At 39.1% G+C, this 72,089-nt stretch overlaps 3 protein-coding genes and 1 non-coding gene across 4 annotated transcripts in view; 1 reads left to right on the top strand and 3 right to left on the bottom strand.

Annotated features, from left to right (window-relative positions):
* Nucleotides 1-907, top strand: part of LOC107825777 (uncharacterized) — a 2,061-nt gene extending 1,154 nt beyond the window's left edge. Inside the window, exon 2 of the transcript XR_012703876.1 lies at nt 297-907. This is a non-coding gene — a transcript (uncharacterized LOC107825777). The remainder of the gene's footprint in view (nt 1-296) is intronic.
* A 10,550-nt stretch (nt 908-11,457) lies between these two features.
* Nucleotides 11,458-14,155, bottom strand: LOC107825778 (uncharacterized). The gene is made up of 2 exons (XM_016652690.2): nt 13,434-14,155; nt 11,458-12,418 (listed from the first exon to the last, which is right to left on the bottom strand). The coding sequence occupies exons 1-2, from the start codon at nt 13,957-13,959 to the stop codon at nt 11,934-11,936; spliced, it is 1,011 nt and encodes a 336-aa protein (XP_016508176.1). The 5' UTR covers nt 13,960-14,155; the 3' UTR covers nt 11,458-11,933.
* A 10,628-nt stretch (nt 14,156-24,783) lies between these two features.
* LOC107825779 (glyoxysomal fatty acid beta-oxidation multifunctional protein MFP-a-like) lies at nt 24,784-32,868 on the bottom strand. The gene is made up of 18 exons (XM_075241083.1): nt 32,580-32,868; nt 30,700-30,771; nt 30,558-30,623; nt 30,426-30,482; nt 30,263-30,330; nt 30,108-30,189; nt 29,006-29,061; nt 28,619-28,921; nt 28,451-28,537; nt 27,659-27,833; nt 27,463-27,584; nt 27,220-27,383; nt 26,886-27,140; nt 26,681-26,802; nt 26,464-26,585; nt 26,200-26,348; nt 25,907-26,045; nt 24,784-25,144 (listed from the first exon to the last, which is right to left on the bottom strand). The coding sequence occupies exons 1-18, from the start codon at nt 32,680-32,682 to the stop codon at nt 25,109-25,111; spliced, it is 2,178 nt and encodes a 725-aa protein (XP_075097184.1). The 5' UTR covers nt 32,683-32,868; the 3' UTR covers nt 24,784-25,108.
* Nucleotides 32,869-36,440: 3,572 nt separating this feature from the next.
* Nucleotides 36,441-39,609, bottom strand: LOC142174643 (uncharacterized). The gene is made up of 5 exons (XM_075240475.1): nt 39,360-39,609; nt 38,345-38,667; nt 38,043-38,287; nt 37,365-37,524; nt 36,441-37,154 (listed from the first exon to the last, which is right to left on the bottom strand). The coding sequence occupies exons 1-5, from the start codon at nt 39,607-39,609 to the stop codon at nt 36,441-36,443; spliced, it is 1,692 nt and encodes a 563-aa protein (XP_075096576.1).
* Nucleotides 39,610-72,089: the final 32,480 nt, after the last annotated feature.

Below are 72,089 nucleotides of genomic sequence, written 5' to 3'. Positions count from 1 at the left end.
CTAAATTAATAATTTATACATATTCATTGGATTTCTCAATACAAATACAGGGTTTGAACAAAATCCACTAGGTTCGGCCGAACCGGCAACTAATACTATGGCTCCGCCCTTGAATGCTACTTTAACAGCCTCTTGCAGAAATGCAGGGTAAGGTTGTGTACGATAGACTCTTGTGGTGCGGCCCTTCTCCGGATCCCACGTATAACGGGAGCTTAGTGTATCGGATTATCCTTATATATCTAATGCTGCTTTGAAATTAGTAAAAATATATTGTTGAGAAATCTTGTTTTTTGTAGGAGAGGGTATGGTGCAGCAGTATCACAAGCAGAAACAGAGTCTACAAAAAGGACTTTAAAGAGTAAAGGAAAACAAGAGGAAGAGAGGGCAACTTCAGAGTCATCATCATGGGTACCAGACCCGGTCACTGGATATTACAAGCCTTCGGGTCAGACTAATGGGCCTTCGGGTCAGATTAGTGGGCCTACAGGCCCAAAACAAGAAGAGTAAACAATGGATGATACAACAATCCAAAAGAAAATTATTGCTTATTAATAATAATGAAAGAAGAAAGTGGTTGGCAATGGCCCTTTTGTCTAATAGTATTGATTATGTGTTTATATCAAATCCAAATATTTATATATATGTTTAGTATGTAAAAGATGGAAGGTGAGCCTTGGAGTAACGGTCAATTTATCTCCGTGTAATCTATAAGTTACGGGTTTGAGCGGTGGAATCAGCCACTGATGCTCGCATTAGGGTAGGCTGCCTACATCACACCCCATTAGGATGTTGCCCTTTTCCGGACCCTGCATGAACGCGAAATGCTTTGTGCACCGAGCTGCTCTCGTTAGTATGTAAAGATTGATAATTGTCACTTAGTCACCTTCAGATGCGTTTGGTTTTGTTATGTTTTGTTTTTGCCATTTTATTTTTAATTGGTGAATCGGATTTGATTTTCAGACAATTGTTTTAAGTTTGTCATTGAGAGAATTTGTCTTGATTATATTCTTTTTGGAAAAAAAAATCATCTGTATTTTCTTTATTTTTTCTTTTTAATTCACTTATGTGATAAATATGTTATAAGTGACTATCTTTTCTATCTGAATTATTAGAAAGCTACTTTTCAGTTTGATGTTAAAAATCTCAAAAATAAATATAAGTAATTAGTAACTTATTAAGACCTTTCAAAAAGTTAATACAAGTTGGCTAACATGAATTACTCAAGTTCATCGTTTACACAACACTGGTATTAACTAATCACAATTACAAATTTTAAAATATCCAGCCACATTCTAGATCATTGGTAACATATAAGGTAATTATGTCATTAATAAGGTAATCACATAAAACATATTTGTATTGGGAAAAAACTGAGTCTGAATATTGAAGATGACGTGTCATGACACGTGGACTGATCAAAAGGTCAAAACGCAATAAATAGCCAAGAGGCACGGGCGACAACAGATAGAGGGAAAAGAAAGCAACATAGGTGTGGACCGTTACTAAAATCGGTACGAGTCTCGTACCTATTCGAGTCGTTTAAAGATCAAAGATCAGAACAAGTTGAAGACACGAATCTGATGACGTAAAAGAGTCTAAATACAACATTAAATATCAAATACGTTAGAGAATCTGAATTAAATAGAAATGATTGTGTAACGCTTCTTTTAAATATCATTTATTGCTCATAATTGCCTCATTAAGATAAAGACATTATATCTTCTCCTAGAATCAACTATAAAAGGGGAAAGACTCAACATCTGTAAGGACACGAAATACTATTGAGATCTTACTGAAATACAAAACTATTTACTGCTTTACCATCATTCTCAAAAATATTTTATTTTCGTCTCCTGATTATCAGTAACCCGAATTTCTTTCTAGCTTTGACCAAAGACTCAGATTTTTGGTTAAACAAATTGGTTCCGTTACCGGGAATCTGATAATCTTTTCTTTTAAGCTACATCTTGTCCATTGTTATCACCATGTCAAACAACAACACCAACAATAACAATGAAAACACTTTGGGAAACCCTGAAAATCAAATCCATCAAAATCAAGGAGATTTACATAACATTGAAGTGGTTCCCTCCCCTCAAAATTCACCACGTCAATCTCGTGAAGGCACTCCTGAATCTCGTGCTGATCAACAAGAACAATCTGAACACTTTGAAGGTGGTACAAATGAAACTTTACAAAAGCTAAGTGATGCACAGGTCGGCAAAGCTCTTCAGGCTCTAGTTAGTCGATTGCCTGCTGCACCACCCACACCAACTCCTAATAATAATACATTGGAGAATCTCCGTTCTGGTCTTGTTAATTCTGGAAATGGAGGAACCACCAGTGAACCACAGGAAGGGGAACCAGGTAATTCAAATAATTACTATTTGCAAAATTTAGTACTAACCTTGCAGAAACAGATTAAGGAACAAAATGAACGTATTGAGCAAATCCCTGGAGTTCCGCCTGTAATAAAAGGAGTTGACATGGACAAATACTCACAACAACCTTGGAAGCCAAGTGCTACTGCCCTTCCAATTCCGAAAAAGTTCAAAATGCCTGACATCCCGAAATATGATGGTACTACAGACCCACGTGACCACGTGACTGCATTTACAACAGGTGTAAAAGGCAACGACTTGACCAAACAAGAAATTGAATCAGTACTGGTCAAGAAATTTGGAGAAACACTCACCAAGGGTGCATTAACCTGGTATTCTCTTTTATCTGAAAATTCTATAAATTCTTTTGCTGAGCTTGCAGATTCTTTTATTAAAGCACATTCGGGAGCACAAAAGGTTGAGAAAAGAATGGAAGATATTTCAAAATCAAACAAGGAGATTCAGAGTTGCTCAAAGACTTTGTTGATAGATTCCAGCGTGAAAGAATGACTCTACCCCGTGTGCCTAACAACTGGGCTGCAATAACTTTTGCAAGTAATTTAAATGATAAAAGTTACGGGTTTGAGCTGTGGAATCAGCCACTGATGCTCGCATCAGGGTAGGCTGCCTACATCACACCCTATTAGGATGTTGCCCTTTCCCGGACCTTGCATGAACGCGAAATGCTTTGTGCACCGGGTTGTCCTCGTTAGTATGTAAAGATTGATGATTGTCACTTAGTCACTTTCAGATGCGTTTGGTTTTGTTATGTTTTGTTTTTGCCATTTTATTTTTAATTGATGAATCGGATTTGATTTTCAGACAATTGTTTTAAGTTTGTCATTTAGAGAATTTGTCTTGATTATATTCTTTTTGGAAAAAAAATTCATCTGTATTTTCTTTATTTTTTCTTTTTAATTCACTTATGTGATAAATATGTTATAAGTGACTATCTTTTCTATCTGAATTATTAGAAAGCTACTTTTTAGTTTGATGTTAAAAATCTCAAAAATAAATATAAGTAATTAGTAACTTATTATTAAGACCTCAAAAAGTTAATACAAGTTGGCTAACATGAATTACTCAAGTTCATCGTTTACACAACATTGGTATTAACTAATCACAATTACAAATATAACTATATAAATTTAAAAATATCCAGCCACATTCTAGATTATTGGTAACATATAAGGTAATTATGTCATTAATAAGGTAATCACATATAACATATTATGGTCATTAGTAACCTGGTAAGCAGTGGCGGATCAAGGATTTTAAAGTCGTGGGTGCTCACTGATAAAAATTCTGAAAAAAGAGGAAAAAATAGTTAAATTATGGGTGCTTACTCAATATTTATAAATATTTTTATAATTACCTATACAAATTTACTAAATTTTGTCAAAGATAATGGGTGCTTGAGCACCCAAAAACAGTATGTAGATCCGCCACTGTTGGTAAGTAAATACATTATTATAGGTTAAGCCAGAGGCAAATTCAAGATTTAAACTTTATGGATTCAACTTTTAAAGTTTTACTATTGAACCCATTATATTTTAAAAGTTATGGATTTATATCTACTATTTTTGTAATTTTAATAAATTTTTACACATAAAATTTTACTTCGCTTCGAAACTTATGGGTTCAGTTGAACCCGTCCCTAACTAACTATACATCCGCCCCGGGTTAAGCTATACCGATATTAAATACACTATTGCTATTGTCAGCTTATATAACTCAAAGTACTTTTTTGAGCAAATCTTTAATCCAAATGGTTGATAACCCTTAATTTTGGAGGTAAATGGTTTTATGGTCAGGGGCGGAGCTATAGGGTCCGAGTGGGTTCGGCCGAACCCAGTAACTTTGGTTCGAATTCTGTATTTGTCTTAAAAAATTTATTAAATATATATAAATTATTAATTTATAGAACCTAATAGCTTAAAACGACTAGAACTCCGAACTCATAAACTTAAAATTCTAGTTTCGTCTATTTTTATGGTATTAATGACTTAGCAAACGGACATAATGATTTTGTTGCTCATTTATGCAGCAAATTTCATGCATGACAATTGACAGTATATGACTCATGCAAGAAAGACAGAAAAATCTGACACAAGAAAATTCAGGACATACACAAATCAAGTAGGGAAAAAAAGGGTAAAAGTTACTCTCATGAATTTCCTTCGCAATAGACAAAATTGTAACAGACATTTGCAGCCTCACGTGAGTTATCGGCAAAATTCGAGGCGGATTCATAATTTAAATTCTATGAGTTCAACTTTTAAGATTTTAAAATTGAATCTATTATATTTTTAAAGTTATGAGTTCATATATACTATTTTTACAATTTTAACCAATTTTTACATATAAAATTTTACTCCTCATCAAAAATTATGAATTTAATTAAACCGGTCAGTATATACTAGGGCAAACGAGGTAAAGTATAAGGTCATGATAAATGGTTGCTTTTAGCTTTTGTCCACTTTAATTAATATATAAGCAAATGATAAATATGAAGTTGACATAACAAGCAGGCAGAAAGTTGGACCTTTACCCCTACCATTTTAGTTTTTTACCCGGTGCTTCCAAAAATCATGTGCACGAAAAAGGTATATATATATATTATAAATATGAAGACCTAAGCTAAAGCTTAAAAGACCGAAATAACCTTATAAAGTTGAATGACTATAATACCCTTTAACATATTATTATTTCAAATATAATTTTGTACTAATATGTAAATATACATAATAAGAAAATTAATTAAAAAATATATTTAATTGAAATAAAGACAAAGTTGGCAACCCTTTGATCTTCATCATTAAAAAGTAACCTCCTATTAAATGTTAAATAATTCTCCACTTACATGAATGTGTACATAATTGGAGGTAAAAGTAATGGATTCAGTTGAACCAACAAGAGCACTCGTACTAGTTGATTTAAATTCCTTAATATCTAACATTAAGGACATATAACAATTCTAATTTTGTCTACATAATTCATCTTATAGTAAGTTCGTTTATGTATGGAGGTTATATATATATATAAAGTAATGGAGTCAGTTGAACCAACATAACTCGTCTTATATTAAGTTCGTTTATGTATGGAGGTTATATATATATAAAATAATGGATTCAGTTGAACCAACAGAACTCGTCTTATATTTAGTTCATTTATGTATGGAGGCTCTGTTAAAGTTTTCAAGGTCATGCGTACGAATTTGAGATTATATCCACTTTTTCGTGTATATTACTACATACTGGTTTGTAGAATTTTTTTGACGGACTTTGATTGACTTGAAATTTCGTAGGTCCATAGAAAATGGCCTAGTGACCAATACTCATTTCTTTGCCACAAATTTAGGGTTCATTTTATGGCGTTCCGGAGTCATACAATACATATTTATGATTATATTAATTTTTTCGTGTGTACATGTAGGAGGCGTAGGATATAACACATAAAAATCTGAAAATTGGGCGAAATTTCAGTTTTATGGTTCTAAAATGCTAAAAAACGAGTAACGGTCATGGCGAGGTTGTGACTATTATTTTTTAGGTCATTTTTTATGGGCTGGCAAAATTATAGACCATCGGTGTCCAAGCACCTGGGCCCATACAGAAGGCATGGGCTATAACACAGGAAAGATTGAGACTTGGACGAAATTCCATTTTCATGACCCTAAAATGCCAAAAAACGAGTAACGATCATGGCGAGGCGGAAATTATTGTTCCTTAGGTCGTTTTTGATTGGCTGGTAAAATATTAGGAGGTTCGCCTCCGGGGTGCCCTGGTCCATACAAGAGGCATGCGCTATAGTATACGAAAATATGGGAATTGGGCGAAATTCCAATTTTATGGCCCTAAAACACCAAAAAACGAGTAACGATCATGGTGAGGCAGTGCTTATTGTTCCTTAGGTTATTTTTGATGGGCCAAAATTTTTTTTGGCGATCCGGGTACGGGCGCCTTGGCCCACGCAGGAGGCCTAGGCTATAACACATGAAAATCTGGGAATGAGACAGAATTCTAATTTTATGGACCTAAAATGCCAAAAAATGAGTAACGGTCATGGTGAGGCGGTGACTATTGTTCCTTAGGTCATTTTTGATGGTCCGAAATTTTTTTAGGTAATCCATCTCGGGCCCATGTAGTAGGCATAGACTATAGCATACGAAAATCTAGGAATAGGGCGACATTCCAGTTTTAAGGCCTAATACGCAAAAAAATGAGTAACAGTCATGGCGAAGCAGTGACTATTGTTCCTTAGGTCATTTTTGAAGGGATGAAATTTTTTTATGAGATCCGGGTCCGGACGCCCGAGCCTATGCAGGAGGCCGTGAGCAGAATTGCTATTTTAAGGCCCTAAAATGCCAAAAAACGAGTGACGGACATGGTGAGGTGGTAACTATTGTTCCTTAGGTCATTTTTTTTATAAAATCTTTTTAGGCGGTCCGGGTCGGGGCACCTGTGCTCATGCAGGAGGCGAGGCTATATCATACGGAAATTTGGGGATCGAGTGACATTCTAGTTTTATGGTCCTAAAATGCCAAAAAATGAGTAATGGTCATGGCGAGGCAGTGACTATTCTTCCTTAGGTAGTTTTTTCTAGAAAATATTTTAGGCGGTCCGAGTCCAGTAACTGTCATGGCGAGGCGGTAACTATTGTTCCTTAGATCATTTTTTCAAGGCTAAAAAATTTGAGGCAATTCGAGTCAGGGCGCCTGAGTTTATGTAGGAGGCAGGGTCTATAACATACAAAAAATTGGGAATCAGACAGAATTATAGTTTTATGGCCCTAAAACGCAAAAACAAATAACTGTGTGACGAGGCAGTGACTATTGTTCCTTAGGCCAATTTTGATGGATCAGAAAAAATTTAGGCGATCTGGGTCCGGGCGCCCGTGCCCATGCATGAGGCATGAACTATAACACACGAAAATTTAGGAATCGAGCGAAATTTTAATTTTATGGCCCTAAAACGCCAAAAACGAGTAACGTCATGGCGAGACAGTGACAATTGCTTTTTTGGTCATTTTTGATGGGTCGAAAAACTTTTAGAAGATCTATGTTCGGGCGCTCGAGCCAATGCAAGAGGTGTATAGTACATGAAAATCTGGGAATTAGGAGGAATTTCAGTTTTAAGCACCTAAAATGCCAAAATATGAGTAACGATCATTGTGAGGCAATGACTATTAATCCTTGGGTCATTTTTGATGGGCTGAAAGTTTTTTAGGTGGTCCAGTTCCGGAAGTCCGGGTCAATGCAGGACGCATGGGCTATAACATACGAAAATCAGTAAATCGGATAGGGTTCCAATTTTATTGCCATAAAATGCCAAAAAATGAGTAACGGGCATGGCGAGACAGTGATAATTGTTTCATAGGTCATTTTTGATGGGTCGGAAAAATTTTAAGCTGTCCAGGTGCAGGCCCCCTGACCCATGCAGGAGGGTGAGCTATAGCAATCAAAAATTTTGGAATCGGACAGAATTATAGTTTTATGCCTCTAAAATGCTAAAAAACGAGTTACGGTCATAGCAAGGCGGTGACTATTGTTCCTTAGGTCATTTTTGTTGGACCGAAAAAAGTTTAGACGATCCGGGTCCTGACGCCCCGGCCCGTATATGAGGCGTGGGCTAAATCACTCAAATATCAGGGAATCGGAAGGAATTCCAGTTTTATGGCCCTAAAATACCAAAAAAATAGTATCATGGCGAGGCGGTGACGAGTAACTGTCATGTCAGCCCATCAAAAACGAACTAAGGACCAATTGTCACTACATCGCCATGACCTCTACTCATTCTTTTGCGTTTTTTGTCAATAAAACTAGAATTTCACCGATTCTTAAATTTTCGTGTGCTATAGCCCACGCCTCCTGCATGGACCCGGACGTCCGATATTGTACTGCCTAAAAATTTTTGGCCCATTAAAAATGACCTAAGGAACAATATTCACCTCCTCGTCATGACCGTTACTCATTTTTTGGCGTTGTAGGGCCATAAAACTAGAATTTCGCCTGATTTCCATATTTTCGTGTGCTAGCCCACGCCTCTAGCATGAGCCCGGGCACCCAAATCGCCTAAAATTTTATTGGCCCATCAAGAATAACCTAAGGAACAATGATCAACGTCTTGCCATGACCATTACTCATTTTTGGTCCTTTTAGGGCCATAAAACTGGAATTCCGCTCGATTTATAGATTTTCATGTGCTATAGCATACGCCTCCTACATGGTCCCTGGCGCCCGGACCCAGACAACTTAAAATTTTGTTGGACCATTAAAAATGACCTATGGAATAATAGTTACCACCTCATCATGACCGTTACTCGTTTTTTGATGTTTTAGGGCCATAAAACTGAAATTACGCCTAATTCCCTGATTTTCGTATGCATAGGCTAGAGCGGCTGGACCCGAAGCACCTAAAATTTTTTTGACCCATAAAAGATGACCTAATTAACTATAATCAGCATCTCGCCTTGAGCGTTACTCATTTTTAAGCGTATTAGGGCCATAAAACTTCAATTACGCCCGATTCTTAGATTTTTGTGTGTTATAGCCCACGCCTCCTGCGTGGGCCCGAACCCGGACCCGGATCGCCCAAAAATATTTTGGCCCATAAAAAACGACCTAAGGAACAATAGTCAATGCATTGCCGTGTTCGTTACTCATTTTTCGACATTTTAGGACTATATAACTGGAATTCCACCCGATTTTTAAATTTTCATGTGCTATAGCCTACGCCTCCTGTATGGCCCCAAGGGGCCGGATCTGAATCGCCTAAAATTTTGTTGTTCCATCAAAAATACCTACGGAACAATAGTCACCATCTCTCCATGACCGTTACTCATTTTTTGGCATTTTATGGCCTTAAAACTGAAATTTTGCCCGTGTACTACAGCCTACGCCATCTGTATGGGCCCAGACAATCGGACGCGGATCGCCTAAAATTTTTACCGGTCCATCAAAACCGACCTAAGGATCAATATTCATCACCTCGCCATGATTGTTCCTCATGTGTTAGTATTTTAGGACCATAAAATTAGATCCCCCTAATACCCACATTTTTGTATGCTATAGTCTATGCCATCTGCATGGGCCCAAGCGGTCTGGCCCTGATTGCCTAAAATTTTGTCGGCCCATAAAAAATAACCTAAAAAACAATAATCATCGCTTCACCATGATCGTTCCTCGTTTTTTGGCATTTTAGGGCCATAAACTTAAATTTCGCCTGATTTCCAGATTTTCGTATACTATAGCCTAAGCTATCTGCATAAGCCCATGCGATCGGACCCAGATCGCCTAATATTTTGTTGGACTATCAAAAACGACATAAGTAACAATCATCTTTGCTTCGCCATGATAGTTCCTCGTTTTTTGGCAGTTTAGGACCATAAAACTTGAATTCTGTCCGATTATCAGATTTTCATGTGTTATAGACCACGCCATCTGCATGGGCCCGGGCGACCTGACCCGGATGGCCTAAATTTTACCGGCCTATCAAAATTACCTAAGGAACAATAGTCATTGATTTACCATAAGTGTTTATTATTTTTTGGCATTTTAGGGCCATAAAATAGGAAGTCAGTACGATTCTCAGATTTTCGTGTGATATAATCCACGCCATCTGCATGAATTCAGATGATCGGCCCCGAATCTCCTTTAATTTTACGGGCCCATAAAAAATAATCTAATGAACAATAGTCATCGCTTCGCCATGACCTTTCCTCATTTTTAGCGTTTTAGGGCCATAAAACAGGAATCTAGGACGATTTTAAATTTTTTCGTGTGCTTATATCCATGCCATCTTCATGAATTTGGGCGATGGGCTCTGAATTCCTAAAATTTTGTGGACCCATCAGAAATGACCTAATGAACAATAGTTATTACTTCCCATAGCCCAACGATTTTTTAGCATTTTAGAGCCATAAAACAAGAATTCATGATGATTTTCAATTTTTCGTGTGCATTAGTCTACGACATCTTCATAAATTTGGGCGACGAGCTCCGAATCGTCTAAAATTTTAGGGAGAATTCAAAAAATAGCCAGATTTACAAGTGGTCATTCAAAAATAACCACAATTTCAAAAGTAATCAAAATTTAGCCACTTTTCATGTAAAGATAAATCTGAACAAAAATACTATTCAAAATCCGAAAATTTTAAGTCATGTAAAGAATATACTGATTTTGTATTATTTTTTAATACGGACTCCGATTGACCTGAATTCTTTTAGGTCCACAGGAAATGACGTGGTGATCAATACTCATCACTTCGTCATGACTTTCAAATTTATTTTTTGGTATTTTAGAATTATACATCACGAATTTGTTATTATATCTACTTTTTCGTATGTATTTGTAAAGCTAGAGTTTTGGAGTCGTATGCCCACTGGATTTAGACCTTTTTGCATGTGTCTCCATCTACCAAACATGTGATAGTATTTTGACTTGGAGCTTGTGACTTGAAAATGATTCTAAATCCCCCTTTTGTTTAACAATGATTAGTTGTCTCCGCCAATCTTTGCACGTGAAATAGCTAGACGATACTCTTAAAAATTATAGAAGATTATGGATTTTATAATTAATAAAGTGAGTGAATATACTAAATTTAAATCTTGAAAGGTACGACAAGACGTTAGATAATTTCTTTTCATTTACCTAATTTTTGGTTAGCAAATTTATAACAAATATCGATAAAATAGTCGTGGTACGAACAAACTAGGTCATCCACTATTATTGTAAAAGATTAGTGGTATTTTTGTAAAAACATGGGCGGACCTATGCCATACAAATAAGGGTCACCGACACCTATAAAGTTCGGCAAAAACTTCATATAAACATGTATGTCTTTAGAAAATAGAGATATATTCGTACTAATGGACACCTATATGCAAAACAGATTTTGATTGAATTTAAAAGTGTATCCACAAGCTTCAAATTTTGGGTCCGCCTCGGTGTACGGACAAGTCCTATAACTACTGCTGAAGCCATGCATAAAGTCAGGGATACTCCATCATTCTCAATCAAAATCCAACAATTTTCTATTGGAAAATACTTACAATTGTTTCAACTCATAATAAGAAGCATAAATAAATAAATAAATAATATTAACTCCTTTTAATTTGGGAATTTCTCCCTACAAAACTACAAAAAACTTGCATCCAACAACAGGAAAAATTCTCCAACCAAAGCAAATCAATTGACAGCAAAATCATCAGGGTTCTGGACAAGAAAAATTCAAATTTATGTAATAGTATCAGTAGTTACTTAGTGAAAATCAATGTTATTCGAACTCTCCAAAAATGTCGCTAGATGCATGTCGGATCCTGCAAAAGTCGTGTATTTCTGGAGGATCCGATACAAGTGCAGCAGCATTTGGAAAATCCATGTAACTCGGACTCTACGAAAATGTTGCTGGATGCGTGTTGAATCCTGCAAAGTAGTGCACTTTTAGTAGATCGGATACGAGGGCGGCAGCATTTTGGAGAGTCCATACAACATAAGTAAAAGTAGTCTCTTGTGAATATTTTGAAGGATCCGACACAAATGCGACAACATTTTAGCCGCTCACAGTCAACAAAGAAGGAATTGCAGCCAAATTAGGAGTAGCATTCTTGTTTGAATCTTCTCTTTTTCCACTTGATGATGTTTTACTAAAAGCTCTCATTGGACTTGCTAATGCCCAACCCCAATTCTTACTTCTTCCATTAGCAATATTATGAGATTTTCCATGCAAATTTTCTTCAGAAGAAACCAAATAAGATAATATTCCTCCACAATTGACTCTTTCTTTATGATTAACAGATGAAAATCTTGGTTTTCCTTCTCTTTGTGACTCAATTCTTCTTAAAGTACAATCTCCAAAACCAGTTGAGATTTTCTCAAATAAATCACCTGAAAAACTTCTGCTTCCACAACCAACAGATCTGGATCTTGCTACTTTTCTGTCAAATGTTGACTCATTAGGACTCTCATTTTCTTCCACTTCTACAATCTCTTCTTTCTTTTTCTCCCTTGATTTTATGGAACCATTCTGAGATGATCCTGTTGAAAAACATAAATAAATAAATAAATAAATAAAAGTGTAAACAATAGACCCTTGTGGTCCAGTCCTTCCCCGCACCCTGTGTAGAGCGGGAGCTTAATGCATCAAGCTGTCCTTTCTTCCTTGTAAGCTTTTAGATGAGATCAGCGCACAATTCGATATGATACCAGAACAGATAAAAGTACTAGGTTAAGTCTCACCGCCACCCTTTATTAAAATATTTCCACATCATTGGCCCATGGTAAAGAAAATCAAACCACGCCTAAGCAGCATGTTGAAGACATAATTAAAGGTATTGCTACGCAAATAGACGTTGGTTTCACTATTTACTTTTCTAGGTAGTAGATATAAATTATATACTGATGTACACATATACACTGTTTATACATGGATTATACATAAATCATATATCCACCGGCTTAGTGGCGGGGGTAGGATTATCGCGAAGAGGGTTTAAAAAAGAAAAAGTTAAAATGGTTGTGGCTAGTGGGAATAGAACCAATGACCTTACAAAAGTTTTGAACCTCCCTAACCACTAAGCTATGCTTTTGGGTCGTGTCAAGGCAATTCAAAACATAATATATACAGGTAAAAAACAAAATTTGCCTTATATATACAGTATAATTTTTCGGCAAAGGAAGTTCGGGTGAACACCCTTCCATCCCCCTAAATCCGCCCTTGCACCAGCTATTTTAAGTTCAAGCGGTTGGGTAGACCGCTATTTAGGTTAATTCTTCAATAAAATGCAAATAATTTCAATATATCCTTGGAGGCATACGACCTTTCAATAAAATGATCATACATATCAATATGGTATCAGAACAAACACTCAGACGAATCGACTGCATTCAAGTCTCACCGCCATACATTTATAAAAAAAGAAATTTTCTCATGCTTGGCCATGAAAAAAGAATAAACTCCAATGTTAAGATATGCTCAAGTAAATAAAAATTTACTGTCTCTAACATTTTTAATAGATAAGGTAGTCTTTAAACTAGGATTAAGTTTCTTTACCTGAAGAATAATGCTTTGAGGAAGAGTAATGAAGAAATGACCAAAACCCTTTTCTATGAATACCATAATCTTCAGCTTCCAAGAAATGCAAATGATTTCTAGGGGTTGTAGTTGACTTACTTCTCTTAAAAACAATACCAGAATCTGAACCAGAACTTGCCATAATATTACTACTATTCTTCTTCTTCTGACTCAACAAAAACTGCATTCTTGATTTCCTCATATTATTCTCATATGGATGATAGTTAGTATTACAATCAGTAGTATTTTTGTTGTTATTTGTGGGGATTTGTAAGGCTGAAGTTGTAGTTGAAGTGACACCAAAATCAGATCTAAAAGAAGGAGTTGAAATAGGAGAAGTAGAAGAAGGGAAAATGGTAGAGGAAAAAGAAGAAGAAACAAGTTTTCCGAGTTTTTCTTGAAGGCAAAAAGCACAGATTCCACCTGGTGAACTGTTTTTATAAGGATGGTTTATACATTGTATATTTCCTTCATCTACATCTTCTTGAATTCCTTCCATTACCATTTTTCACACCAAAAAATGAAGGAAGAAAACACACTTGTTATATGCTTTAATTTTAGATTGTATTTTGTTTGAGGAATGTGATGTTGAGGACAACTACTAGAGCTTAAGTTGAATGGTTTGAAAAAGAAAGATGGAGAGAAAATGGAGAAGCAGTAAGGTAGGCAAAAATGGTCAAAGGGGCAAAGGTGGTGTAAAATGAGTGCAAAAAAATAGAGAGTTTGTGGTATTGAAGTAAGGAGAAATTTGTTGTCCCCTAGGAGCACGTGGAAACCTGACTAAGCTATAAGTTTTATAATTTAAAAATGGTTTTTTTATAGGTATTTGATATTTATTGGTTAGAATAATTTGAATTTGTATCACGTAAAATTCATTAAAAAAGAAATTATGCTTCAAAACCCGTAAGAGTGACCGAGTTGGTTGAGCACGAGATCCCCAGATGGGAGGCGCAGCTTCAAACCCCTCCTCCCATGCTTTCTCGGTTGAGCTCGTCGCATGGGATTTGTCTAGTGTAGTTTACCTCTCTACTGTTGATTGCGAGCTATTCAGGGGCGGAGGCAGAGTGCGTGATGCGGGTTTGGCCGAACCCAGTAGCTTTTATTCAAACCATGAATTTGTCTTAAGAAATCTATTGAATATGTATAACTTATAACAATAACAACCCAGTAAAAATCTCACAAGTGGAGTCTGGGAGATTAGAGTACGCAAACCTTACTCCTACTCCGGGGTAGAGAGGTTGTTTCCGAAAGACTCTCGGCTCAAGAAAAAGAAAAGAAAGGATAGATGAATATGTATAATTTATTAATTGAAAACCCAATAATATTACAATCCCGAACCCATAAGGTTCAAATCCTGACTCCGCCTCTAGAATTATTGCATTGGAGCGGAGTTTACCTAAGTGATAGCGGCTGTGGATTCCCAAGTTTATAGGGGAAATGCTTTGTACCAAAAAAAAGAAAAATCAAAATTTTCAAGACACGAAACCATGATCAATAAAGTCTAATTAATGATTGAATATCACATTAATCTCATCACAATTTTTGATAGTACATATACATAATTGTGTAATTATAATTTCAGTATAGATGCATATATATGCTGTATAGAGAAAGAGAGAGAGTGTATATATTATACTTAATGGCCACACTTGTACACCTATTCTGATTTATCTCTACGAACTATATCGTAAACTAGTATTAAATTAATCCAGTTTTATGAATAATAAGTATTAATACATATTTTTACTTCTCGAGATTCAAAAGAATACATTTCTTACAAGAATGTTTAATTTCAAGTTTTAAAATGCAAACCTCAACCTATGTAGTACTTTCTTAAGTAATTTAATTTTTTAGGAAGGACATGACCTATGTCTATAATTTCAAAAGTTGGCTAAATTAAAACTTGAAAAGCTCGATATGGTTATCTTTTACAAAAATACTCCCTCCGTTCACTTTTAGTTGTCAAGTATTCTAAAAATAAATTTTCATTTTTACTTATCACTTTTCTAATATCAAGAGAAAAATAATTTATTTTTCCTATTTTTTCCTTAGCATCAAATACTCATTCCAAATCATTTTCAAATTCTTTAAGATTATGCACTAATGAATATAGGTATCATGGTAAATTATGATTTATTATTTTTTAAGGGACGTGCAAAGTCCAAAGTGAACAAGTAAAATTGAACCGAAGAAGTATGAAATTATACAAATTTTCAAATTAACCAGGGTTAGAGCTAATTAAAGCACTACATTGTCATAGACTCATAGCTATTGCTAAGAAATCACAAAGTTAACCAGGATTAAAGCAATAGCTATTAAGCTACACGAAGATAGAGAGAAATAGCATTAGCAACCAATAAATTTTGTTGCACAGATTTGTGTGCAGACCTACTTATTATCTGTGAAACTGCAGCCAGCAATATAATGGCAGATAGAAAAAAGAAAAAAGAATCTTTTACCAGAAAGTGTTCGTCCAAATGTCCAAATTCCATTGAGACACAGCTGCATGCGACTTACCCTACTCCCCTCAACTTTGGAAAAAAAATATGTATATATGTGTGTATATATATAGTAAGAAGAGAGTCTTGGCGTAAACAGTAAAGTTATTTTCAAGTGATCGTGAAATAAAGGGGTCAAGCCGTGGAAACAGCCTCTTACAAAGATACAAAAGTAAGACTGTATATAATAGACGAAGGGGAGCCTTGTCATAACTGGTAAAGTTATTTTCATGTGACCGGGAGGTCACGAGTTTAAGCCGTGGAAACAACTTCTTACAGAAATGCAAAGGTAAGGCTGCATACAATAGATGAAGGGAAGCATTGGCGTTACTGGTAAAGTTATTTTTATGTGACCGGGGGTCACAGGTTCAAGCCGTGGAAATAGCCTCTCACATAAATGCAAAGGTAAGGCTGCATACAATAGATGAAGGGGAGCCTTGACGTAACTGGTAAAGTTGTTTTCATGTGACCGCGAGGTGACGGGTTCAAGTCGTCGAAACAGCCTCTTGCAGAAATGTAAAGATAAGGCTGCGTGCAATCGACACTTGTGATTCGGACCTTCTCCGGACCCCGCGCATAACGTGAGCTTCGTGCATCGGCTTGCCCTTTTTTTATGTATATAAATAACAAATATGTATTTTAATTGGCATTTTAAAATTCAAATCTTAGGCAACTGCATTGGTCAATTTAGAGGGCACATCTTAATTTTTAATGCGCTCCCTGTGTTCGATCCAACTTTAGTATTTGCTCAATTTTTTATTCGATAGTGATATCTCCGCCAATTTCACAAGTATAGAAAAGACCTGACAAAGGGACATAGCAGTAAGTAGAGCATATATGTTCTTATTTTTCTCTGCAATATAATTTTTTTTTGTCAGAAAGATAACATATATTAATAATTAGGTAATGCGTACAGAGGGTTGGGGCCTAACTGGCTTCCTATCACAAACCATTGTTCTATTACAAAGTAATAAGTTGCTACTAATATTTACAGTTGTCATGATCATCCTATTGGAATTATCATCATGACAACTAATTACATACAAGGGTGGTTGATCCATATTGCTACTTTGATTTTTCCAAGCAGTTTCTTGGCCTGATTGAGGTCCTCCCAAACATGCCTTGTCTTTTTTAAAAATTTGCGCAACAAAAGTGGGAACAACTTCAAAAACACTTGGCGTATAATCAATTCCAAAATTTTGGCCTGCCTTTGCTAGTTGATCTGCTACCATGTTTTGTTCTCTGTACGCATGCTGGATTACAGGATTACCTAGCTGGTCCAGATAGTACCTCCACTTCCAGTGGCCTTATGTTGTTTTCATATGCCAATTTTAATCCTTGTGTCAATGTATAGAGTTCTGCAAAGGTGGATGATTCATGTGGTGCAGATCCTGCGAAACTCAATATTCATTCAGCTTTGGAATTTCTAATTAGTCCTCCTATCCCCGCAGTATTGGATGAATGTGCTCCATCTGTATTGAGCTTATAGAAATGTATATTTGGTGGATTCCATTTAACATTTTTAGGCATTTTCATTTTATGATCAGTCTTATGTGCAGAAGCAGCCAAGTATGTGTATTCGGCTGCTTGTTGAGTTGTGTATTTAAGAAGAATGTTATCCTTAAAGAAAGTGTATGACAAGGTTCCTAGAGAAGTTCTCTGGAGGTGCTTGGAGGCAAAAGGTGTGTCTGTCCCGTACATTATGGTGATTAAGGACATGTACCATGGGGATAAGAGTCGGGTTACGACAGTAGGAGGAGACTCTGACCATTTTTCCGATTGTAATGGGGTTACACCAAGGTTCTGCACTCAGTCCATTCTTATTCGCCTTAGTGATGGACACGTTGACGCACCATATTCAAGGGGAGGTGTCATGGTGCATGCTATTCGCCGATGACATAATTCTGATTGATGAGTCGCGAGCCAGTCTTAACGATAAGCTGGAGGTTTAGAGACATGCCCTTAAGTCTAAGGGTTTCAAGCTGAGCAGGACGAAGACGGAATACCTGGAATGTAAGTTCAGCGCTGAGCCGGGGGAAGTGGGCGTGGATGTGAGGCTTGAATCACAGGTCATCCCGAGTAGAGGCAGCTTCAAGTACCTTGGTTCGGTTATCTAGGGGGGAGGGGAGATAGACGAGGATGTCACACATCGTATTGGGGTAGGATGGATGAAGTGAAGGTTAGCGTCTGGAGTTTTGTATGATAAGAGAGTGTCACCGATTCTCAAAGGTAAGTTCTATAAAGCGATGGTTAGACCGGCAATAATATATGGGGCTGAGTGTTAGCCTGTTAAGAACTCACATATCCAGAAGATAAAAATGACAGAAATGAGGATGTTGAGGTGGATGTGCGGGCACACTAGGATGGATAAGATTAGGAATGATGGCATTCGGGAGATGGTGCACGTAGTTCCCATTGATGACAAGATGCGTGAAGCGAGACTCAGATGGTTCGGACATATTCAGAAGAGAAGCCCAGATGCTCCGGTAAGGAGGTGTGAATGGCTAGTTGTGGAGGAAACGAGAAGAGGTAGAGGGCGGCCTAAGAAGTATTGGGGAGAGGTGATCAGACATGATATGGCGAGACTTCAGATTTTTTAGGACATGACATTTGATAGGAAGTTGTGGAGGTCGATCATTAATGTTGTAAGTTAGGAGGTAGTTGAGTCTTGACTTACTAATACCGCTGTGAGACTAGTCTGGTAGGGTTTTGTCTAGGATAGTTAGTGGCAATGTTGTGTCTTACTATTTTTCAGTGCATGACCTATTTACTAGCTATCGGTTTTGCTTTGCATCTTTCTTTCGTATTTCATGTTGTTCTTATTTTTCTTATGACTTTCTTATGATTTATGTGGTGATATTAATATTGTCTACATTTGTCTTTTGTTCTCTTGAGTCGAGGGTCTTTCGGAAACAGCCTCTTTATCCTTTCGGGGTAGGGGTAAGGTCTACGTACTCATTATCCTCCCCAGACCCCACTAGTGAGATTTCACTGGGTTGTTGTTGTTATTGTTATTGTTACCCCTAGTCATATTATAAAGATTATTGTTTCGTGTAATCCAAATATAATACCTACACTTTTCGTTAAGCCATACTAAAAAATATACTGTTCGAAATTGTTTAATTTATAGTCCGTTCATATTCTTTCTATTAGTAAATTATTTTATATTTGTCCTTATTATTAATGAAATTCTAAGGCATTTTTCGGGGTATAGCTCTGTTAAGTATCGAAAACAAAAACAAGACTTTTTTTCGAGGGACGAGATAATATTAGACCAATAACCTAATAAAAGGCAAAAGTTTTTAATTTCAAATAGTGAAAAGGCAAATTTAAGCCTATATATGTAGTTTGAACATTGAAATACGTGGATTAAAGTACCTAATTTTTTCTTTAAATATGAAGATTGATTTCTTAATTTTTTTCAAATAAAATAAAAGTAATACGTATAACTTATAATTATTAGGATTAAAATAATTAATATTTGAAAAAATCTAGTTCAAGAAAAAATTACTACTACTATATATGTGATTCCATAAATAGCAATAGCATAAAAATATTGGAGAGAGCATATAATCAGAGGTAGGGGTGTACAAAGGAAACCGACAAATCGCACCAACCCGATAATCCGAGTCAAACCGAGAAAAAAAACCCGATTATGGTTTGGTTTGGTGTTGGAAAAAAGAACCCGACCATAATTGGTTTGGTTTGGTTTTAACTAAAGAAAGTCAAACCGAAACCAAACCAACCCGATATTACATATATAGAAATTTTAGATATATTTAATATATAAATATACTTATTGTGATGTAATTTATAAATATTTCTTAAAAAATTTCATAAGTTTGTCTTTTAAGATATTATTTCAAGGTTGGACTTGCAACTTTTGAATATTCCAATAAGTTTTATAGCCATTAATATTAGATATTTATTTTTTATTTTACAATAATTTAGATAAAAATGCATAACCTATTTTTATTTTTTCTTTAGCGTTTAGTCATGTAATTAATACTCCTTTATTAGTCTACTTATTTTAGCATGACTTAGTACTATTAGATTATGTTTATTTTTATTATGATTTTTTAATTACATAATTTTATTGTCTTTATTGTTGAATATTTTAGGATAATGCCATGACACATCTCATATTTTGTATTATTTTCTTGAAAAATACTTTATATAGTTGTATCTTACTAGGATTAAAGAAATATTTTGAGCACAAGTTATATGTTTTGTTCTATAAAGATTTTTTACCGGAAGAAAACCAGAGAAAACCCCGAATAACCCGAAAATCAGAGAAAAACCGAGATTGAAAAACCCAAGTTTTATTGGATTTGTTTGGTCTTTAGATTTAATAACCCGACATAATTAGTTTGGTTTGGTAACTGTAAAATCTGTACCAACCCGACCTACGTACACCCCTAATCAGAGGCGGAGCTAGGATTTCAATCTTATGGATTCTGAATTTTAGAACGAGGACTTCAAGTGTTAGTGACTAGATTCTAAATTAATATTTGTATTTATTTAATAAATTCTAAATATCAAATACACTGTTTGATCTCACTATGAAACCATAGGATCCCTCTATTATTTTTATTAATTGTCAGTCTTGTATGCGTCTAAAGCGACATATCCAACATCTAGCGTTTTAGTTCACTATATGGCATAAATTGAATCGTCTTTACTCTATATTAAACTATATGAGGAAAAAAAATATTTTGTTTTTTCATGAAATATTAAACTCTTGAATGAAAAAGAAAAGTCTAACTTCTATACCATGCAAAATATTTTTTACAATATCAACTCATATAAATAGTAATTATAAGTAATTGTCCATAAATAACAAAATTAGTGATATATATAAAATTAAAATATATTACTTGCTACAACAAATTAAAATACACTGTTGGCAGAGGCGGAACCAGAATTTCAAGTTTATGGGTTCGGAATTCTAGTCGTATTCAACTACTGGGTTCTAAATTAATAATTTATATATCTTCAATAAATTTTTTAAAACAAATACAAGGTTCGAATCAAAGCTACCGAATTCGGCAGAACCCGCTCGAAATACTCTAGCTCCGCCCCTGACTGTTGGATCAATTTTCTGGCCGTGTGAATACCCTCTCACCATATTCCTAGTTCAGAGGTTAGTGACCTGTTTGTAATTAATTAAAATTAAGTGCATCAGCTTGGACTTAATTAGTATATTATGAAACCTAGCTAGGAAGCATGTGCTCACAGGAACATTTGGCTGCTTCAGAATGCACCACTTCTATGGACCACTTTCCCCTCTCTCTCCACGATGATTCTCACCCGCGTCGGGTATTCGTACTGGAGCCTCGACAGTTCTGACTTGCGTTGCATAAGGTCTGTTAAAAATACAATTTTTATAAAAAAAAATCTATTTTGATGGCTCAAACCCGAGATTCTGATTAAGCATAAAGGGATATCTTATTACAAAGCTCCATGATTTACAAAAGTTTCTTCTATCAAAAAGTGTATGTGTATATAAAGAAGAGCCTTAGAGCAACGGTAAAATTATCTATGTACTGCCTACATTACCAGGGCGGATGTAAATGGGAGGCGGCGGGTTCACGTGAACCCATCATCCTCTTCCTAAATCATGTATAACACTAATAAATTTCAACTCAAATACTTAAATTAATACGGGTGAACCCAAGCTCAAGTGAGCACTTTAATACATCCTCTTTCTTCTTTTAAATTATATTTTAATTAATAAATAGGGTTAAATCCCCATGGCCCGCCATTTTTCTAATTAAACACACTTTTTTTGTTTCTTTTTTCCTTTTTTATTGGTTACACATCTTTATTTTTTATTTTTTATCCTTCTCTTTTTAGTCTTTATTTTGACTTTTAAAATTCCTAAACCAAAAATATATCACTTAGACATCGTCTCGGAAACTCGGGTCTCTAGCGCAGGGGCGGAGCTAGAGTGCCGCCAGGTTCGGCCGAACCCAATAGTTTTGGTTCAACCCCTGTATTTGCCTTTAAAAATCCATTGAATATGTATAAATTATAAATTTGGAACCCAATAACTTAAACCGATTAGAATCATGAACCCATAAACGTGAAATCCTGGCTCCGCCTCTGCTCTAGCGCTCATGGTGCACTTTCTGGATACGCCTTTATACCTTCCACCTCCTGCGTAAATGTGGAATACTTCGTGCACCGTACTGCTTTTTTTAAGGTATGTATATATAACCATTTTTTAATCATCTTGTTTGTCCTATATGTTTAATTACACTAGTATAATATGTACATGAATCTGACACTCAAAAACAACAGCTAGCTGTTTCATACGAGCATGGACCATCTAAATATCGTTCTTAATAGTTGGCGTGATTGCAGTATTTCGCCGGTTGTTTCCTGCACGAATCACTCTCACATGCACGTGCATACACAGTAGCGTACACGAAATTTGTGCAAGTAGTGTCGTTGTTGCCTGTTACCACAATTCGACCTGTATGTGAATTTGGTTTTAGAAAATTATCAAACTATTTTATTTATACCGTAGCTTGCTGCTGAAAAACGTTGCTAAGCTAGCGCAGCTCGCTTCGCTCTTCAAGCTCCGCCCCCTTACTCAACCTCTAACTCCCCGAAGCATTTCGTTGATTACTACGCCCTTCCTCCTCTTTGGGTGCCTAGGTGTCCACCCTAAGCCTTTCCTCCTTTGAACCTCGCCCTCTCGTCATGCTTGCTGTCAACCTGCTTTCTATCCCCCGAGCACTCAGTGGAAGAAGAGGAATCAAGTCATGCAGTCGGAAATCCAATCCTTGCTCCCGTAGCATATACTTACGGTTTTAGAAAAAGAAATTAATGAAATGGTAAAAGACATCCTTTTTACCAAGCTGCCTCTGCCCCTGCACCTAGAGGCTGACTCGGGATTCAGCAATCGCGGGAGTACCATAATATTCAATATAAATTTATCACTGCTCATAAAGATTGGTAGGGGGGGTCTATGCTAATATATGACTATTGCTTGAAGACACTTGCAAGTATAAATGAAGTTTTTATCGATGTTTTTGGATACCAATGACACCTTTCCTTATAGTGTGTGTCCGTCTCTAATTGCACCCACACACGCCACGGAACCGGCTTACGACAAATCGTAGATCTGACCTTTGCATGAAACTGCATATAAGTGAGATTTCGACCCGAGGACTGTTATTGGATGGATAGGATCTATCCATCTGAGTTCGAGTTTCTGAAATGAAAAAAATCTTGGCACGGGACATATTTCCCTTTAATGAGACTAATGTAGAGCGAATCTGAATTAATTGGAGCTCCAATACGGGTACCAATGAAATTTCTATACCTTAGTTAAGTCAAGAATGCGACCTGGACTCTGTCGCAATGTTTCCACTGGACTGGGAACCAGACAGACAATTATAGAGTTGTGCAAAGTTTAGATTAATTTCAAACATGAAAATAGACGTGCAGAGACCAAAGACAGAAATATAACATTTGACTAATTGGATATATGACAGAAAAGGAACAAATGGAAGAAAGAAGAAAATTCTTTGCTGGCACCTGTTTGATTCCTCCTGTTGGCCATATATGCCAATTCATTTCTAAGATTTGTCTCTAAGGAAAATATCACAAGTTGGATCGCAATTTCACGAGTTTAGATCTCACTGTATGATGGTCAAAGAATCACTATTCGAATCACGATTTCTTGATTTCAGATTAGCTCTTGTTAAATAACTGAGAAAAGAAGAGTAAAATAACTTTTTATGACCATAAATTGTCTGGACTTTTTGGCAATGACGCGTTGACAACCTAGCCCAGGGTGAAATTCAAAAATAGGCAGATTTACAACTGGTCGTTCAAAAATAACTCAATTTTAAAAGTAATCGAAATTTAGCCATTTTTCATGTAAAGATAAATCTGAGCTAAAATATTGTTCAAAACCCGAAAAATACGCCAGTTTATTATGCTGAAGTTCCAGCATAAGTATACTTGAACTCCAGCATATTATAGTGGAGTTCCAGCATAAGTATACTTAAACTCCAGCATATTATAGTGGAGTTCCAGAATAAGTATGTTGGAACTCCAGCATAATATGATGGAGTTCCAGCCTAAGTACACTAGAACTCCAGCATAATATACTGGAGTTCCAGCAAGTATACCGGTCCAGCATAATATACTGGAGTTTGGAGCATCGATGCTCCAGTATATTATACTGGAGCCGGGAAAGTATACCGGTCCAGCATAATATGCTGGAGTTCATACACAAGTTCACCGAACTCCAGTATATTATATTGGACCGGTCTCTGTTGCAGCAAAATAGTGGCTATTTTTCATTGATTTGGTAAATGCTGACTACTTTGGATTGACCAATCCGAAAACTGACTATACCGTGTTATTTTTACCCTAGCCCACCCACTTAACATTTCTAGGTGAAGCTAATTTTCCCAAACATAAAGGACAAAGGACAGCGCGGTGCACTAAGCTGCCGCTATACGCGGGGTTCGAGGAAAGAAGGACTATTAGAAATTAATCTCTTTTTCTCACCTTCCAATACAAACTCACAATTATATAGAGAGACAGTAATAGCGTAAATAATGAGATTTGCTTTAACTCGAATTAGTTAATTGTAAGGCTGAGGAAGATGGCAGATAAAATTGGCATGAACAAAAGTAAATTCATGTGTTAAGAGTTTCGAACAATCTGATAATTTGTTAGCAGCAGAACAATACAAAATTAATCATTGAAACATCAAAATTCAACAGTTTCGCCCCATCGACTCATCTCTATACGGATGCAAGCATTCCAAACTTAGAATTTTCTAAAATTTTCAGGTGAGATGAGTATGGAAGCAACAAATAATAAATGTTTGACTATCATGAGAACTGCATAGACCATCAAAAGAGCCCCAGTTCAGAAGCAATACATAAACAATTTGGTTCACTATCTAAGGCATAAAGACAAACGGGGGGTGGTCTGATAATCGTCTCACAATTTCACTTTGCTCTCATTTTATTTTCAGACAACTACACTTTTACGTTACATAATAAACTAGCTCTTCATTTTCATTTCTACATTATTGACTTTTCCTTATCCACTCCGCTTTAACTGACCAGAGTAAGGAGATAACAGAGCAACAAACTCGATGAACGCCCAATAGCATTGCTGAGCTTACAAGCGCGACTTTGATGGATCCATTGTAGAACTCTGCAATAACCACAAAGAAATATCAATTGCCTGAATTTATCAGTAAAATATATTCAAGTGGTGTGAATAGGGGAAGGGCTTAAGTTAAGATAAGATGACAAGTTGTTGTTCGCTCTTTTTCTAACAAGGGTTCCCTTTTCACCCCATATTGATAAGATTTGTTTCTTTATATGGAAAACTTTGCACCCAAACCCCTACTCAGGAGCCCAACTGTCGCTTTTCCACTTTGTTATGTTATTGACCCGAACTGCCTACCTTGTGTTTATAGATGGAGGGTTTTTACTATAAGCTATCTCTCTCGTCTAATGATGAGATGTTTTTTCGTACTCCGCATTTGATGCATCTGGTTACTAACTACCAGTCACACCAATCAGGATCATCTAGTGGCAATATGTTAGTGCTTTTACGTGACTACTAATGTGACCTTGCATCGAACAGTGGAGGATGAGTGCCAATGAAATGATGGCATAAGGCTGAACTGAATTGTGCATACTGCTGAGCTGCAGATAGCAAAAGGGACACTTGTCCACTAAGCCAACAAAGGATACAAGACACATCCGTTTCAATCTCCCACAACATATGCATAAAACAAAGGGGCTGATACTTGAAGTAGTTGTGGCAAGATAAAATCGGAGATCTAATGGCAACACTATTCAAAGATAGAATCACAGAGATGTTTTACCGACATGAGATTGTCCCAAACAATTCACAACCTATATGGATACCAGATCATATAACAATAATAAAACTCAAAATACTCACCAGCGGAGCCCCCTTGGCAGCTCTTTCAGCTAGGTAGGAGCAAGGCTTGAAAAAGTCTCCATACATTCTTGACCACTCATCCAACCTTGAACAGATGTATTTGGAACCAAGAGTGTCTGCCCAGAATATGATCCCTCCCCTGGCAAAGAAAGTAAACAAATCTTTCTTATTACCAAAGAATCCTTATTTCATAGAATTTAAATCTGTTTTAGCATGTTCTTGTGATAGATCTTTGTGTGTGTGTGTGTGTGGGGGGGGGGGGGGGGTAATCAGAAAATGTATCTGAAACGAACCTGTAAGGGGGGAAACCCATGCCCATAACAGCAGAAATGTCAAGATCGGAAGCTTTGACTGCAATACCTTCTGCAAGCACTCTACAGGCTTCATTTACCACAGGGAAGAAAATCATCTCTATAATGTCCTTGTCCGAGAGTTTTGCCAGCTGGATCAAGTCCAAAACAGTTGAGTAAGAGCAGAATATAATTACTGAAAAAACCCTCAACAGTAGCATTCATCAACAACCGGCAGGGCCGGGGATGAGAGAGTGAGAGAGAGACCTTAGGGTCAATGGTAACACCAGACATCTCTCTTGCCTTCTCAATATATTTCTTTATTTCTGGATCTGGGCTCGCTTTACGTCTATCGTCATATACATAAAACCCTTTCCGAGTAGTTTCACCTACACAAAGTGTAACAAATGTCCATTCATAAATGTTTCAAATTGTATTTTTCACTAAATAATCTGCCCGGTGTTTCAGAATATGGGAATCATACCAGCTCTTTTATCTTCTTGCATGAGCGGTATCAACATTGATTTGTAAGTTCTCTCCGGGAAATTCATCACAAATTGCCCACCAGTGGCAATTGCAACACCAAAACCAACAAGATCACATAATCTGCATTTAGGAAACCAAACCTTTAAAATGTGGCCACCTTAACAGGTAGGCATATCTGACCCTACAGCACTGTTATCTTTTACCTGAAGGGACCCATTGGCATGCCAAATTTAGTGATGGCCTTATCGATGCGGTAGACATCTGTTCCACGTTCAACTAACAAAAGAGCGGCTTGGGTGTAAGGAAAGAACATTCTGTTGACAGCAAACCCAGTGCAGTTCCCAACTACCACAGGGGTTTTCCTTATCTTCTTGCCAACATCAAGCAAGTCTACAATTACTTGGGGCGATGTCTTCTGGGTGCGGACAATTTCCAAGAGTGGCATCACATGAGCCGGACTGCACCAGCCAATCAATCAATTTGACAGAATAACAAGAAAAATGCAATAAGACTTTTCACGGTTTCAGAAAACATTACCTGAAAAAGTGAGCTCCGATAATACGATCTTGAGATCTGGTCTTTTCCCCAATCAAATTCAAGTCAATCGTAGAAGTGTTACTTGCTAGAATGCAATGTGAAGGGCAATACTTCTCAAGATCAGCAAATATTTGCTGCTTTAAAGATACATTCTCGATGACAGCCTGTTATACATATTAAGAGCGGGGCACAGTAAGATACCAACAAGAATCACAGAATGTCCCCTACAATGAGAATACCGACCTCAATGACCATGTCCACATCCCTAAAACTTTCATAATCGAGAGAACCCTTGAGTAGGGAGAGAGTCTTTTCAAACTTCTCTGGACTCATTTTCCCTTTCTTGACGCTGCTTTGCAAATTGGCTGAGAAATTAATGTATTAGTCACTTGGCATACCAAGTATGAGTTATCATATAAAAGCAAGATGATGGCTTTACCTTTTACTCTACCCATCCCGGCCTGTAGGAATTTGTCATTAACCTCTTTCAAGATCACTGGATAGCCACTAAGCAGCAGTGCAGTTGCAATTCCAGAACCCATTAAACCACCTCCAAGAATTGCAACCTTTTTTATGCGTCGTGGTACTAATCCTAAATCAGTCACTCCAGGTACCTGTTTGTGTGAGAAAAAAGAGTTCGCAGAATCAAGAGGTCAGGGTTTAAGAAGATGAGGATGAACAATATCACAAACTGTCTGGCATGCAAAGCGTCAGATTCATTGTTTAATGTTATAAGTATTAAATTATGCAGTAATCAATAATCATAGCCTAACATATTCGACCAACACCACAACTGTTGCACATATCATGTACTATAAGCTATGCCACTGAAAAGTCTAGTAAGCGAAAACATAGCTTCAATTAGGTTTGGTATTGCAGTCATACAACGTCATCTAGTGTTGAATAAGCTTAGCATTATCAAACATTGGGTCCATTACAGCATTACTCAGATTAGAAGTTTCTCCTCAGATCCATACGTTGCAGGAACATCCTAAATCTCTATTAATTGATTGCCCTTTCTACATTAACCAAGTGGAATACAAAAGTAATATTTACTTTTCTAAAAGATTTTAGATATCAAAGAAGTGACCCTGAATTGGTACCAATATGAACTCAACGTGAACATTCAGTTCCGTTTAAAAAGGAATACAAAAAATTAGAATTAAACCGCTATTCATAACCAGGTTGAAATATGTGCAATAATTTTAATGTAAAGAATTAACTCATTAACCTTTGTGGTTCCACGCTGAGCAAAGAAAATGTTGACCAAGGCCTTGCAAGTGTCTGAATGTAGAAGACCTTGGAATGCTTCAGCCTCCTGAAAATACCAACAAGTTTTAGATTACACAAGTTAGGTAATTAGACTGAAAGCACAAGAGAATTAGTGCCTGAACTAAACCTTCCAAAGCCCAGCACGTGGACCAGACACTATACCCTCTTCAACAACATCAATGCAGACTAATGGATGCTGGAGATTTGGAGCCTGTCTGCGCGTTTGAACTCTTGCAAATTTTAATATTTCCCTTGCCTCACCAAGAGGCTCTATCTTATCAGTTTTATGAAGACTGGCAACCCAAGGTTTTCTGCGTTCCAAAATATCAAGAGCCCACTTACGAGCAGTATCCAATAATTGGTTTGATGAAACTACAGCATCAACAAGGCCCACATTAAAAGCTTCCTCTCCTTTAACGGGCTTGGACGTCTACATTGATATATGAGAGGGAGAGGTCAAGCAACTATAGTGCCAAAACATATGACTCATAACTTAAGGCAAATTGCAGCTTACAAGCATCATTTCGAGGGACTTAGCAAGACCCACGAGGCGTGGAAGCCGCTGAGTACCTAAAAAATAGTGCAGATAAAATGAGACAAAGGAAGAAATGTGGTGTTTGGGAAAAAAAGCACAGTGGTAGCAGTACTGCTTATGATTGCAATATATGTTTTGGATCCAAGGATAAACAATAAATGAAGAAAGAGAATTCCAAGCTGTTCCATTCAAATTTCTAGGATTTTACAAGTGTGTCTATGAGGACACATCTTGCTCTAAAGCTAGAATTATATGCACTAGGCTATGAAGAAACCACAACCATATTCTAAACCACGTACATGTGTCGTACTAGTATCTGATAAAGTATGCTTGGATAAACTGGGTATGTATTTTTAATTTCATGAAACCTTTTTTCACCAGCTTAGTTTTTTCTTGAGGGTCACCAGACGAACTTGTTTTAATGGCCACAATAAAGTTTTTGAGAGATAATTATCCAGTAATTTTGATAAGGAGAGATAAATATCCTGCCATACGAAGAAGTTTTAGAAATTAAACACTCCAAGGTGTATTCTCCAAATTCTAGTAGTGATCAAGAAGTCGAAGCTACGGCTTAGATGGTTAAATTTCTATTTATGTAATGTTAAGCTAGAGTTGGACATTAAAGTTAGGTTATGGCTTGATATCCTGAACATACTTGACTTCACAGTTACTGATTTTTTGAAAAAGAATCAAAAATTCACAGTTGTGAAACTGGAATTGGTAAAACTATAACGCTCGTGATTTTTTCAAATTTTTATAGTAATAATGATCTGTAAGTGCTTCTCGAAATATTAATTTTATTTTAGGCTATCTAAGACAGTTCTAACCGAAAAAAAGGCTGTATAACTTTGTATAGTCCCCCCCTAGTTTTATAAGAAAATAAGACTGGAAGAAGTATAAGATACAACGCACACACAGGAGCTAACTACGCGCTCGTTCACTAAAATAGAAGAAGAGTTGTACAAGCTTGATTTTAAGAAGAAGAAAAACCATAACCATATTAGCATTTATGTCACCGAAGCTGATGGCAGATTCAGAAAAAAATGAAGATAAAATAACTGCTCAAGCATAGAGTGCTTACCTCCAAATCCAGGAAGTATTCCAAGTTGAAGTTCTGGCAATCCAAGTTGTGCATTAGGAGTAGAAATACGTGCATGACAAGCCTGATATTAAAACACAAGAAGTCAGCAAATGACCAACAGAAGTTTCCGCAGAGAAATATAACTTTATATGTACCATTGCAACTTCTAGTCCTCCACCTAGAGCGAGACCATCAATTGCCGCCACGGAAGGTTTTCTTGCAGCTAACATCAAGGATAAATCAGAAAATATAAAAACAATGTATAAACTGCACCCAGTTGTTTACTTCAAGGAGGAAAATCAAAAGCCTAAGACTTACCTTCCACAGTGTCAGTGAGAATCTCCACAGATATAAAACCAGGTTTTGGTGATTCGACTGTCAGCAGACTGAAGTTAGCTTAAAAAACTCGTGCAGCACTAGAATAGAGAATAATCAAATCGGAAAGCATACCTGTTCCTCCTTGCAGTTTACCGAAGGCACTGATATCAAAACCACCAGAGAACTTGCCCTTTGCACCTGTCAAAGATTAGATATTCAAGCTTAATATATCAGCCAATCGGATATATAAAGAGACTGATTTCTTGACATTTACCTGTCACAACAATTGCTTTCACATCATCCCTTTTTAAGGCCTGCTCATAGCTCTCTTTCAAGCTGTACAGCACTGGAAAGAAATTGCAATAATATAAAGGTCAATTACTGGTTCAAACTATTGAGCATCGGATTTGGAAAACCATGAAAGTATATTTTATTTTCCTTTTTAGCAAGAAGAAAAGGAAAAGGCAAGCTTTTCATATACAGTTCTTCTGACCGCTCTTCCAAAATTTAACTCGAGAAAGAACTACTCCCTCCGTCCCAATTTATGAGGCACTGTTTGACTAGGCACGGAGTTTAAGAAAGACAAGAACACTTTTGAAATTTGCGGTCTAAAAGAAGCCTTAAATATCTGTGTGGCTAGAAATCATCTCTTTCAGGGCAAAGGGGAACTTTTATTTTTAAATTTTTTTCTAAATATAAAATGGTAACATTCTTCTGGGATAGACTAAAAAGGAAAGAGTGTCGCATAAATTGGAATGGAGGGAGTAAGTTTTATTAGCACTCTCTTAGTTACATTTATCGAATATTGTCGTTTAACAGAAAGTCAATCAACTCACTTCAATCCAAAATTAATTGGATTGGCTATAAGAATCATTTATATTCATTTCCCTCTAAAACACATACCTTATAACACAGGCATTAGATCACCACAAACCTTCAGACATGCTTGTACAAAAAGAACTTCCACAATCAACAAAAGAAGCGGCAGCGAAGCTCAAAGGAAACTACCAAGTGTGTGTGGATCGTATAGCATATATATATCTAAAAGCTCCATAAGCCTCGTAAGCTATATGCGGAGGGGCACATTTTCGTCTATGAAATAGTCATATTAGAGTCGTCAATTCCTTACTCGTTTCACTATATCACATTTCAAATATCCTACGATTCCTGCCAGACGATGGTCATTGGTTGTCCTTTACAATTCCTCCTTTTAGAAACTATAGTCCTAATTGCCCCAATTCTCTTAGTTATGTCTCTCAAAAAATCCACCAAATACATTACAGAAGCTAAAAGTGACACACTAGCTTGATCTTAAACATCGAAGTAAGATTTGCCTCAAAATATGCCAAACCAAAGCAATGGGACTGATAAGATTTGTTTGCACCGACCGTTGCTCGCACTGAAATAAAAAGTAAACACCAAAAAGAAATACTAGCACACACCCCAAAGAGCACACACCAAAGACAAAGTAGTTTGCACATCAAAAAGTGAAAACCTGAATTGAGAATCTCTGTTAAGAAAAAAAATGATTTTGAAATAGAATTAGAATAAAGTCTCAAAAAAAAAAAAAGTAAGAACTTTCCTACTTTAAAATGCTAATTTTTCCTGCAAAATAAAAGAAACCACACAAGTTTAAATTTTGAAATAGTTCCTGATCATATTAACCTCCGTCTATACAAGTTTTGCATAGCCTGTTATTAAAATAGTATAACAAATCCTCTAAGCCCGAATAGAGCTGATTGAATCCAAATTATTCCTGTAACTGGCCCCAACTTTTTTTTAAAAAAAACACTAATAGTAATTTTTTTCCCATTTGTTTGAGCCTTGGTAGTGCTGGTGAGAGGTTATCGCGTACACGGTGCACAAATTGAGATGCGTGTACGGAAAGAAACATAACGAAAAACTATTTGTGATCATTTGAAGAAAGACGAAATTTATACAATCATTAAATAATCTATCAATTAGGCCTCAATCGCAAACAAGTTAAATTCAAATTTCATAAATCTTCTGTATTTTTTCGCTCTAGCTCAAGGAAATTAGTAAACAGAGTATTGATCAAAGTTCGACTATTTTATCAATAATTGTAAAAAAATGATAATTTTTGAATTTTTTTAAAAAAAGGCTTAGTGAGATCTATGGATTGATTTAACGTACCGTCTAAGGAAAGGGAATTGACAGGAGGATTAATAATTGTAATAACAGCAACTCCATCAGCTCCTACTTCAATTGTTGTTCTTCCCTTTGGATTGCTACTCATTTTTTGCTATGAAACTGAAAAATTCCGATGAATTTTTAACACAGAAAATCGGAGAAAGTGATCGGAGAAGATGAATGAAATTATTGAGAAGGTTTTAGTGAAGAGAGAAAGTGGTATTTATGGAAAGAGTAATGTCGTGACGGTACCGTTAACAATGACGTAAGGCTGCGTTTGGATGCAAATCCCCATAAGTAACAAAGATAAGGATTGTGACAGATAATTTTACATCAATTTTCAAAGTGATATTTCCAAGTTTGCCCCTGTGATATGGATTGCTCAATATTACACGATTCATTTATATCTTTATTATTAGCAAATTATTTAATGTTTGTCTTATCATTAACAAGCTCGAGCAACAACAACAACCCGGTAAAGAGGCTGTTTCCAAATAGACCCCCGACATCCTTCCCTCCAAAAACTTTCCACCTTGCTCTTGGGGAGACTCGAACTCACAACCTCAGACCTTACGCCTACCCTGAGGTAGAGAGGCTGTTTTCAAATAGAAACCCGACATCCTTCCCTACAAGAATTTCCCACCTTGCTCTTGGGGAGACTGGCTGTTTCCAAATAGACCCCCGGCATCCTTCCCTCCAAGAACTTTCCACCTTGCTCTTGGGGAGACTCGAACTCACGACCTCTTGGTTGGAAGTGGAAGTTGCTTACCATCAGAGCAACCCTTCTTGTCTATTAATAGACTTTACATATTAAATTTTTCGGGAAAAAAATTCTAAATTTACTCATTAACTTCAGGCAATGAGTTAAAATTATTCTCAAATTGAAGCACAATTAGGAAAAGAGACAAAAATGAGATTGTTTCGTGACAATATTTATAAAATGAGACTATAAGTTTAATGAATGACATAATTGCTCGATTTTAAATATATGACTAAATTTATCCATTTTTCATGTATTAAGACCGCCATGTATAGGGGCAGAGCTAGTATGCAGGATATGAGTTCGATTGACTCTAGTAATTTTAATTTTTTTGTTTGTCTTAGAAAATTTATTAAATAAAATTATTAATGGTGGCGCGGCAGTATATTATTGGATAATGTACTTAAAAATATTTCACTTTTGTTTTTTAGGTTTGTTATAAAAAATTTATTTTGGTCCAAGGTCCAACAAAAGAGATGAGATTAATTAGAAGATAGAGTATGGGAGTCCGCGGGCGATAGTTCCAAAGCTCACACATCCCTAGGCATTCGTAGGCCATTATAATAATTCTTGTTGGTTTTCAATCAGTATTAGTACTCGCGCGATGCGCGAATAATTCAAAAGAACGATCTACACCATAAAATTTAATATATTAGTATTAATACCATCTTTATAACCAAATATTAAAAATATTATAATAATTCCTGTTGGTTTTCAATTACATTTCGGCAAATTAGCGCTCCTACTATCAACAAGAGTTAAATATTGAGGCAGAATCTACAAAAGGAATGATGCTGGAATTTATTTATAGCCTGTTTAGTCATGCTGTTAAAAGAGGGGGATTTACGGCCGTATCCTATATTTATGTCCACTTTTTACTATATATTTTATTTTTAAAAATTATGAATTTGATAGCCAGTTGATAAAAATCCACAATAATATAACACTTACACTCTTGATAAATCGCGTAATCTACAACCTCATTCATAAAAACTACATTTAGTCATTTGTTAGAATAAATGGAGAAAGAAAAAACTTAATTTTGTATTTAGGTGAATTGCCACCCGATTTGGTATGATTGTTGGAAGCATGCTTTGTCGTAGGCTTTAAGATTTTTTCCATTCATATAGACGTTGAACTTTCTTTTTGGGAAATGAATATAGACTTTGAATTTTGTTAATGATCTCAAATTTCTAAATATTAGTAGTTTATTTATTAAAGGAGATTTAGTGTATTTGGTATCGTTCAAATAAGAAATAATTTAATAATCAAAATTTTAGTTAATTTTAAAGTATTAAAAATTAGGAAAATAACTAATTTACTGCTCTATCCAATATGAAATATACTTTTAAGAGTAAAAAAAGGCGAACGATATTTCGCTAAAGGCCTTCGTACTTTTAATATAGTATAGATTTGCGAAAACTTTAGACTAAACATGTTTATGTTTTTGTCTTGCAGTATGTAATTTTCTAATGAGTTTTTACTAATGCATATTAAAGTTATTTAGTTCATTTGCTAAAACTTCAGACTAAACATGCTTAAGTTATTTAGTTCATTTGCTAAAACTTCAGACTAAACATGCTTAAGTTATTTAGTTCATTTGCTAAAACTTCTGACTAAACATGCTTGAGTTATTTAGTTCATTTGCTAAAACTTCAGACTAAACATGCTTAAGTTATTTAGTTCATTTGCTAAAACTTCTGACTAAACATGCTTAAGTTATTTAGTTCATTTGCTAAAACTTCATGCCAAAACATGCTGAAGTTTTGTCCTGCAGTCTACAGTTTTGTCAATAGTCCTGAAGAGTAAAATCGTCTTTTTAAAACGCTTTTAACAATAAAAAAAAATGGGTACAGATGCAAACGAAAAAACAAAACGGGTATAAATTAAAAGGTGGCGACCAAATAGAGCACCCCATGCAATTTTTACTTTAAAATCAGTTTATCTTAAAACGTAAATTTTTTTAAAAATTTAAAAAATTACTTTTAGTGAAAGCATTATATGTTTGACTAATCCATTTGAAAATACTTTTAAACAGTAATTAATATTTGATCAAGTTTATAAAGTGTTTTTAAGTATATTTTCCTCAAAAATGCTTTTAAAAAAAATATTTTTGGAAGAAGCTATTTTTTTTTGCGTTTCAAAAATTACTTCTACATCTACTCAAAAGTAATTCTTTTCTTATAAATGCTTGGACAAACACTTTAATTTTGAAAAGATACTTTTGACAAAAAAAAGGGCCAAACATACTATTAGTCAGTAGTCACTATGGTCATGGGCAGATGTAGTTTTTTTGTTTTGGTAATTAAAATCTTTGTATTGACCACCCTTGTAAATATTTACAAAGCAGTAAATTACCACGACCTACTTCCATACTGGAAAAAAACTCACTTTATATCTTCCCTACCTCCTAATCTCCTTTATACATTTCTCTCTCAAGATAACTACTCAGTATTTACATTTGTTAAAAGGATACGAGTATAACCCTCAGCTCTAATATTGCACATACAGACCACTCTCCTTGCAAAGACATCCCATGTTGTTGCTTTCTTCTCAAATATCCTTATATTTCTCTCAATCCACATTGTGTGTGTATATTCTGCAAAAACTAGTTTGAGTATCCTGGCCAGTTGAGATTGCCCCTTTATTTTCTTTACAATCCACTTCTGCCATTCAGACCATGATGTTGTAAATGATTGTTGTACTTATAGCCATTGCATGAGTCTGGACCATATATTTCTACCATATGCATATTCTGCAAAAATGTGATCCCTTGTTTCTGGTGCTTGATTGTAAAAGCAGCATGTATCATCCACTTGTATTCCTCAGTTCTTCAATCTATCAGTAGTGAGCAGTCTTTCCTCTATTTGTATCCACATTGTGAAGATTGCTTTTGGTCGTACTTGATTCTGATACATTAAACCTTTCAATGGGACTTTAGGCAGCTTTCCTAATAGTTGCAAGTAAACCTGCTTGATTACATTCCTTTGGTTAGCTTGGCTATTACTGATTCCATCCATATTACCCCTTGCTCCAAATATTTTCCTTACCATCCAAGATGCCTATTTTGGTATTTCCATGATGGCAAAGATTTGATTCTTAATTTAGTAGCTATTGATCCATTTGATCCAAAGCTTATCTTTCTTGTTTGCCAATTCCCAGCATGTTTTTGTGATTGCTGCCTTATTCCATAATGCCAAGTTGATCAAGTTAAGTCCCCCTGTTGCTTTAGGTGCACACATCCTATCTCGTGCCGCTAAAGCTTTTTTAGTGATTATATTCTCCCCCGACCGCACATAGCTTCTACAATAGGTCTCTATTGCTTCAACAACTTTAACTGGTATGATGAAGATTTGTGACCAATAAACTTGAATATCAAAGATTACATGTTGCACCAATTGGATTCTGCCTGCATATGAGAGCTTCTTTGTTGTCCAAGAGGATATTCTAGCCACTGTTTTGTTAATGAGTGGCTTCCATTGCATTACAAAGAGTTTCTTTGTGTCAAGTGGTATGCCCAGATATCTGAAAGGGAGAGATCCTTGACTATAACCTTGTTTTTGATGTATGTTATGCTTCACTTCTAGGTTAACTCCTCCATAGTAAATAGAGCTTTTGGCTAGGTTAGCTTTAAGACCTGATGCTCCTGAGAAAATATTGAATCTGTCATGTAGTAATGCTACAGATGTAGCATCTCCTCTTACAAATAGTAAGAGATCATCCGCAAAACTCAAGTGAGTTAAATCCAGCCTTGAACACATGGGATGATAATGGAATGCCTTTTCGTGCTTCAAAGTCTTCAAATTTCTGCTCAAGTACTACATTGCCATAGCAAACAAAAAAGGTGACATTGGATCCCCTTGCCTTAGTCCTTTAGTTGCATCAAATGGTTTAGTTGTTTCTCCATTGATGAGTATAGTATAGTTAACAGTTTTCACACATTCCATAATCCACTTAGTAAATTTGTTTGGGAAGCCCAAACCTTCTAGCATTTGCTATAAATATCTCCAATCCACTGTATCATAAACCTTTTGGATATCCACCTTGATGAGACATCTTGGTGAAATGTTCTTCCTTGAATAAGCCTTGACCAACTCATGAGCAAGCAAGACATTATCAGCCACATTTCTACCTAGGATGAACCCTGCTTGTGTATCTGAAATTATTGAAGCAATAACTTTCTGAATTCTGTTGGCCAATACCTTGGCAATGAGTTTATATAGTACTGTGCAGCAAGATATTGGTCTGTATTCTTTGATGCTTGAAAGGTTAGGAACTTTAGGAAGAATTGTGATAGTTGTGCCGTTGATTGCTCTGTATAACTTCCCTGTTTGAAAGAATTCTTTAACTACTTGAAATTTTTTTGATTTTATAAGAGGCCAAGCTATTTTGAAGAATAAGGCATTATATCCATCTACCCCTGGTGCTTTATCATCTCAAATAGCACACAACCCTTCATATATTTTTTGGTCTGTAACTTCAGCATAGAGACTAATCTACTGCATATGATTGAGCACTGGTCTAATTTTCATTACCTTTTGTTTACTGCAGGTAATTGGGCTGCAGCTGATCCCATCAGGGATTTATAAAAGGTAATGATATCTTCTTGGATCTGGTGATGGTCTGTTAGTCTATCTCCAAAAGCATTGACAAGTTCTGTGATGACTTTTCTTTGTCTTCTTTACTTCATAATTGTTGATAAATACTTGGAGTTTGCATATTCTAGTCTTATCCATTTAGCTCGAGATTTCTGTTGAAGAATGCTTTCTTCTATTAATGACAATTTTTCCAGATTCTCTAAGAGTTGTTTCTCTTCGGCAACTAGTTCATCTGAGTAACAGCTAAGCATTTGATCTTGTATCCTCTGCAGCTTATTTCTAGTTTGCTTCAATCTTTCTTTGATACCTCTAAACTCTGTGTCCTTTAATTGCTTCGATAATAGCCTTAGAGCCTTCAGTTTGTATCAGACATTCTTCATAGGATCTGAATTATGATGTTCTTTACATACTTCTTCTACCAATGCCAGGAAGTTTGGATAATCAATCCATACATTAAAGAATCTAAATAGAATCTTACCGCTTGGTTCTACTCTCTTCATTGTTATTACGATCAGAGCATGATCTGATATAAATGGAAGTCTGTATTCTACTTTCATGTACCCATATGTTTGCATCCAGTCATCATTTTCTATAGCTCTATCAAATTTGCTATAGACTCGATCAACACTTTGTTTCTTGTTTGATAAAGTGTAGAAATCTCCCTTCCGAGGCAACTCATTCAAGTTTAACACATGCACACAGTCTGAAAAATCTTGCACTTCATTGTTTGCAACTGGATTACCATAAAGCCTATCTTGTATTGTCAAAACTAAGATGAAGTCTCCCCAGATGATCCATAGATTAGTGTTTTGTGGTGCTAAGGCTTGTAACTATTGCCACAATGGTTTCCTCTTATCATTGGTGTTGAATCCATAGACTACTATCATGAAGCAGTTCATTGGATTCTTTCTGCCAACTATACTACAGTGCATTATTTGAGCATATTGATCTAGCACTGTTATGTCATAAAATTTAGGATCCCATAACATCCAAATCCTCCCATTAAGTGCATCTTCATAATTGTATCTAGTTTGCCATCATGGTACCACTAGCTGAGCTATATGGTCAGCCTTATCCTTCTTAACTCTAGTTTCTACTAAGCCAACTAACTTTATATTATTATCTTTTATATAGGTACACAACTCTTTTTGTTTGTATCTCTTGTTGGTACCCCTTATGTTCCACGCCATTCAAGACATTAGATATGATGAGCTTGACCACCTGTGACATGTGGTTTCAAGTTAGCCATCACAGCTAAACTTGTTTGTTGTTGTGGTCCTTGTTTCCCAGGAGATAGTATTGCTTTAGCATAGGTTATTGGAACCCCATTGATCTCAACTGCAACCTTCCCTTTTTCTAATTGTCTTTGTGGGCCTTCCTCTGCTAGTTGCTTGTCCTCCAGATTCTCAGGTTACTCAGAAGTACATTCTACTTCCTTGCTTGATTCTTCCACTTGTTTTTGACTTTCCTCTGAAGTGGAAGCCATTGTTGCTTCTTTAGTTTTCCATATCCGCTTCACTGATGGTGGTCTCCTTTTCCTGGGTTGTTGATCTTGTTTAACTCCCTTTTTGAAAATTTTTGCACAGTCATGCCCAGTTTTAAGACACATTTCACAAAACTCTAGCTTCCAGTCATATTTAACAGCCTGCTCAAATATAGCGCATGAGTCATCCATAACTGATACCCATAACATTTACTTCAATAAAGATTCTAGCAAAGAAAATTCTTGATTGTTTGGCAGTGCACTTGTCTACAAACATTGGAATTCCTATGGTGATTGCAATTCTGCTCAATGAGTTGTCACTCCAATAGTTCATAGGCAGCTTAGGAAACCTTACCATAAAGGTATTTCTGTCAAGAATTCTGAGCCAAAATAAAATTGTGGGGACCAGTGTTTCATTATCAAAGATCTATTGTTCACTGTGTATGGACCAACACATATAATTTCTTTCATATCGGCCATGCTATGAAACCTGACTATGTAATAACCTTCATCATGATAGTATAATTCTGGCATAGTCACAGCGTTCCACATCTGATTAATGTATCGCTTCATATAATTGTATCCAGGTTTTCACCATTTCAAGTTTTCCTTCTCAATTTCTATTTTTTCAAGCTTAACCACTAGGTTTCCTTTTACAATTTCAGGAGTTATGTAGCTCAATGTCATACCATTAGCAACAGATCTGTTAACTGTTAGTACTTCGGCCCAAGTAGACTCTTTATGCACCTCTAGTAATGGAATAGTGACTGCTACAGGTAAAAGAGCTTTAGATACAACTTCCTGCTCCTTGCTCTTCAATAGAACTGTAGCGGCTCGAGCAGAGGGGGTGTGACACTACCCCTTAGGTCGACATGCATGGGGATTGGGATTTGACTTGCCTTTTTCTGTTGTTGACTAGCTGATCCTGAAGCATCTCCATGAGGGATTTGTGCGGGATTAACAGATCTAGCTTGCATCTTCGAAGCTCTAGAAATAGACTCTATAACCACTGTTGAGTACCTTCCTATGGTATTTAGCTTTGGAATTTTGTCATCCACCTTAATTTGTTGCTTATTAGGTCTACCTCGAGCCTTTTTTCCAGTCATGACCAAGATCGATGCACGTTAGTTTAACTTGCGCCGAGAGGACTGAAGAAGAAGAAGACGTCCAATAGTCTTTATTTTCCTTTTAAAATTTTTTATGAGGGGATGTAGTTACTATCAACAATAGTTAAATTTGTAATTGTAAGAATATTGATAGGCTAGATAATATTTCGGTTGATATTAATGAAAAAGTATTTGAACTTGAAACGGAAAATTTATGGAAATTGAATTTATGTTTCGATATCAACTTTATTTAAACACTAATTTGTGGATATTAAAAATCTGCAAGTGAAAATCTGTCACGACCCTAAATCCAGACCCGGTCATGATGTCACCTCTCGTGAAGACAAGGCCAGCCGACACATTCCCAATTCATTTTTAAGGAATTAAGTAATAAAACTAAGTCTTTAACATTATAATAAAAATCCCAAAATAGGGTAAATTAGTTACGGAAAAAGACATAGCCCGACATCGGGGTGTCACCAGTCATGAGCATCCATCATAGAAACTACAAGCCTGAAAGAGTTTACACCACTATTACATAACTAAAAATAGGAGAAAATAAGATAGAGGAAGAAGCACTGGGCTGCGAACGCCGAGTAGCTACCTAGTGAATCTCCGGGATCTGCTGGAAAGCTCTCAACCCTCGCAAGTAGGACCCGATGTGCCTGAATTTGCACACGGGGTGAAGGGAGTAAAGTGAGTACTCCAACTCAGTGAGTAATAATAATAAATGCAGACTGAGTAATAAGAAATCACGTAAAGGCACATCAACAGACTATAAAGAAGAAGTAAAAGCAATGAAACAGTGGAAGATAGGTAAAGTCACGTTAGTTTAGTTAAAACTTCTTTGGAATGCATTTTTAACAGTTAAGCAAGTAAATGGTAGGCAACTAGGAAAGATAAACACATAAAGAACCGCCCCTTGGGCACAATACCAACAGAATCAGCCATCGGGCAACATATGGAACAATACCAGCCCCTCGGGCTATATCTCACATCACAATGGGTACCCGCACTCATTGGGGTGTGCAGACTCCTAGATGGTCCCCTTACGGACCAACCGCAATATCAAGCCATCTCATGGCATAATCGTATATGCTCTTGACCTCATATCAACAAGCCACCTCGTGGTGTACAATCGCATGCCCTCGGCTTCATAATCATAAATCAGTGTATCCTCACAACACAGGCCCTCGACCTTACTTAGTCAGAATCTCATAAGCCATTCGGGCAACGCTAAAACATGATGCTCAATCCAAAATATCATTTAAAATATCATTTTAAGTGTTAAAACAGAGTAAACATGGCCGAGTTATGAAAAACAGTAGAATATACGACTGAGTACAAGTATAAAGTCAAATAGTGAGGAATATTAGTAAAAATCCCCTAAGGGTTCAAATAGTTGGCTCAAGGTCCAAATATGGCATTCAGCCCAAGCATGATGATAGCAAACAGTTTTCAGTCAAATACGCGGTAAAACAATCATTCGGGATGGACTAAGTCACAATCTCCAATAGTGCACGACCCCACGCTCGTCATCTAGCGTGTGCGTCACCTCAATATAGCACAACGATGTGCAATTCGGGGTTTCATACCCTCAGGACAACATTTACAATCATTACTCACCTCTACCCGGTCTAAATCTCTAGCTCGTGATGCCTTTGCCCCTCGAATCGGCCTCCAGATGCTCCAAATCTAACCAAAATCAGTGCAAAACCATCAAAATATGTTAAGGGAACAAAGCCCACTCAAAAGAAATCAAATTACAATACAAATCCTGAAATTGGCCAAACCCGACCCCCGGGCCCATGTCTCGAATTTCGATAAAAATTACATCAATGGACTCTTTATCACTCCCTTCATTCATACCAAAAGTATCAAAATCCAACGACAAACGACTCCTCAAATCCCAAATTCTAGGTCTCAAATTACAAGCCCTAGTTCTTCAATATTAGGCTTAAATTCCATGATTAATTAGGTAGAATTCACATTAGAATCGAGTATTAAGTCCATAAATCTTACCTCCAAGTATTTCCCCTTGAATCCTTCTTCAATCCTCTTCAAAAAGCTCCAAAATCGCTCAAAAATGGTGGAAGTTAACCCCAAAATCGCGGACCAAATGACTATTTAAACATTCTGCCCAAGCATCACATCCTTCTTTGCGAATGCAGTCAACGCCTCGCGTTCGCGAAGCACAAACTTACTTTGACCAAAATTCCTTCATCACAATCGCGAAACCCAGCTCGCGAACGCGAAGGCTTATCATCCTTACTCACTGCGAACGCGACTCCCTTTCCACAAATGCGAAGAACAATTCCACCTGAACCCCAGCTGCTCAACTTTCTCTACGCGAACGCATCTGATACCTCGCGAACGCGATGCACAAGATCCCAGCCTTTCACGAAAGCGGAGCCTCCCTCGCGAACGCAAAGGCTAAATCCTTAGCCTCGCCTGCTATCCCTCCATGAATGCAAGGGCCTACTCGCTAACGCGAAGGTCATTTGTCTGCAACACTGAACAACAGTTTTCTGCATTTTTCCAAAACATAAAATTGTCCGATTGACCACCCGAAACTCACCCGAGGCCCTCAGGACCTTAACCAAACATGCCAACATATCCCATAATATCACTCAAACTTGTTCCAACCTTCGGAACGCTCAAAACAACATCAAAATACCAAATTCGCATCGGGTTCAAGCCTAAGAATTCCAAAATCTTCTAAATTACGCTTTTGATCAAAAAGTCTACCAAACCACGTCCGAATGACCTGAAATTTTGCACACACATCCCAAATGACACAACGGAACTACTGAAACTCCCGGAATTCCATTCTGACCCCTATATCAAAATCTCACCTATCAACCGGAAAATGCCAAAAATCCAATTTAGCCAATTCAAGCCTAAATCTACTCCGGACCTCCAAAATACATTCTGATCACGCTCCCAAGTCCCAAATCACCTCCCGAAGCTATCCGAACGGAACTCATATCCGAGCCCTCTAACGCATAAGTCAACATCCGGTTGACTTTTTCAACTTAAGTTTCCTCAAAAGAGACTAAGTATCTCAAACCTTCTCAAAACCTTTCCGAACCCAAGCCAACCAACCCGATCACATATGGAACCGATATAAAAAGCAATAAGAACCAGAAATGGGGGAAAAAGAGCAGTAACTCATGAGATAATTGGTCGGGTCGTCACATCCTCCCCCTCTTAAATAAACGTTCGTCCTTAAATGAGTCAAGAAACATACCTGAAGCCTCAAACAGGTGAGGATATCTGCTCCACTTCTCCCGCTCGGTATCCCAGACAGCCTCCTCCACGGGCCGACCTCTCCACTGCACTTTTAATGAAGCTATATACTTTGATCTTAACTTTCGAACCTGATGCTCCAAAATAGCTACTGGCTCCACATCATAAGTCAAATCACCATCCAACTGAACCGTGCATAAATCCAGAACATGAGACGGATCCCCAATATTCTTTCGGAGCATAGAAACATGAAATACCATATGCACACTCGACAATCTGGGTGGCAAAGCAAGCTCATAAGCCATCTCCCCAATCCTCCGAAGCACCTCAAAAGGCCCAATGAACCGAGGACTCAATTTGCCCTTCTTCCAAAACCTCATAACACCCTTCATGGGGTGAAACTTTCAACAGAACCTTCTCACCAACCATGTAGGACACATCCCGAACCTTCCTGTCAGCATAACTCTTTTGTCTCGACTGTGCTGTACGAAGCCTCTCCTGAATTACCTTCTCCTTTTCTAAAGCATCCTGCACCAAGTCTGTCCCCAATAGCCTAGCCTCACCCGACGCAAACCAACCAACTGAGGATCTACATTGCCTCCCATACAAAGCCTCATATGGAGCCATCTAAATACTCGACTAGTAGCTGTTGTTATAAGCAAACTCTGCAAGCGGTAGAAACTGATCCCATGACCCTCTAAAATCAATAACACAAGCACGTAACATGTCTTCCAATATCTGAATAGTGCGCTCGGACTGCCTGTCTGTCTGAGGGTGGAACGCTGTTCTCAACTCAACCTGAGTACCCAACTCTCGCTGCACCGACCTCCAAAACTGTGAAGTAAAATGAGTGCCCCTATCTGAAATGATGGAAACTGGGACACCATGCAAATGAACAATCTCCCGAATATAAATCTCTGCCAATTACTCTAAAGAATAGGTAGTACACATATGAATGAAGTGCGCGAACTTGGTCAACCGATCTACAATCACCCAAATAGCATCAAACTTCTTCAAAGTCCGTGGGAGGCCAACTACAAAGTTCATGGTGATCCGCTCCCACTTCCACTCCGGAATATCCACCTGCTAAAGCAAGCCACCCGGTCTCTGATGCTCATATTTCACCTACTGATAATTGAGACACTAAGCTACAAATCCCATAATGTCTTTCTTCATTCTTCTACACCAATAATATCGTCTCAGATCCTGATACATCTTCGCGACACCAGGATGAATGGAATATCGCAAGCTATGGGCCTCCTCCAGAATTAACTCCCAAAGCCCATCTATATTGGGCACACATATCCGGTCCTGCATCCTCAACACCCCATCATCGCCAATGGTCACATCTCTGGCACCATCGTGCTGAACTCTGTCCTTAAGGACAAGCAAATGCGGATCATCATACTAGAGCTCTCTGATGCGATCATATAATGAAGACCGAGAGACCACACAAGCAAATACCCGACTAGGCTCCGAAATATCTAACCTCATGAATTGATTGGCCAAGGCCTGAACATCAACTGCAAGAGGTCTCTCCCCAACTGGAATATATGTCAAACTCCCCATACTCATCGCCTTTCGGCTCAAAGCATCATCCACCACATTAGCCTTTCCTGGGTGGTACAATATAGTAATATCATAATCCTTTAGCAACTCCAACCACCTCCGCTACCTCAAATTGAGATCCTTCTGCTTGAACAAGTATTGGAGACTACGATGATCAGTAAACACCTTACAAGATACACCATCCAAGTAATGCCTCCAAATCTTTAACGCATGAACTATGGCAGCCAACTCTAAATCATGAACGGGGTAGCGTCGAGTTGGCAGCAATCACTTTTTGGTGCCATTGCCGGGGAGCTTACGGTGTTCACTATCTGTTTATTTAGTTTTTTGTTTTGATTCTCTTTCCTTCTCGCTTACTAATTCTGTTTGTGTCGATCAATCAGGTACAAATGGCTCTTAATGCAAATGACCCTCTCGGCAATGTGATAGCGGGGGATGAGGTAGAGGATCTAGAACAAGATGATGTCTTACCTCAAGTTCCTCGGAGAGGACGAAATGACAATATAAATGCAAATGAGAACAACAATATTCTAGACCCTCCTCCGCAACCGCCGAGAGTGGCTCCCAGAGTTTTACCAAATCAAGGATATGCCAGTGCTATTGTTCCTACCCGAATCCGGCGGGGAACTTTCAAATCACAAATGTTATGTTGACCTTGCTAGAACAAAGAGGGTATTTCACGGATGCTTCCGATCAAAATGCCTACAAGCACTTGAAGAGGTTTGTGGATACATGCTGGGGTAGCAAGTAGACAAACGTGTCCGAGGATGCATTGAGATTGAGGCTTTTCACGTTCTCTCTTCGGGGTAAAATATTGGATTGGTTAGAAAGGCTCCCCAATCATTCTATTACAACATGGGATGAATTGGCGGACAAATTTATTGCCAAGTTCTTTTCTCCAAGTCATATGGCGGCTCTTCGGGATGAAATTCTAGCCTTTAAGCAAGAGCCAACGGAACCTTTGCACGAGATATGGGAAAGATATAGAACAATGGTGAAAGAGTGCCCTAATAACGACATGACTGAGGCTATGATTCAACAAACCTTTTATCGGGGCATCAACACCACGACTCAATGCATTGTGAACCAATTGGCCGGAGGGAACTTTATGAAACTTTCTTTCCAAAAGGCATGTGATGCACTTGATGAAATGGCCGACACCTCTTCGGCATGGCAAAGCCGAGCAAATGTGCCCCAAGGTGACCCCATGGTCATCCATTTGCATAAGGAATTACACGATCATGGCCAAGCTATTGCCGAGTTTACAACAACTATGAATCAACTGGAGAAGGTGCAGTTACAACAAATCCAAAGTCCATGCCAAGTCAATGCAATGAAAGGTGTCACTATGCTTAAGAGAAGGCAAAGAGGGCAACAATCTCAAGGGAATTGTGAACAATATGACAATGATGGTAGTGGGTTTTCAAATAAGTGTTATGATGACCAAAGTGAAGAGGTTCAATATGTCAACAACTATCAAGGTAATAGAAGCAACTCTTCCAACCAACAATGGCGACCTCAAGGAAATTGGGGTAATAAACAACAAGGCAAAGGAAATTGGAATAACAACAACTAACAACAAGGTGGTGGCAATTGGAAAAACAACAATCAAAACAACAATTGGGGTAATCAAGGTAGAAATCAAGGCAATTGGAACGGGAACAACAATAATTGGAGCAACAACAACAATCAAGGAGGGTGGAATAATAGCGGGAACCAAGGCAACCGGGGCAAGGCTTTCAAAGGCCCTCAATGTATCAACAACCGAGCAATCCACCCCCTTTCCTTTCTCAAGGTTCTAGTTCTTCCGGAGGTGATATGGGAAGAATTGAAAGCATGTTCGAGCAAATGATGAAAAAGAACCAAGATTCTGATGCCCAATTGGCTTCTCATAATACATCTATCCAGAACTTGGAGGTGCAATTAGGCCAAATCTCTCAAACGTTGAATACTCGTCCCAAGGGTGCTCTACCAAGTGATATGATAGTGAACCCGAAGGGTGGGAATAATAATCATGTGATGGCGGTTACAACAAAAAGTGGAAGAGGCGGTGATGTGAATGTCTCAAAGCAAAAACAAGTTGTGGATGAAGATGTTGAGTTGCGGGATGATGATGTACCTTTGATTGTTGATGATGTGGTTAATTAAAATGTGAACAATGATGTGCGGATTGATATTGATGATGAAACTGAGGTAGAGACTCAAGATGTCGTGAACCCGTCTAGGGAACACGTGATTGACATGCCCGAGCCGGTTGTACCAAAGGCTAAGGCACCTTTGCCTAGGCTACCTCAACCTTATCCTCAACGGTTAGCAAAGCAAAAGAGTGACAATCAATTCAAAAAGTTCATTGACATGATGAAGAGCCTCACAATCAATGTGCCTTTGGTGGAGGCACTTGAGCAAATGCCAGGGTATGCTAATTTCATGAAAGATTTGGTAACAAAGAATAGGTCGATGGAGTGTGAAACAATTAAAATGACTCATCAAGTGAGTGCCATAGTGCATTCAATGGCACCCAAGCTTGAGGATCCCAGAGCTTTTACTATCCCTTGTACTATCGAAAGTACGGATTTTGCCAAGGCCCTTTGTTACTTGGGGGCTAGTATAAATTTGATGTCGTACTGTAAAGCCCCAGAAAATTTTGCTTAGTAATTCAAGACTTCGTGGTGCCAAGGTAGGCTAAATATTTTATCTTGCATACAAATGAGGATTAAGGATATTATGGATATCAATTGGATATATTAATAAGTGTATAAGTCATATTAGAAGTGAATTGGGGTCTAAGGAGAGGCCTAAGTCTAAGCCAAGTTATAAAATTCATAATAAATGAAAGTTGCAAATGAGTGCGCACTAGACCTCACTTTGGACAATTATATCTCCAGTTATATAAGGATTTGTGTAATGTACAACCTATCAAATAAAAGGTCTTTAAGTCTAGTTTCCAACACTTCAAACCGTTCGTCATTCGGACATTCCTACACAAAGTTATGACCAAATTACCAAAGCAACGCAGAAATTTGAACTACCGCGGCGCCCCATGCGGCGCCCGGCCAGTAGTAATTCCAGTATGGTCCGAAATTTCATTTCCAGACACATGTTGCACCGACGCCCCGTGCCCCGCGGCGCCCTATGCGGCGCGACAGTACAAAAAAATGGGTTTTTAAGACCCGAACCCCATTTCATTTAACTCGATTGAGGTTTATTTTTGGGGAAATTTCTGGTATTCTAGAGTGAAGGGAGAGCGATTCTAGAGAGAGGAAAGGGGAAAACTAAATATTTCACTACTCTTCCTTGAATCACACCTTGAAATCGCATCAAAGGGTTGCTAAGGCTTCAAAGAGGTAAGAATTTCTTTTTCCCAATTCTTCAACTTTGAAATCTAACTAGAAATGGGTAATTAGTAAGATGATTTTTGGATGTGAGAGTATTCATTATTCATGCATGGATAAATTAGATTTGTGGGAAGATTGTTGAATATAAACAAGTAAAGATTGGGTTGACAAATGAAGGGAATCTTGTAAAAGAGATTTGAAATCAAGATGCACAACTAGTAATTGATAAAATTCTCAAATGAGCTAGAATTATGAATATCTTCCTAATTTGTGTTCAAATTTTTTTATGTCTCAAAATAGATTGAAGTTGCTAGAATTTCCGGAATATCGTAGTAATTAAAGGAAAGATCAAGAAACGTATGTATGGCTAACTTTGACCTTTGTAAAGTCACTTTGTTTGGTGTACGAATATTTTGTATGTGATATCTACGTGGATTATTTGTGGAATTCTTGTGATTGGTATGATTTGATTGATCGTGGTTAAGTCTCCCAATATAATGGTGTACGTAATTGTCAATAAACCAAATGTGTGATTGCGAATGTGTTATGTGGTAAGAGTTGAGAAACAAATGATGGAAGGAAATCGTAAATGATGCAGTTGGAACAATTGTGGTAAGAACATATATGGCTTGTATTGGCAATTATCACGGTGACATAAAATGCATATGAGTTGTTGAATATGATGGAAATAGTATTGATGGCTATAGAAATTCTTTGAGAATTGTTGTTGTCGTTCTTTGTGAATTGTTGTTGTTGTTGTTGTTGTTGTTGTTGTTGTTGTTGTTATTGTTGTTGTGTTGTTTGTGAATTGTGATTGTTCGGTGGGATCGGGTTGCGCACCGCAACACGAAGTAATAAGGTGTGGGTTGTGGTGATAAGGGTGGCCGAGGTAATAAGGGTGGAAAAGTGATCGAAATCACTATTGAAATGAAAATATGAGAAAGTTGTGAAATCATTGATGTGAAAATGTTGAAGGGGAAATGGAGAGATTGTAACTTGTTTGGCTTGATGGTTTTCTTTCATGTGTATTTGATTGTTGGTTCCATGACTACTTGTTACTTGTGTATGGTTTGAGTTTACTTAGGGCAAGTTTGTTCATACATACCAGTACAATTAAAATGTGTTGACGTCCCTTTTGCCGGGGGCACTACATTCGTGTTATGATTGTAGGTGGATCCATAGCGGGTACTCCAGTCCACCGACCGTAGCTCCCTTTCACTTTCCGCCAGAAGCATTGGTGAGCCCTTTTCCTCTCGGAGCCTTGTGTGGCTCATGCCGCTTTTAATTTTGGAGTCTTGTTTTGGTTTTTGGTGTAAGGTATAGCTGGAGCCTTGTTAATGGCAAGTATTGTATCACTCTTTTGTATACCTAGAGGCTCCGTAGACAGGAAATGTGGGTTATGTACTTATGTATTTTGGGCAGTATAACTTGTAAAGCACGCTAAGTAACTATGTATGCTATGTAAATCTCGTAAGAATGTGTTTAAATTTATAAATGGCTATTTCACTTGGATAATGGGAAATGGAAATGCGGGGTAACACGTGGAATAAGAAAGGCACCCAGGTCCGCTTGGCTGGGGCTGCTCGGTCTAGTGCCGGTCGCGCCCCTCGGTTTTGGGGCGTGACAAACTTGGTATCAGAGCCTAAGGTTTTAAAAGGGTCCTAGGATGTCTCAGAGCCGTTTCTAGTAGAGTCCTTCTTATAGGTGTGTTGTCGACCACATCTATAAGTTGGAGGCTACATGGACATTTAGGAAATTACCTTCTTCTTTGTTACTCTATATCGTGCGGTAAAGTGCCGGTCTTGAATCTGCCTGGACCATTTATTCCAGATCCAAGTATTCTTGTTCCAGCTGCGGCAGAGGGTGCTACCATCCCTCCCGCTGATATTCCAGATCTTGATGCAGTTCCAGTTTTCGGTCCCGGGGTTTCTGATGGGGACCTTAGAGGAGCCATCCATATGTTGACCCAGTTAGTGGCCACTCAGGCCCAGAGATCCGATGATGCCCCTACGTCCTCCAGCGGACAGGGAGATTCTGCCAGCTCTAGAGTCAACCAGTTTATGCGGTTGGCCCCTCCAGAGTTCACAGGCACAGACCAAGAGGCCGATCCGCAGGATTTCCTTGATGAAATGTATAAGACCCTTCGAGTGATGAAGGCTACAGAGACGGAGGGGGTTGAGTTGGCTTCATACAGGTTGAGGGGAGCAGCGTATTCATGGTTCGAGATGTGGGAGGATTCCCGTGGGGAGGAAAGACCTCCAGCTAGATGAGATGAGTTTGTAGATGCATTCATGGATCACTTCTTGCCTGCCGAGACAATGGCGGCTCGTGCCACTGAGTTTGAGGTCCTCAAGCAGGGCAGTATGAGTGTTTGGGAGTACCACATGGAGTTTGTGAGATTGTCCAAGTATGCTCCCCAGTTAGTGTCGACCACGGGTGATCGAGTTTGGCGATTTGTTCAGGGTCTTAGGCCCTTGGTGGTGAACGAGGCTGCTACAACGGCCTTACACTCAGATATGAATTATGGGAAGATTGTGGGATTCGCTCAGGCCACAGAGGCTAGGAAGTTGAAAATACGGGCAGAAAGGGAGAGTAACAACAGGGCCCGATCAGTGGGTCACTCAGGGAGACCAGTTCAGAGAAGGGGGCATCAGGGTCATCCCAGTCATATGCTCAGTCCTCAGCGAGCGCACCGCCATCTGTGCACAGTTATCAGCAGAGCAGTCGCTTGAGACCAGGTTCAGATAGCAGGAGACCCCATCAGTCCGGTCGTCCAGGAGGGGGATCACAGCAGCAGGGGGAGCTCTATGCCCCAAGTGTGGGAGATTCCATACGGAGGCTTGTTATTTGGATATCCCGATGTGTTATAGATGCGGGGTGAGAGGTCATATCCAGTGGGACTGTCATGCGCCCAGACAGGGCACAGGTAGGGGATTTGCTCAGCCATCCGGTTCTTCAGCTGCTACATCATCTGCGCGCCCTCCAGCTCCAGCAGGGCATGGTGCAATTAGGGGTGGAGCTCGTGGTAGAAGTGGACCTAGCTGATTTTACGCTTTGAGTGGTCGCCAGAGTGCAGAGGCTTCTCCAAATATTGTCACAGATATCTTGTCTATTCAGGCCATTGATTGTTATGCTCTTATTGATCTGGGGTCCTCTTTGTCTTATGTCACCCCATTCATTGCTTCACGTTTTGGGGTAGAACCCGAACAGCTTCATGAGCCATTCTCTGTATCAACTCTGGTTGGTGATTCTATCACAGCCGCGTGAGTTTATAGGAATTATGTTGTCACGGTATATGGTCGTGCTACCACGACCGATCTTATTAAGCTTGGAATGGTGGATTTTGATGTGATTATGGGAATGGACTGGCTCTATTCGTGCTTTGCTAAACTTGACTGTCGAACGAGAGTCATGAGGCTTGAGTTCCCTAATGAGCCGGTTATTGAGTGGAAGGGAAATGGTGTGGTGCCGAAAGGTAGGTTTATTTCCTACCTTAAGGCTTTAAAGATGATTATGAAGGGGTGTGTCTACCATTTGGTCCGGGTGGCGGACACCACTTCAGAAGTGTCTGCCCCCGAGTCCGTGCCAGTCGTGAATGCATTTCTTGAAGTGTTTCCGGACGAGCTTCCAGGGATCCCACCAGATAGGGAGATTGATTTCGGGATTGATGTATTGCCAGATACGCAACCAATATCTATTCCACCATACAGGATGGCGCCAGTGGAGTTAAGGGAGTTAAAGGAGCAGCTGAAGGATTTATTAGAAAAGGGGTTCATACCGCCAAGTGTGTCGCCGTGGGGTACTCCGGTTCTTTTTGTTAAGAAAAAGGATGGGTCGCTCCGGATGTGTATTGATTATCGGCAGCTTAACAAGGTCACCATCAAGAATAAATATCCTTTGCCTCGGATAGATGATTTGTTCGACCAATTGCAAGGTGCAAGGTTCTTCTCCAAAATTGATCTACGGTTCGGGTATCACCAATTGAAGATCAGAGAGCAGGATATTCCTAAGGCCGCTTTCAGAACTCGCTATGGTCACTTTGAATTCTTGGTCATGTCTTTTGGGCTAACCAACGCCCCGACAACTTTCATGGATCTTATGAATCGGGTCTTCAAGCCATTTCTAGACTCCTTTGTGATTGTTTTCATTGATGACATCCTTGTTTATTCGCGGAGCCAGGAGGATCATGCCGATCACCTCAGGGCAGTTCTGCAGACCCTTTATCAGCACCAGTTGTATGCTAAATTTTCAAAATGTGAATTTTGGTTGGAGTCCGTTACCTTTCTGGGCCATGTTGTTTCCAGTGAAGGGATTCAGGTGGATCCCCAGAAGATTGCAGCAGTAAAAGATTGGCCTAGACCCACGACCCCGATGGAGATCCGTAGCTTCTTGGGTTTAGCGGGGTATTATCGGAGGTTTGTGGAGGGATTCTCTACCCTCGCCTCCCCTTTGACTAAGTTGACGCAGAAAGCAGTTAAATTCCAATGGTCCGATGCTTGTGAAAAGAGTTTTCAAGAATTGAAATCAAGGTTGACAACAACACCGGTATTAGCCCTGCCAGAGGATACAAAGGGATTTGTGGTGTATTGCGATGCTTCGAGAGTCGGGTTTGGGTGTGTGCTGATGCAACATGGAAAGGTTATAGCCTACGCTTCTAGGCAACTCAAGAATCATGAAAAGAACTATCCAACTTATGACTTAGAGCTTGCAGCGGTGGTGTTCGCACTAAAGATTTGGCGACATTATCTATACGGGGTCCATGTAGATGTATTCACGGACCACAAGAGCCTTCAATATATTTTCAAGCAGAAGGAGTTAAATCTAAGGAAACGAATATGGCTAGAATTACTCAAAGGACTATGACATTGATATTCTCTATCACCTGGGGAAGGCTAATGTTGTGGCAGACGCTCTTAGTCGAAAATCCATGGGAAGTTTGACTCATTTGGAGGCATATCAGAGACCGTTAGCCAGGGAGGTTCATCAATTGTCCAGTTTGGGAGTTCGCCTTGCAGACTCTAATGAAGGAGGAGTAATTGTATAGAATGGGGCTGAATCATCGCTCGTGGCAGAGGTGAAAGAGAAGCAATTTAACGATCCGTTGTTAGCACAACTGAAGGAGGGGATTCATAAACACAAGACCACAGCTTTTTCCGTTGGCATGAATGATGGTACCCTACGGTACCAAGACCGCCTGTGTGTTCCTGATATCGACGGTCTTCGGGAAAGGATCATGGCAGAGGCTCACACTTCCAGGTATTCCGTGCACCCAGGTTCTACAAAAATGTATCATGATCTCAAGGAAATTTATTGGTGGAACAACATGAAGAGGGATGTGGCAGATTTTGTGGCGAAATATCTGAATTGTCAACAAGTGAAGGCCAAACATCAAAGGCCCGGTGGATTGGCTCTGTGCATAGAAATTCCAATGTGGAAATAGGAGATGATTAACATGGATTTTGTGGTAGGGTTGCCGCGTACTCCGCGTAAATTCGACTGAATTTGGGTGATCGTGGATCGACTCACGAAATCAGCGCATTTCTTGCCAGTTAAATCTACCGACACAGCGGAACAGTATGCTCAGCTGTATATCAAAAAAATAGTCAGGTTGCATGGCACTCTAGTCTCAATCATTTCAGATCGTGGGGCTTAGTTTACAGCCCACTTTTGGAAGAAGTTTCATCAAGGTTTGGGTACGCAGGTAAACCTTAGCACAACTTTTCATCCACAAACCGATGGGCAAGCAGAGCAGACTATTCAGACGCTTGAAGACATGTTATGTGCTTGTACTATTGATTTCAAGGGTAGTTGGGATGACCATTTGCCGCTCATAGAATTTGCTTACAACAACAACTTCCATGCTAGTATCCAAATGGCACCGTTCGAAGCATTGTATGGTAGAAGATGTAGGTCTTCTATCGGATGGTTCGAGGTTGGAAAAGCGGAATTGATAGGGCCGGACCTCGTGTATCAGGCCATGTAGAAAGTCAAGCTTATTAAAGAAAGGTTAAAAACTGCTCAAAGTCGCCAAAAATCCTATTTGGATGTGCGTCGCAGAGATTTGGAGTTCAAAGAAGACTATTGGGTATTCTTGAAAGTTTACCCAATGAAGGGTATCATGCGATTTGGAAGGAAGGGAAAATTAAGTCCGAGGTATGTCGGACCATACAAAATCATTCAGAGAATTGGCATACAAACTCGAGCTGCCACCCGAGATGTCATTGGTACACCCGGTCTTTCATGTGTCTATGTTAAGGAAGGTAGTAGGGGATCCGTCCACCATCGTGCCAGTCGAGACTATTGAGGTGAATGAAGAGCTATCATATGAAGAAGTCCCAGTTGCCATTCTTGATAGGCAAGTTTGAAAACTGAGAAATAAGGAAATTGCATCTGTGAAAGTATTATGGCAGAACCAGCAAGTTGAGGAAGCCACTTGGGAAGCCGAGGAAGAAATGAGAAAGAAGTACCCACATTTGTTTGAATAGTTATATAATAGCTTTCATGCATTTGGTTCCTATAAACTCTTATCTTTTGATTTGATCTATGTTAAACTATTCCATTTTGATTATGTATGTTGCCTATGCGGCCATGGTTGGTGTTGAACAAGTTATGTTATGTCTATGGAACATGTATATGCTGTTAGGATATGTATCTGGGGCCCTCTGACAGGCGGATAGTCCTAGTTACAAAGGAAACTCTGGCGAAATTTTCGGAAATTTAAGAAAATAGCCAAATTCAGGGCTGATGATATATTTCATAATGTGAAAAGCAGAAGTTACATAAGCATGACTAATGAATAAAACTTGATCCTCATTCAAGGACGAATGATCTTAAGCGGGGGAGAATGTAAAGCCCCAGAAAATTTTGCTTAGTAATTTAAGACTTCGTGGTGCCAAGGTAGGCTAAATATTTTATCTTACATACAAATGAGGATTAAGGATATTATGGATATCAATTGGATATATTAATAAGTGTATAAGTCATATTATAAGTGAATTGGGGTCTAAGGAGAGACCTAAGTCTAAGCCAAGTTATAAAATTTCATAATAGACGAAAGTTGCAAATGAGTGCGTATATGACCTCACTTTGGACAGTTATATATCCAGTTATATAAGGATTTGTGTGATGCACAGCCTATCAAATAAAAGGTCTTTGAGTCTAGTTTCCAACACTTCAAACCGTTCGTCATTCGGACATTCCTACACAAAGTTATGACCAAATTACCAAAGCAGCACAGAAATTTGAACTACCGCGGCGCCCCATGCGGCGCCCGGTGCGCCGCGCCAGTAGTAATTCCAGTATGGTCCGAAATTTCATTTCCAGACACATTTTGCACAGACGCCCCGTGCCCCGCGGCGCCCTACGCGGCGCAGCAGTACAAAAAATGGGTTTTTAAGACCCGAACCCCATTTCATATAACTCGATTGAGGTTTATTTTTGGGGAAATTTCTAGTATTCTAGAGTGAAGGGAGAGCGACTCTAGAGAGAGGAAAGGGGAAAACTAAAGATTTCACTACTCTTCCTTGAATCACACCTTGAAATCGCATCAAAGGGTTGCTAAGGCTTCAAAGAGGTAAGAATTTCTTTTTCCCAATTCTTCAACTTTGAAATCTAACTAGAAATGGGTAATTAGTAAGATGATTTTTGGATGTGAGAGTATTCATTATTCATGCATGGATAAATTAGATTTGTGGGAAGATTGTTGAATATAAACAAGTAAAGATTGGGTTGAGAAATGAAGGGAATCTTGTAAAAGAGATTTGAAATCAAGATGCACAACTAGTAATTGATAAAATTCTCAAATGAGCTAGAATTATGAATATCTTCCTAATTTGTGTTCAAATTTTGTTATGTCTAAAAATAGATTGAAGTTGCTAGAATTTCCGGAATATCGTAGTAATTAAAGGAAAGATCAAGAAAGGTATGTATGACTAACTTTGACCTTTGTAAAGTCACTTTGTTTGGTGTACGAATATTTGGTATGTGATATCTACGTGGATTATTTGTGGAATTCTTGTGATTGGTATGATTTGATTGATCGTGGTTAAGTCTCCCGATATAATGGTGTACGTAATTGGCAATAAACCAAATGTGTGATTGTGAATGTGTTATGTGGTAAGAGTTGAGAAACAAATGATGGAAGGAAATCGTAAATGATGCAGTTGGAACAACTGTGGTAAGAACATTATGGCTTGTATTGGCAATTATCGCGGTGACATAAAATGCATATGAGTTGTTGAATATGATGGAAATAGTATTGATGGCTATAGAAATTCTTTAAGAATTGTTGTTGTTGTTCTTTGTGAATTGTTGTTGTTGTTTTGTTTGTGAATTGTGATTGTTCGGTGGGATCAGGTTGTATGCCGCAACACGAAGTAATAAGGTGTGGGTTGTGGTGATAAGGGTGGCCGAGGTAATAAGGGTGGAAAAGTGATCAAAATTACTATTGAAATGAAAATATGAGAAAGTTGTGAAATCATTGATGTGAAAATGTTGAAGGGGAAATGGAGAGATTGTAACTTGTTTGGCTTGATAGTTTTCTTTCATGTGTATTTGATTGTTGGTTCCATGACTACTTGTTACTTGTGTATGGTTTGAGTTTACTTAGGGCAAGTTAGTTCATACATACCAGTACAATTAAAATGTACTGACGTCCCTTTTGCCGGGGGCGCTACATTCGTGTTATGATTGTAGATGGATCCATAGCAGGTACTCCAGTCCACCGACCGTAGATCCCCTTCACTTTCCGCCAGAAGTATTGGTGAGCCCTTTTCCTCCCGGGGCCTTGCGTGGCTCATGCCGCTTTTTATTTTGGAGACTTGTTTTGGTTTTTGGTGTAAGGTGTAGCCGGAGCCTTGTTACTGGAAAGTATTGTATCACTCTTTTGTATCCCTAGAGGCTCCATAGACAGGAAATGTGAGTTATGTACTTATGTATTTTAGGCAGTATAACTTGTAAACCACGCTATGTAAATCTCGTAAGAATGTGTTTGAATTTATAAATGGCTATTTCACTTGGTTAATGGGAAATGGAATCTCGGGATAACACGTGGAATAGGAAAGGCACCCAGGTCCGCTTGGCTGGGGCTCCCCGGTCGAGCATCGATCGCGCCCCTCGGTTTTGGGGCGTGACACGTACTCGGTCTTCAAGACTTTGGGAATTGGACAACCTCGACCTACCTCAATGAGGCTTCAAATGGTGGATCGATCGATGAAGTGACCTTTGGGCATAATTGATGATGTACTTGTTCGGGTGGATAAGTTTATATTGTTGGCCGACTTTGTCATATTGGATTATGAGGTAGACTTTGAATTGCCGATTATTCTTGGTAGACCTTTCCTAGCTACGGGGAAGGCATTGGTTGATGTTGAAGCGGGCGAGCTGACTTTCCAAGTGAGGGATGAGAAGGTGGTATTCCATGTTTGCAAATCAATGAGACAACCCAATAGCACGGAGGTGTGTTTATTTGTGGACATTGTCACAGTTGTGATAGTGGATAACACAAGTTCCATGATCCATGTTGAAGATTACCTTGAGGCCGTGCTTCTTAATATGAATGTCAATGATGATGCTAGTAGCGTGGAGTGCGTGAATGCATTGCATGGTATGGGTTCATATTCATCTGAGCCTAGGAGGCTATCTTTGGATCTTGAAAACTGCAAAACTCCACCAACAAAGCCATCGATTGAGGAGCTACCAGTGTTGGAGTTGAAGCCACTTCCTCCACACCTCAGGTATGAATTCTTGGGTTCAAATTCTACTTTACCTGTTATTCTTTCTTCTTGCCTTACTAACATGCAGGTTGAGGCCACCTTGGCGGTTCTTCAAAAGCGGAAAAGGGAAATCGGATAGACTTTAGCTGATATTCGGGGAATAAGCCCCGCATTTTGCATGCACAAAATCATCTTGGAGGAGGATGCAAAACCTTCCTTGGAGCATCAAAGAAGACTAAATGAGGCGATGCAAGAGGTGGTGAAGAAAGAGGTTATCAAGTGGCTAGATGCTGGGTAGTTTATCCTATTTCTGACAGTTCGTGGACTTCTCCGGTGCAATGTGTGCCGAAGAAGGGTGGTATGAACGTGGTGACCAATGATAACAATGAGCTCATTCCTACTAGAACGGTCACCGGGTGGAGAGTTTGTATGGATTACCGAAAGCTGAACAAGGTGACTAGAAAAGAACATTTCCCATTGTCATTCCTTGACGAAATGCTTGATCGTCTTGCGGGGCGGGCTTTCTATTGCTTTCTGGATGGTTACTTGGGGTACAATCAAATTCTAATTGCCCCGTAGGACAAAGAGAAGACCACCTTTACATGTCCTTATGGCACATTCGCTTTCTCTAGAATGCCATTTGGATTGTGTAATGCTCCGGCGACCTTCCAATGTTGCATGATGGCTATTTTCACCGACATTGTGGAGGATATCTTGGAGGTCTTCATAGATGATTCCAGCGTGGTTGGGGATTCTTTTGAGGAGTGCTTGGTAAACTTGGATAGAGTGTTGGCCCGTTGAAGACACCAACCTTGTTCTCAATTGGGAAAAATATCATTTTATGGTAGAAGAAGGTATAGTATTGGGTCACAAGATCTCGAAGCGAGGAATTGAAGTTGATAAGGCCAAGATTGAGGTTATTTAGAGGCTCCCTCCCCCTACTTCTATCAAAGGGGTGAGGAGTTTCATTGGGCACGCGGGTTTTTACCGAAGGTTCATAAAGGAGTTTTCTAAAGTTGTATACCCTTTTGTGCAAGTTGCTCGAGAAAGATGCAAAGTTCTTGTTCAATGAGAGTTGTATGCAAGGATTCGAGCTACTCAAGCTCAAGTTGACTTCTAACCCCATCATCACTGCACCAAATTGGAGCTTACCTTTTGAGCTCATGTGTGATGCTAGTGACGTTACGGTTGGGGCTGTTTTGGGCCAAAGAATCAACAAGATGTTTCATCCGGTGTACTATGCAAGCAAGACCATGAATGAGGCTCAAAGAAATATACAGTCATCGAGAAAGAATTATTGGCTATTGTGTTTGCTATGGAAAAGTTTCGACCTTACCTTATGGGGGCCAAAGTTATAGTGCACACCGATCATGCCGCCCTTAGGTATTTGATGACCAAGAAAGACTCCAAGGAGAGATTGATGAGATGGGTGTTACTTCTTCAAGAGTTTGATCTAGAAATTATTGATCGGAAAGGTAGTGAGAATCAAGTGGCAAACCACTTGTCCCGTTTGGAGGAGGAGGGGAGGCCTTGTGACGGCCTTGAGATCAATGATTCATTTCCCGACTAAAAACTCCTTGCGGTGTCAATGAAGGATATGCCATGGTTTGTCGATGTTGCCAATTACCTTGTGACCGGAATAATCCCGTGTGAGCTCTTTTCTAACCAAAGGAAGAAGCTCAAGTGGATAGTTTGGATTTCTATTGGGATGAGCCATACTTGTTTAAGATTTGCACGGATGGTGTGATTCGTAGATGTGTCCCGGAGGAAGAACAACTGAGTATCCTAGAGGCTTGCCATTCTTCACCCTATGGTGGCCACCATGGTGGGGTGAGGACCGCCTCGAAGGTTCTTACTTGTGGATTCTATTGGCCCACCTTATTCAAAGATGTAGGAAATTTGGTGAAGAGATGTGATGAGTGTCAAAGAGCGGGCGAAATTTCAAAAAGGGATGAGATGCCCCTCAATACGATTCTTGAAGTGGATATCTTTGATGTTTGGGGAATCGATTTCATGGGTCCATTTGTTAGCTCTTGTGGGAATACTTACATTCTCGTGGCGGTTGATTATGTCTCAAAGTGGGTTAAAGCCGTGGCTTTTTCTAATAATGAAGCCCGGAGTGTTGTTGCGTTTTTTAAAAAGAACATCTTCACAAGGTTTGGCACTCGTCGTGCTATCATTAGTGATGGGGGTCTCACTTTTGCAACAAGGCTTTCGACACGTTGCTTTCTAAGTACGGTGTCAATCATAAGGTTTCGACCCCCTAACATCCTCAAGATAGTGGCCAAGTGGAAGTCTCCAACAGAGAAATTAAGAGTATCTTGTCTAAAACTGTCAATGCTAATAGGACCGATTGGTCGAAAAATTTGGATGATGCTCTTTGGGATTATCGGACGGCTTACAAAACTCCAATTGGTATGTCTCCGTATCGGTTGGTGTTTGGGAAAGCTTGCCATCTTCCGATGGAATTAGAGCACAAGGCCATGTGGGCCTTGAGGAAGTTGAACTTAGAATGGGATGTTGCGGCAAATCTTCGGGTTGAACAACTTAATGAGCTCGATGAGTTTAGATTCCATGACTACTCCAGCTCGTCCTTGTATAAGGACAAAATGAAGTACCTTCACGACAAATATGCTCGGGGTAAGGTGTTCAAGGTTGGAGATATGGTTCTCTTGTTCAATTCCCGGTTACGTCTGTTTCCGGGTAAGCTCAAGTCAAAGTGGAGTGGGCCTTTTGAAGTTGTGTTCGTGACCCCATTTGGTGCTCTTGATCTAAGGAACAAGAATGGTGAAGTATTCAGAGTCAATGGACATCGGGTCAAGCATTATCTTGGGAAATTTGATCATAGCCATGTGGTGGCACTTCTCCATCTAAAGTGATGTGCTGGTAACATGCGTCGTGCCGCGACGTTAAATCAGGCGCTGCTTGGGAGGCAACCCATGTCTTTTTCTTTTTGTTGTTTTCTGTGTTTTCTTGATAGTGTAGGTTTGATTTTTGAGCTAACTGATTGTGAGATGTTGCAGGAATTAAGTTGATGCAGTGCAAAGTAGTTTGAAAAAAGTTGAACAGTCTCTGAAGATTGCCAGTACGGCCGCATTGCACTTTGTGCGGTCCGTACTGGTGATGGTCAAAAGTGGTGCTCTCTGAAGTTTACCACCACGGTCGCATTCCATTTAGTGCGGTCCGCGGTGGGCCTCCGCGGTCATGGTCTGGTTTGTGCGGACCGTAGAGCTTGCCTACTCAAGCTTCATTTGAACAAACCCAGCACGCTCCGCGGTCGGTTGTGTACGGCCCGCACTGGTAAGTAAGACTGGGTCCCACATCATGTTCTATAAATAGAGCTCAGGGGTCACCATTTACACTTTTCAAAATTTTAACACTCAGAGACTTAAAAGCTACTGTTCATACCCTCTTGTGACCGTAATTCTTGCTTAGACTGACCAATTGCATTTCATCTTCACATCTGATAATATTTCACTCATTTCTTGTTTGTTTAATTGATTAATTTTGTTTTTATTTTATTACAATTAGCATGTAACTTCTTTTTCGTCCTATTTTCTCTATTTTTGTTAGCTTCGGTTGGTTTAAGTATTAATTCTAGGGTGCTTAATTTGCATAATGATTGGGTAATTTGAGTAGGGACAAAGTAGGTGAAACTTAAACAAAATTGCAAAAATTGGAAACCCTAACTTAGTGCCTGTGCAATATACTCTTCGCGGCCCACGGTCGCCTTTGTGTGGTCCGCGATGCCCTGACGCGGTCCGCATTGCCATTTTGCACGGACCGCGGTGCCCAAGTGACTGAAATTGAACCTATGCCCAGCCCGACCGAATTACACTTTATGCGGTCCGTGCTGGACCATCGCGGTCGCGGTGCTTTTTTGTGTGGGCCGTGATGGTTGGATTCAGAGAGGTGGTGTTACAGACCTCACCTCAGTGCAGACCGTGGTTGCTTTTATGCGGTTCGCGGTGCCCCCAATGTGGCCGCACTACTTTTTGTGCGGACCGCGGTGGGGAGAATCAGAGAGGTGTTATCCAGGGCCTTGTCCCAATGCGGACCGCGGTCGCATTTGCGTGGTCCGCAGTGCCCCCAATGCGGCCGCACTCCTGTTTGTGCGGGCCGCGGTGCCATGTTCTGCAACTGTTTCTGCAACATTTAATCTGCTGTCTGCAATTCAATTTCAACACTTGTTTCACTTCCTGTGCTGATACTAACCATGTTAGATGTGTATGCTTGCAGATAATGGTCAAACAACGAGGTAGAGGTTCCAAACAACCCGTCCGAGGTAATTCCTCCTGGGGAGGGAAGCAACGGATGGTAAAACTCACTCCCCGGGCTAGACAAAACATAAAGGATATGAGGAAAGCAATCAAAGCGGCTGATAGAGCCCTTGACAACTCGGGGAGTGAGTACAAGCCCTCCCAGGAGATCTCTTCAGATTCAGCCCTCTATACATCTTGTATCCGGAGAACGCCATACATAGAGACACTCCTCCCTCTTCCCCTGATGCTCGAGCTTCAATCAACATTTCTTTTGGGTCGTTTGAGCGCTCAGTGGTAGGTAGTGGGGATGAATACTCTACCTTTCCACAACGTCAATATCTGGAGAGGGTGCTAGAGGTGATGAGGGAGATGGGGAGTTACCGGGGTGTGGTGTGCCTCAGGTTAGGGGTGTTGACCGGACTAGAAATCCTGCTGTTTGGGAAGATAAATTCGTCAACCAGGTGGCATTCCACAAGTTTAAATAATGGTGGTCGGCACGAAAGTTGATTCTCGAAAGGAGTTTCATTGACAAAGACCTTCTACCCCTATACCCGAATGTACATAGACAATTTCGAGCTCGAGTGGGTTGGGAGTTCTTTAAAGATAATTGTGTGAAGGCGAATGAGCACATGGTCAAGGAGTTTTATAGCAATGTGGCCCACATCTTGAAGGGCACTAAGGTGACCAAAGTGCGAAACAAAAATGTGGTATTTACCGGGAAGGCGCTAAATGAATACCTAGGGTTCAATGATGAAGATGAGTCCTTTTACAATGAAAAGTTGGCAATGGGCGAGGAGGTTCGTCCGTGGTTAGCTTCATACCTGGCAATCCTGGGTACGGTTCCAGAGTGATTGCAAGCAAGGGCCAAAATACTTCGGAGAACCTTTAACTTTGAGGCTAGAGGGTGGTTGACTTTTGTGTGCAGTCGGCTCGACCCCACTACCCATGATCAGACTATTCCACTTGCCCGGACTATTCTTGTTGCTTCTATTATGGGGGATATCCTATCAACGTGGGCAATGTGATGTCCCACGTCATTTCTGCAGTGGGGGTTGAGCATGACCGGAACTACCCTTTTCCCAACACCCTCACTATGTATTTCCGGGACTTGGAGGTGGAGAAGAGACCTTTTGACATCAAGGTCAAACCTGTGGCTCCGTTTTCATGGTACAGTTTGAAGGGGTCAGACAACCCTAAGGACAAAAATTACAAGCCACCTGCTTCTGCCCAAACCGGCCAGTCTGAAGAGCCGGTTGCGGTAGAGCCCTCCACTGAGCCTACCTCCACAGTTGCTGACATGCCTCCCGGACCTTCCACTACTATTGGTCCCTCTACTTCAGTTGGTCTGGGGATTCCATCTTCCCGGGCCCATACTATCACCGCCTACCAGCTGAGCCAGACACTTCATAGCTTGAACAACTAGATGACGACTGCTTCATCCAAGTTGTCCACCTTGACTTCTACAATTGCGGCTCAATCGGCACCACATCTAATGTAGGTGCCCCAGTCTATCGAGGATTCACTTAAGGAGATTCTTGCCAACCAACAAAAGATCCTCGATTCTCAAGCCGCATTGGCTAAGGCAGTGGATTCACATGGCAAGGCCCTGAAGGATCTTGCCAGAGAGCACAAGAAGCTGCGCAAAACACGGGCTTCCAAGAAGTCTGTGAAGGCGCTGAGGGCGGATGTTGACAGACTGAAGGCAAATAGCTACCTTTAGACTTGTTATTTGAGGATCCAGCTACAGCAGCAGAGCCACAGCAGGAGCAGACACAACAGCTTCCAAAGAAGAAGAGGAAGCTCCTAGTGCAGATGAGGCGATCATACAGTTGGCAGACCCACCGGAGGCTTCCTCCAGCTAGCCACAGGATGTTCCTGATATTCAGCCCGTACAGGTCTAGGCCCCAGTCCCAGCAGCTGAGTAGCAGGAGACCGGGAACCAGTCTGAGGTTCCCATACATACAGAGGACCCGGGGACCACTCATGTTCCCATGTATAAAGACGAGGCTTAGGGAGCTTCTATATCCTTTCATCTTGATTTTTGATGCTTATTTGTTAAGTTGGCATTGGGGACAATGCCAGCTTTCATTTGTGGGGGTGCGCCCTACCTTTTATCTGTTTGATTGTATATATTAATTGACTTAGTTTATGTTTCTGTTGATTTTCTATTTAGTCTGTATATAACTTTACATTTAGTTACTTTTATCGCATTTTTTATCTTCTTTTTGGTCTGTATATAAAGTTACATTTTTTGATATATTCATCCCCCGTTGTATATTCTAATCCCCTATTGTAAATATTTATTCTATTTTATATTTTCGTACAAATTTTTTATTTTTAGCTTAGTAGATAGTTTCGCAGCCTTGTTGTTTCGTTTTTGGCGCTTTCGATAAGCCCTTGGTTTTCTTAATGTCACGGTTCTTTCCAAGGGTGGAGTTTTGTGTGAACCGGGTGACTCTTCCCGATGATGGATGGCGTGACAATCTTCTTAAGGGTTTGAGTCCATTTTTTATTTTTCTTATATTTTTAGTAGTTTATAGTTAAGGGTACCTCAAGCAAAGCTTCACTTGGGCCTAACACATTTTTCTTTGATCCCATGGTCAAAGACAAGTGGTTGTATTTAGGATGGTGAAAGTAGTGACCTTGAGACTCTTGTTTTGACCAAACAATCACCATGTGGTCTTTCGGGACTATTGTGTGCTCAATCATGTCTAAGGTTGTTGTGGGCCCTCGACTCTATGCCTTTAGGAATCCTTGAGTGTGTGTGGTGAGAAATCGAATTGTGAGTCCAAGTCCCGAGCCAATGGTCTAGAACTTGCCCTGAATGTTTGTTGAGGCGAAATTTTGAGTGAAATTCGACTTGAGAAGTGATTATAGGCTCTCCTTGATCCAAATAATAGTCGAACAACTCCATAGCCTACTAATGATATAATCCCTAGCTATCATTTTTGAGCCTTAAACCTTTTTCTTTCAAAAACCAATGCTACAAGCCTATACCCGTTCTAAATTATACCCTCTTTTGGCACCCAAATCGTCCCTTGAGTAATGGCAAAAGTCTAAGTTTGGGGGGGAGAGACAAGAAAGGAAACAAAGTGGTAAAAGGTACAAAAGCAAAAGGAAAGGAAGGCGATGAAAAAGAAAGAAAATAAAAAGACAAAAGGAAAGCCCAATGTGCAAAGAGTAAAATGGGATTCATGGAAAACAAAAGTAAAAAAAAGGTGTGTGGAAAAAGTAGAAAAGGGAGAAATGATTTGAATTGCATAAGAAAGAGCGACAATGTGTCTCTCTAACCCCTTGAAAAGAAGTGAAATACTCAAAGAGTCAAAGAGAATTGTGCCAAAATAAATCAAAAGAAGTGCTTAAGGGAAGATGGAACCGATATAGACCAACAACCTTTCCTACCCTGAACCAAAAGCCTTCACATTGACTCCACAAAAGCCCTATATGATCTTGAGTTGAATGACGCTCGCATTAGTGGATACTTACAAGAGGGTCAAGCATATGGTACTTAGAGCCGGACTTGTGACCTTTCCTTGAGAGAGACGGGTGAATTCCATTAACTATGGTTTGTGTGCTTATACTCTAAAAGGTGAGGTTTTGCTTAGGGAGAGTTGAGGATGTGTGAGTTTGGGTTCCACAACGACCAAAGTAATTGAGAGAGTTCTTTGATGTAATGAGTCAATTCTTGATGCTCTTGTGTCACACTTGATCCATAGTTTTTCGAAGTTTAAATTTTGTTAATGATCCATTCGTATTGAGGGCAATTGTTAGTCCAATTGATGCTTATTGAGGTTACTCTAGGACAGCTGGAATTACTTGGATTTTCCTTTAAGGGGTGGATCTTATTTTGTTTGCTTGAGGACAAGCAAAGGTTTAAGTTTGGGGGAGTTGATAAGTTAGGATTTTAACATGTTTTATGCCTCTTCTTGCCTATGCTTTGATCATATATTGTTACAAAATAGTCCTAAAAGGATCACAAGTTGTGCTTGATTGCAGGTTTGATCGACAAAGTGATGAAATTCCAAAGATCAACTCAAAAAAAGGAGTGAAACCTGCTCAAGTATCAAAAAACCAAGAAATCTAAGGAAAGAAGGCCCAGTGCAGACCGCACAAAGTTGAATGTGGCCGCACTAGGTGGTTCAGAGAGTTGGTAAATCAGTCCAGAAGAAGCGCGACCACGGTACACATCTCGCGGCCCGCGGTGAAGGCTCTGTGGCGAACTACTCGTTTGTGCGGTTCGCAGTCATGAGATTCAGAGAGATGAAAGTTTTTAAAGCCAATGTCATGCGGTCCGCGGTCGTGATTTCGCGGACCGCGCAATCTCCCTTCGCGGACGCGGAGTCCAAGTTCATAGAAGCAAAAGTCAAAGTCAAAGAGCCCAGTGCGGCCGTGATTCATTTATTGTGGCCCGCACTGACCCCACAGGGGCATTTTTGTGCAGTTTTTTCAACCTAGTATAAATAGAAACCATTTTTTAGGGGAGGAGATATATCAGACAAGGGTTGCGCTCGTGAGAATGAATTTTGTAGCCATTTTTGGCACTTTTGCTTTACATTTACAATAGATTCTTGTAGTTTAATTTTAGCAATTAATTAATATACCTTGTTCTTCATCTATTTCTTTATTTTCTTCTTCAAGCATGAGTAGCTAAACCCATTAGCTAGGGTTGTGGCTCAACCCTAGTGTGGGTAATTGTTGGGTGTTGCCATCTAATGTTAGATTGACTATGGGTGTTTGCTATTTGGGTTGATTTTATGTTTTAATCTAGAATTGGTGGTTGCAAACACTGATTCAAGTTTATGGGTTTAACTCTTCTTGAGAAAGAGAGTCTATGACCCCAAAATTGACTCAACAAGGAATTGGGATGGACTCATGAGAAATGATAGTCTCAATTAACTGGTTAAACCTCGAGAGAGTAATTACCCTACTTGAACCCTAGTTGCTTGGTCTAATTTGCCTGCCTATTTGGTCTCGAGAGAGTCAATTGGGAAAAATCACTTTCTCTACCGAGAGGTGTGAGAGTGGGTAAAATTATGCAACGGTTATAGCATAAGCCTCAATTATGTCAATCGAACCTTAGTAATATCTACCCATCAATTAGCCACCTGGGTAGTGTCACGACCCTAGTGCCCTTCTTCCCATTAGATACAACTTAGCAATATTCTCGTAGCATAATTTAGTGTTAATCAATAGTTTTATAAAAATAGTTATAATTCGAAAACCCAAAAATGTTTGAAGTGACATTAGGAGTATAAACACATCTCTAGGCTAGACAGACAATCCAACTCCACTACTAGCTCCCTAAGAAAATCGATCCCGATCCTCATATAGGGTAAAAGCTATTGTGACCCGCTCTTCCTACCTTAGTGTAGTGTCAAGTTGGCAGCGATCAGCTATGCTGGAAATGCCACAGATTGAGTGGCGAAGTTCGACAGATTATGTCCTATTGGAGTGGTTTTATATTTCAAAGACCCAGCGGACGGCTGGAAAGGATTGCCTTCTTATTTGGGCTCTCATGATGGATGTCAATTCAAAGGCTCCTCATATGGATTCAGTTCCGGTGGTGAGGGACTTTTCCAGATGTGTTTTCTGCTGTCCAGCATATCACCGGACAGAGTTGTTGACGTCGGTATTGATATGGTACTGGGCACTTTATCGTATGGCACCAGCAGAGTTAAGGAGTTGAAGGAGCAGCTTCAGGTTTCCTTGATAAGGAGTTCGTTGGCAGGCCAATGTGGATGCGTGTTCTAACTGGAGTCGGCTTGGTTGGCTCCGAGTTGTATTGTTGAGGGATGTATTGATTCGATTGTTATTGAGCTTATTAGTAATCTAGGGAGATCTATGAGCTACCTTTCTATGTTGCGAGATGTTATGGTTTGTTGGTTATAGGCACATATGGTGTGGTTCTGTTGGGGTTTCATAGTGGAAGTCGAGCGGGAAGAGTAATTGGGTATTGCTCAGCGAATGGCGTATCGGTTATCTCCTTTCGGTTGTGTGGTGTATGTTATTGGCTTCGCCGTGGGTCGGATGATTTGCTTGGTTCGAGACATCAAATTGTGTGTGGCTGTCGACATCGAGCATAGTGACTTGAGGTGGTTCATGTGGAGTAGTGTTGGATAGGATCGTGCATCGCATCAAAGTTATATGGAGGTATGATCTTGAGGATTAGATTTGTGTGTTCTGTTCCTATGATGTGAGATGAGTTCTCAGCCTTGTGTTGTGGTGGTTTTGGTGAGCTTGAGGTACAACTCTTTCATTTGAGTCATTTTCATGATTTGAGTATGTTCGGACTATTGCCTATTGGTGCGCATATTGTGCAAGTTGTGGCTTAGGCCTGTATTGATGTGTCATTTCACCATAGTAGTGTGTTGGATTAGAGTAGATCGTTGGGATCATTAATGAATACGAACGGATTCAATTTCAGCATGTTGGAAGGATAATATCGAGCTTCGACTCAGAAAATCGCTGTGGTATTTGCCAAAGGAGAAGTGGCTTCATGAATGGTTGATCTGAGAAATAGCTATGGCTTACTGTGTGGTTTATTTATCAGTGGCAGTATATGAAAGTGTTGAAATGCGACTTTAGTTGGTAAGAGATTTTCTACCGGTATTTGGTTGTTGTGTGCAGTTGTTGTGATTAGAAGTTATCGCTACAAGTGTTTAAGGTATGTGGTATATCATGTAATTGCCCCTGAGATTGCAGGAATGGGTTACTACAACTTGTTCGGGCTTATTCATAGTATAAATGTGAGATTCTGATCGTATTGATGATTTTACAAGTGGAAATGTGGTTCTATGGTTTATGGGCTAGATTGGGTTGTGAAATTTCAATTACAATGTGTTATCGGACTTATATGAGATAGGGTGACCTGGGATCACCCCGGGTATATGCATGGTAAGGTTATTCAACAATTGGTTGGTTTTTGGAATAACTCTGGCCACGTTCGAGGACGAACGTGTGTTTAAGTGGGGGAGGATGTAACGACCCGACCGGTCGTTTTGAGCTTTTGCACTTTGATTGCCACTTCTCAGGCATGCCTTGCCCCCTGTGATGTATTATGACTTATGTAAATCGTTGGTTTTGGTTTTCAGGGTAATCGGAATGAATATGGAAGAATAGTTCTCAATTTAAAGCTTAAAAATTGGAAAGGTTTGACCAAGATTTGACTTATTTGTATATGATCTCGGATTGGGATTTTATGATTTGGTTAGATCCGTTAGGTGATTTGTGGCTTAGGAGCGTGATCGGAATGAATTTTGGAGGTTCGTAGTAGATTTAGGCTTGAATTGGTGAAGTTGATATTTTGGCGATTTTCGGTTGATAGGCGAGATTTTGATATAGGGGTTGGAATGGAATTTCGAGAGTTGCAGTAGCTTCATTATGTCATTTGGGATGTGTATGCAAAATTTCAAGTCATTCGGACGTGGTTTGGTTGGGTTTTTTATCAAAAACATATTTCGGAAGATTTTAGAAACTTAGGCTTGAATCCGATGTGTTTTGGGTGATTTGATGTTGTTTGAGGTGTTCTGATGATTGGAACAAGTTTGAATAAGGTTTTAGGATATGTTGGTGCTTTTGGTTGAGGTCCCGAGGGCCTCGGGATGATTTCGGGTGGTTAACAGAGAAATTGGAACTGTGTTGCAGCAGCTGATATTGTTGCTTCTGGTATTTTCGCACCTGCGGTTTGGGGACTGCAGGTGCGCCGCCGCATATGCGTGGGAATGGCCGCATAAGCGAACGAGGAGGAATTTGTCAGAGACCGAAAAAGTGGTCAGGATAGCCGCATCTGCGGAGTCGTAGATGCGGAGGCAACGCAGATGCAGAATCTAGTCCCTTAAGTGATTTCCGCAGAAGCGAAGGGTAGACCGCAGATGCGGTACCGCAGATGCGGTTAAAGTGTCGCAGATGCGGAAAGGCCTGGGCAGAACATATAAGTTATTTCATTTCGTAAGTTTGAGTTATTCCACCATTTTTTACTTCGACTTAAGAGCTTTTGGAAGAGAGATTTCAAGGGAACTTCGTTAAGGTAAGGATTTTGGACCTAAAACACATTTCTATGGTAGAATTTCATGGATTAAGGTTGTACTTAAAGGAATTAAAAGGTTAAAATTAGGGAAACTAGGGCTTGAGAACTTAGGCCTTTAATTGTGGATTTGAAGGACCATTTGGGGTCGGATTTGAGAACTTTTGATATGTATGAACTCGTGGGGAGATAAGAAATCTATTGATGTGAAAATTTCTGATTTTCGAGAAGTGGGCCCGGCGCTCGGATTTTGGTAATTTTGAGATTTGTGCCCTTTGTTGATTGTTTTCACTTGGGCTTTGTTCCCTTAGCATATGTTGACGTACTCATTCTAATTTTGGATAGACTCGATGCGCGCGGAGGCCGATTCGAGGGGCAAAGACGTCGCGAACTAGACATTTAACCAGTTCGAGGAGAGTAATGATTGTAAATGATGCTCTGAGTGTTTGAAACTCCGGATTGCACATCGTAGTGCTATATTGAGGTGAGGCACATGCTCGATGACTAGCGTGGGGTCGTGCACTATTGGAAATTGTGACTTGGTCCGTCCCGATTGATGATTTTACCGCGTATTTGACTGAAACCTTATTGCTATCATCATGATTTGGGTTGATTTCCATATTTGTGCTTCGTGCCAACTACTTGAACCCTTCGAGGATTTTTATTACTATTTCCTCATTGTTTTAACTTATTAGTTGAACTCAGTCATGTTATTTTTCACTGTTTTACTACTCATCCATTTTTACTCAGTTTTGAGAATTAAATGATATTTTAAATGATGTTTTGGGCTGAGGAATACTGTTTTACTATTGCCCGAGGGGCTTGTGATGATTTTCGGACTGAGTAAGGCTGAGGGCCTAGTTGTGAGGATACACTGATACTAATATGAGGCCGAGGGCCTGAGATACATATATACTCCACGAGGTGACTTGATTGATATGAGGCCGAGGGCCTAGATTTGATGCCACGAGATGGCTTGTTATTGCGCTTGGGCCGTAAGGGCCCCTTCCGGAGTCTTTACACCCCTAGTGAGCGCGAGTACCTATTGTGATATGAGATTGAGCCCGAGGGGTTGGTATTGTTCTATGTGATAGCCCGAGGGGTTGGTACTGTTTTGAGATGTTGCCCGAGGGGCGGATTATTGATACTGTACCCGAGGGGCGAGCCTTTATGTGTTTACTTTTCATAATTGACTATCAAATTTCCGGTTTAAACATTTAAAAAGGCTTTTCATGAAAATTTCATTTGAGTTAAAGGATTTTATCTATCGTTCACTGATTTACTGACTTTAAATGGTTTTGCTGCTTCATTATAGAATACTTTGTGCCTTACGTGATTTCTTACCTTCAGTCGTTATTTACATTTGTTACTCACTGAGTTGGAGTACTCACTTTACTCCCTGCACCTTGTGTGCA

The sequence above is a fragment of the Nicotiana tabacum genome, chromosome 20, assembly GCF_000715075.1.
Source record: "Nicotiana tabacum cultivar K326 chromosome 20, ASM71507v2, whole genome shotgun sequence".
Taxonomy (NCBI): Eukaryota; Viridiplantae; Streptophyta; class Magnoliopsida; order Solanales; family Solanaceae; genus Nicotiana; species Nicotiana tabacum.
The sequence above is the reverse complement of the archived record's forward strand: the minus strand, read 5'-3'. Positions and strand labels throughout refer to the sequence as shown.

Bases quoted from the DNA above. Each gene is read 5' to 3' on its own strand.
- LOC107825778 (XM_016652690.2), bottom strand. From the start codon at position 13,959: ATGGTAATGGAAGGAATTCAAGAAGATGTAGATGAAGGAAATATACAA. The intron at 12,419-13,433 runs GTAAAGAAACTT...GTTTTTCAACAG, and splicing joins CTCAAAGCATTATTCTTCAG to GATCATCTCAGAATGGTTCC.
- LOC107825779 (XM_075241083.1), bottom strand. From the start codon at position 32,682: ATGAGTAGCAATCCAAAGGGAAGAACAACAATTGAAGTAGGAGCTGAT. The intron at 30,624-30,699 runs GTAAATGTCAAG...AATCTTTGACAG, and splicing joins GAAAGCAATTGTTGTGACAG to GTGCAAAGGGCAAGTTCTCT. The intron at 26,586-26,680 runs GTATGATTCCCA...CACTTTGTGTAG, and splicing joins GCAAGAAGATAAAAGAGCTG to GTGAAACTACTCGGAAAGGG.
- LOC142174643 (XM_075240475.1), bottom strand. From the start codon at position 39,609: ATGGATGACTCATGCGCTATATTTGAGCAGGCTGTTAAATATGACTGG. The intron at 37,525-38,042 runs GTATTTATCAAC...ATTGGCCAACAG, and splicing joins CTAGAATATGCAAACTCCAA to AATTCAGAAAGTTATTGCTT. The intron at 37,155-37,364 runs GTTTATGATACA...ATGGCAATGTAG, and splicing joins TCAAGGTGGATATCCAAAAG to TACTTGAGCAGAAATTTGAA.